The 72,089-nt window shown below is 36.4% G+C and overlaps 2 protein-coding genes and 1 long non-coding RNA gene across 3 annotated transcripts; 2 read left to right on the forward strand and 1 right to left on the reverse strand.

Moving 5' to 3' along the window:
- Window positions 1-11,359: 11,359 nt before the first annotated feature.
- On the forward strand, window positions 11,360-12,473 carry LOC110910082. Its single transcript, XR_002575839.2, has 2 exons — window positions 11,360-11,802; window positions 12,178-12,473. It is a non-coding gene; the product is annotated as an uncharacterized LOC110910082 (long non-coding RNA).
- A 10,593-nt stretch (window positions 12,474-23,066) lies between these two features.
- On the reverse strand, window positions 23,067-26,695 carry LOC110912202 (probable receptor-like protein kinase At1g80640). The gene is made up of 10 exons (XM_022156876.2): window positions 26,335-26,695; window positions 25,862-26,035; window positions 25,473-25,720; window positions 25,258-25,390; window positions 24,678-24,741; window positions 24,498-24,594; window positions 24,324-24,423; window positions 24,117-24,235; window positions 23,948-24,037; window positions 23,067-23,502 (listed from the first exon to the last, which is right to left on the reverse strand). The coding sequence occupies exons 1-10, from the start codon at window positions 26,540-26,542 to the stop codon at window positions 23,380-23,382; spliced, it is 1,356 nt and encodes a 451-aa protein (XP_022012568.1). The 5' UTR covers window positions 26,543-26,695; the 3' UTR covers window positions 23,067-23,379.
- A 34,763-nt stretch (window positions 26,696-61,458) lies between these two features.
- On the forward strand, window positions 61,459-62,814 carry LOC110876937 (basic proline-rich protein-like). Its single transcript, XM_022125095.1, has one exon. The coding sequence runs from the start codon at window positions 61,459-61,461 to the stop codon at window positions 62,812-62,814; it is 1,356 nt and encodes a 451-aa protein (XP_021980787.1).
- The last annotated feature ends 9,275 nt before the right edge of the window (window positions 62,815-72,089 follow it).

Here is a 72,089-nt window from a genome sequence, read left to right on the forward strand (position 1 = left end):
GTGCAGGTACCCTAGGTATTTCCTCCGGGTTGAAATCAGGCATTTCTATCTGGTTTTCTATTTCCATGGGTTGATCAGGATTTTGTGGTTGGGGTGCTAGCATTTGTTCCAGGTTTGGGTCGGCAGCAGTGGTTGCTAAAATATGGATATTAGCGATACCCCTATTGAGCATATCCTGATTATAAGCATCAGTTTCTCTTTTTGCTGCGGCTAACACTCGCTGTTCCTGCAACTTTTTCATTCTTTTCCTACGCTCGTGCGCTCCCCTACTGAACCATCCCCTCTTTTTCTGAGGAAATGGCTCTTCAGACTGAGCCTTAAACACAAAGATTCCTTCTTCTGTGTCAGCAGAATACCCTGAGAGGGCAGGCTGAGAAGAGGAGGTGCCTTCGCTCCTAGGCGAACCAGACAGTTGACGATAGGCGTCAGAAGGTCCTTGGTCACTCATACTGTAAACTAACAAATAGTCAGATAACACAGAGCAAGAAATACAATTATACACGTATTTCCATAATTTATTTCCTAACACTTTGAATTTTGATGTCAGCAGAACACTTCTGTGGCTGAAACAGTGGCATAGCTCTGATACCACCTTCTGTCACAGCCCCCGATCCCTATCTCCCGGGAACGGGCGGCCGTGAGCCAGTTTCGGTGGTATCACATTTATTTATTCAATTTGGCAGCGGAAATTTTCATCAGGATCGTAGTTAGGAAATATTTTAATCAGAGTAAACCACCATGTTTATAACATTAAACATATGGGTAAAAACCCAAGTTTTCAATACACACGTTTCATAGGAATACATCCTATTTATTTGAATAAAAACATCCATTTTATTCTTAGGTAACTTTATTGCCACTTTTCCAAGCCTTCAGTGCTGTCCAGCTGGCTTCTATTTGGCTTTCACATTTTGTTACCTGAAACGCGTTTTAAAAACATTTTGTCAGTGGGAAATACTGGTGAGTGAATCCCAGTTTAATCAAGTTTAAATAAAAATTCACAGTGAACAGTATTGAGGGCGCATCCGCAATTACATTTGTTTCCAAGTTATATCAATTACCACCACACGGTAATGTCGTTCCGACTTATGGTCATGTTACTCCTTTACCAGGTGGTAACAAATTTTGTATACAAAACCCCAAATTTACCGACTGTAATTGTATTCTTACAAATACTCAATAACTGTTATTCGCATGAAAATTTAAGGTTTTGTAAAAACAGTTAACAAAAAATGGATCAACTCACAAAAATGAGTTCATAAAAAGAAGGATCACTCACATTGCTATTTTAGGTTTTCGTAAGGGTTTCCTGGAGATAATCTATAAATTACACAAATGCACGTGTGTTAGTATAATAACCCATTTTAACATTAGTAATACCCTCCCCGAGACGGCATTCCAACGACTACGTCGGGCAGAACCACGACAGCCGTTACGGAACCCTAGATCAATCGGGCAGCGTATCTAATACGTCTCCAGGGGTTATAATACTTACATCGTAGCAGAACCTCGCTATTTTAGGGGATATTGAACTCGGGTATAACGCCCGCTATTTAAAAGCTAGAGAGAAAGAAAAAGAATTGAGCGAAACTGACTGAAGGCCCGTTGCCTCCTTTTATAGGGCTGAAATCGAGTTTCCACGCGGCCCGCGTGAAGTTTGGGCCAAGTCTACGCGGCCCGCGTCAACAGGCGGTCAACGCGTAGCTTGGTCCGGTCAGCGTATAGCTTCGACACGAGTTGGACACGTGTCATCACCGGGTCATGCCACAAATCCGGACACTCGCGGCCCGCTTCGACTTAACCGAACATGTACGCGGCCCGCTTGAGCTTAAGGTTTTGGCGAGGTCTGGTTACCCACTCGCGCGGCCCGCGTTAAGTTTGAGGTGAGGTCCATGCGGCCCGCCTCAACTTAACTTTTATTGTTTTTATTTATTTTATATTGTATAGTCTATTTCGAGGGCTCGGTTTTCACATACGGGGTACATATAAAGACACATGGATATATTTAAAGATATATTAGGGTATCAGAATTATTATGAGGATGTCGGTTTTACCGAGGGTTGTTATAATGTCTCTCGCGGTATTCACAACCAAATCTCTCGTTAGAGGTTTAGTAAACGGATCTGCCAAGTTCTTACTTGTCTTGACATAGACAACCTTGATGGTACCACTTTCAAGCAGTTGTCTCACATAATTGTGCCGAAGACCTATGTGTCTTGATCTCCCATTATACACTGCGTTGTATACTTTAGATAGTGTGGCCTCACTATCACAATACATAGGAATAGACGGCATTGGAACATCCCACAGACGGATGTCAGTAAGTAGATCTCTAATCCACTCTGCTTCCTTACCAGCCGCAGCTAGCGCTATGAGCTCAGCTTCCATAGTTGAGTGGGCGATACACGTTTGTTTCTTGCTCGCCCAAGAAACTGCTCCTCCAGCTAGAGTGAAAATCCACCCACTTGTAGATTTTGAATCATTGGTGCGATCAATCCAGCTTGCATCAGAATAACCTTCAAGTATTCTGGAAGAAGACGTGTATGTCAGTTCTAAGTTACTGGTCCTTTTCAGGTATCCAAGTACTCTACCCACTGCCTTCCAGTGTTCTGTCCTTGGATTAACAGTATACTGACTCAGTTTGCTTACAACAAAAGCAATATCAGGACGAGTGCAATGCATTGCATACATCATACTTTCAATAGCACTCGCATACTCCAGTTGAGCCACTGCTCTTCCAGAGTTCACATTAAGTTTCACACTTGGATCAAACGGAGTATTAAACTCTTTAATATTTAAGTGTTGAAACTTAGTCAGAATTTTCTCTATGTAATGAGATTGACTAAGAGAAATCTGACTTCCAGTTCTTTTCACCTTGATCCCAAGAATGGTATCAACTTCTCCTAGATCTTTCATCTTAAAGTTCGAGAACAAATATTTCTTAGTTTCAGAAATACCTTCAAGGTGAGTGCTAATGATCAACATATCATCAACATAGAGACAAATCACGACTGTATAACCGGGTTCGCATTTAGTATAAATACATCTGTCAGCACTGTTGTGTCGAAACCCGAAAGCAGTCACAGTGGTATCAAATCTCTCATGCCACTGTTTAGGAGCTTGCTTCAAACCATACAGAGATTTAATAAGTCTACACACTTTGTTCTCTTGTCCAGGCATGACAAACCCTTCTGGTTGCTCCAAATAAATCTCCTCATTTAGATACCCATTTAGAAATGCTGTCTTTACATCCATTTGATGGATGTAAAGCCCTTTCAAAGCAGACACCGCTATCAGAGTTCTAATAGAACTTATTCTAGCCACAGGTGCATAGGTATCAAAATAGTCGATCCCTTCTCTCTGCCTATACCCTTTAGCGACTAATCTCGCTTTATAGGCAGAGATGGATCCATCTGGATGATACTTCCTTTTGAAAATCCATTTGGATCCAATAGGTTTCTTTCCCTTTGGTAGATCAGCTAACTCCCAAGTTCCATTTCCCATAATGGAATCCATTTCATCATTGACTGCCTCCTTCCACAAAGGAGCATCTCTTGATGACATTGCCTCGTTGAAAGTTTTAGGATCATCATCCAAATTTACAGCAAAAATGACCTCTCTCGTCACTTTCTTTTGAGTTCCTTCAACCAGGTAAGAAAAGAAATCATCTCCATAACTTTTCTCTTTTCTAACTCTAGTACTTTTCCTTGGTTCTTCAACTATTGGTGAGGGTTGAACCCTTTTTCTCAGAAGTACTAGAAGTTGTGGTGCCATTTGAGTTTTCATCATCTCTAGAAAACTTGTTCTCAAAGAATTCCACATCTCTGGATTCTACAACTATACCTGATTCGTCATCCAACAATCGGTAAGATTTACTATGCGAAGCATATCCAATGAATACACTCTTGAAAGCTCGTTCTCCCAGTTTGAGTGTCTTTGGATCAGGTACGCGATAGTAAGCAAGACAACCCCAAACCCTCAAATGCTCTAGGTTTGGTTTTCTTCCTTTCCATAACTCATATGGACTTGTAGGTATCACACGACTAGTGATCCGATTATGAACATAACATGCGGTTAACACAGCTTCCCCCCACATATTACGAGGTAGACCCGATTGGTTTAACATACAGTTAGCCATCTCTACCAAGGTTCGGTTCTTTCTCTCAGCCAAACCATTTTATTGGGGAGTATATGGTGCAGTTCTCTCATGTATGATGCCTTCTTCTTCGCAGAATGCATCAAACTTTCGGTTAAAGTATTCTCCGCCTCTGTCCGAGCGAAGAATTTTAATGCGTTTCTCCTTTTGTTTTTCAACCTCAGCCTTATATATTTTGAATGCCTCAAAAGCTTCGTCTTTTGAATGCAACAAATAAACATATAAGTATCAGCTCGAGTCATCGCACAAAGTGATAAAGTATCTCTTACCCCCACGAGTAAGAACTCCATTCAGTTCACAAATATCTGAATGAATTAGTTCTAGTAGTGATGTATTGCGTTTATGAACACTTGGAAAAGGTTTCTTTGTGAATTTTGATTTAACACAAGTTTTGCATTTTTCAAAGTCTTTATCTTTTAATTTTAATAAACCTTTAGTTTGCATTTTTTCAATGTTTTTAATATTTGTATGAGCTAAACGTTTATGCCATAAAGAAATTGAACAAGCGATATAATCAGAAGACATAATTTCATTCAAATCAAAACCAATTGCATTACATTCACCAATACTAGAACTAACACTACCACCACTATCACTATCACTTTCATTCCCAAACCCATCAATCACTGAAACGCCCCCTTCATCCGAATCTTCTTCTTCATCAATCCCATCTTCAGCTAAGTCAATACGATACATTCCACCCGTGTTCTTTTCTTGACCCACATAGATGTCATTTAGAGAAAACTTCACACGGAGATTCTTGATAACCAGCTTGTAACCATTCCGATCGAATTTATCAGCAGAAACCAGACCCTTGGTGATACCAGGAACATGCAACACGTCCTGAAGGGTAACCACTTGACCATCTCTAAAGTTTAGTCGCACCGTGCCTTTACCATGTACTTCTACACGATGTCCATCAGCACATACCACCACTGTTCCTTGAGGAACAGGAGCATAAGTAAGAAACGAGCCACGATTTCCACAAACATGAACAGTGGCTCCAGAATCCAAGAACCATCCTCTACATGCCACAATGCGTGTATATTGAGAAAGCATATTAACTTCACCAAGACCCACACTGGCCACTAGATTGGTGACTTTCTCAACATCAATAGCACTTGTAGAACCAACCGTAGATCCAGATTTCCTCTGAGAGCACTCTCGTGCATAATGCCCTATTTCTCCACAAACATGACATTTACCAGACCTCTTTGGTTGATGGTTGTTAGTGTGTTGTGACTTCTTGAATTCTTTTTTCTTTGGTGCTGTAAACTTCTTATTCTTTGATGATGCCCCCTTTCCCTTTTGACCAGATCCTCCAGCAACATGATTCACACTCGATCCGACTTTACCTCTTTTGTCCCTGTTGCGCGTTTCCTCCTCAATTCGAAGGTGCTTCAACAGTTCATCCAAAGAGTAGTCCTCAGACTTGTGCATCATACTCTTTGAGAAATCTTTCCAATTAGGAGGCAATTTTGCAATAATGACCCCTACTTGAAATATTTCTGGCAGCGGAATAGAAAGTGCAGTCAGTTTGTTAACAAGAACTTGGAGTTCGTGCACCTGCTCCAGGATTGACTTGTCATCGACCATTTGGAAGTCTAAGTACTTGGCAATAAGGTATTTGTTAATACCTTCTTCATGAGCCTTGTACTTATCTTCCAAAGCTTTCCACAATTCTCTAGCACTTTTTATCGGCGCGTACAAGTCATAGAGACGATCCGAAAGGGAATTTTTGATGTGACCCAGAGATCTTCAGCTTCCTTACGGATAAGTCTTTGCCTTGCCAAATCTTCATTTGGGAGCTCTCCTGCTTCACCAGGAGGGTCATCAGGGATTGCAGGCAAGTCAGGATGAAACACCCTAACAGGCTTTAACTGAAAAGACGCAGCGGAAAATACGTACCATAAAATTTCTTTCATTATGAATGTCTTAACATACTTGAAGTTCATTCTTAAGGTGACACATTTACAATGAATACAACAATCGAACCCATTTACAAAATAAAAACATAAACTATGTTTACTAAATTAGCTATCCAAGCATTCCCGTACAATCTAACTTATGACTCAGTCTTCTATCTCCATGCCTCGGTAATCCTTCGGGACTCGTACAACCTACACTTACCATACGAATTTCAAACGTTAGTACACATTATGAATATAACAATATTCATACACTTTCACTTTCCATTCCGTAATCCTTTGCATTTAGGCATTTCCGTCTGAGTATCCACTCCCTTGTGAGACTTCAACATTCTACCTGCATTATTCTACATTCTCAAGATACACTGTCATTAACGTCAATACTCAATCGTATTGAAGACATACGGGCATACGAACTTACCTACTGGCATACAGATGTACATACATACTTGCATGCATACATAAAACGAATCATAACTACTCATGTGTATACCCTCACTCACACGTACATATGCTTACATAAATAAATAAATACATTCATCCATACCTATTAACTCGTACATACCACTTACCTAATTCCCCATGAATTAATGCCGTATCATAAATACAAACCTTCGTATTCATACTCACTCTTATTCCTGGTTATTTATTTGTTAAACGTATTGGAATAAAGTTAAATCTTTACATGCATATCCAATACTTAGTTCATTACCCCGCATACTCGCTCCCACATCCCTACCTTACTCTCCCATCATAAACGCAATTTAAGTGTCATTTGGGTATGTTTCGGGTCTTAAGAAGGAGTTCCATACTCACCCGTAACTTACATAACCGTTTGGTAGGGTTGAGGAACATTATAAATGCTTAACGAGGCTTAGAATGAGTTCTCGGGGTCCGAAATCGAAGGAAAAACAAGGAACTTCATAAACTACACATATGCATCAGCCCTCCACCGTAAGCTACGGTGGCTACCGTAGCTTACGGTGGCCCCCAAAACCCTGCGGAAGCTTTAAACTGCCTTACGGCAGAAATAAGGTTCCAGCTCCCACCGTAGCTTACGGTGGCACCGTAAGCTACGGTGGTGCCCAGATCAGCACCCCATTTTCACACTAAAATTCGCATAACTTGCTCGTTTTACATCCGTTTCACTTGAAACTTGTTCCTAAACATCCGTAAAACAATTCCTTACGTATTAGCCTAAGAACCCTTGCCCGGGGTCCTTAATCATTACACATTTTATTACCAATTCCTCACTCATACTTATTTATTCGACCCGTTTGGTCCCACAAACTATCTTCGACTATCTAGATCATTACTTATCTTAATACCTTCATTTATTGTATATCATACATAATTTTCCCTCCTTCAAAAACAATAAAATTCTTATGTATACTACGAAGTGAGTCGGGAGTCACTTACCTTAAGCGTTAGTGTTCATGATTGCTTCCTCGCCTCCGCTTGACCCGTTAGTCTTCCATTCTTTGGTCCATGCTAGTGAAAACTCCTACCCATTCATGCCATCATATTCAAAACATTGTTATTACATATATTCATCAACACTAGCACTCAATTACAACCCAAACGGTTGCTTGACTTTCGTTAAATAACTATTAGCATGCATAAGACTCGCATTAGCAATTTTACTTATTCTAATCCATGCTAATTTCATTCACCATCATGTATAGCACATTAAATAATCTAACTTGTATCCCGTGATCTCTCTACCCTTGTAAGTGCATCCAAAACCTAGTCGTGCTATTCATACATTGTTGACTTTCAGAAAGTCAACCATCTTACTTACATACTTTTATCGTATGATCATATACTCATCTAAACCTAGTCGACCATACCAATGATACCATTTACATTTCATAATCATGGTGTAGGACACACACACATACATAAGTACATGATCAACAAATTACATATATGCACACGTATCGTCAATTCAACACATACTAACATATTCATGATTCTATAGTTGATAACCATATTCAAAGCTAGAACTTGACATAATCTCGACATTGTTCTTTACTAGTAAGTCCACAAACTAACCATTTAGTGCATATCCATATCCAAAATCACCATTTAGTCACTAGTCCAACACATGATATGCACCTCATCATTCAAGCATAGAATGCAACTCCTAATGCATAATTCAACCCAAATCATACCATCAACTATCCCATCTTACTAAATCCTTCTTCAATGTATCTTCTCATGTTTAATTATCATCAATCATGTTATTATCAAACTCTACACATGTTCATCCATTATTTAACGTTTAATTTCACATGCTAGCTTATACTAGGCATTTCATCAAACAGTTGGTGTGCGTACACTTTTTAATGCACAATGTACAACTAATTTATGCATATTCTTCTAATCTCATACACAGTTCATCCAATCCTCTTACTAATTAGTATTTATCATTCATACATAACATCAAGGATATCAACACCATATTTCTTTCAATTCATTTAACAAGAATTCATCATACCCACATAGTACAATCAACATGCAACAAGAAGTAGACAAGGATGATGATTCAACTCATCATTCTCACCATAACTAATGGGTTTCACCTTTAAACATCAAATTAACCTAAATAATGCATAACCCATGTTCTATATTATGATTCTAACATATCCTCATGCTTAATTTCATTCCAATTCCCGATTTACAACATAACCCACTTCGTGGATAATCACCAAACTAGAATTTAAGACATACCTTATGATCCCCTCGTATAGGTGATCACAAATTCGTGTTCGGTTCTGAATTTGAGCTTCGTTTACCCTTCCAATTTGATGGATTAGATGAAGTTAGGGTTTTGGCTTCATGAGAGCTCCTGCTCTCTCTAGAACACACGATCGTGTGTGTGTGTTTGCGAGTGACATTTTTTTTTTATTAATTCAACTTTCAATTTAACCCACTTTAGCCCCTCAAGTTGTCATTAATTATAAATGGGCATAACTTTCATTCCTTTAATTGTTTTTGCCAATTTGGTTAACTTGGTTAAATAACCTAGTCATTCATTTCTTGATGTACCATACGAGAACGTTTAACGATTATAAACATTCGGATTTTGGGGTGTTACACAGGGTCAAGGATATAGTAAAGTTTCAGCACAACTAGCATGAACTTAACCTTGTCCGCCCAGCGGGTATAGTTCTGACCATCGAATCTGTCCAACTTGACAAACTCTTGATTCATGAATCTCAGATTGGCTGTTGGTAGTTCAGAGTCCATTTGTTCTGTTGATTAAAACACAAAAAATAAAATCCTTTAAGATTGTTGAATATAAATTAATCAACAATAAATTAATATTACTTTATTAATTACCGAGTTATCAGCCAAACCAGTTTGTTCCAACTTGAGCAAACTGATTAAAGAAAGGTAGAAGGAGACTGTCCCGTTGTCGGACGAATTTAAAGAACACGTAAATTAAAACCAACCTGGCGAGTGAGAACGAAGATCCTTGAACGAAAGCCTTGAACTGCACGGATGATTCCTGTCCTTAAAGGATTTTACGCGCTCGTATTGCTGTGAGCTGCAGCGTAAACTCCCAGGATTTAATGCAGAACTGATCTGGTATTCCAACAACAATGGAAACCAGAAAACGCAGAAGTTGGAACGAAAACAGGAACACACAATAGAGAGAGAGAGAGCTGCGAAAATTGGTATCTAGAATAGGTAGCAGGAAGCTTTTATTTATAGGTTTGGTTATACCAGAGAATGAGAAAAATAGGGAGTGATATACCAATCCATAACCAATTCGAATTCAGTTGCTGGATAAATATCCCAAACGAATTCATGAAACTGGATATATATCTCATACGAATTCGGTTCACTAGAGATAATGAGATAACCCCCACTGGTTTCGAACTCATCTCTATCTCCCTATCTGATTCGATCTCCAGATCTGACCCACCTGACCAGACCTTAGCTAAAAATAAAAGCTCCTCAGCTCCTAGCGACGATGCGTACGTGCGCCTCAAACGCGACCATTCGCGAGCTCGCGGCCCGGCACGGCTCGGCGCGCGTGTGGGCTTCATCCACTTCTCAACCCATTTAACACTTTGGAGGCCCATAAGGAACAATCCCTTATAAACCACTCAAAGTTCACTCCCTCCACCAATGTGGGATGGAGGAAACATACCAACTTGCATGTTTACCTCTTTAATATTTCCAACAGATTTTGCTCTATCATGCTGGTACTTCATCTTCATATATTTGTTTAAATTCATATGTTGATACATCCTATATAGATGAATATTTTGATAAAAAAATATTCTCTGTTGTGACCTAACTTGTATATATTTAATACAGGTGTTTGGTATTTCATCCTATATGGTTATAATGGCCATTGCAAGGCTTAGTTAACGAGGCTGCAAAACGATTCATTTGGTGGTCAGCTCTTTAAAATATTGGCAATTATTCTATTTTGCATGTATAACTTTATTCAAGGCTTCAAGCAACTTATGGTTGAAATGATAACGTTTATACATTTGTAGGTACTGCAAGAATGACATTAATTATGGTTGTTACCCATTTCCACGATATTGTACAGAAACTAGAAATTGTAGATACCGACCAAAGGTGAGCTCTCTAGCTTTTGAAAGCTCACAATTAAAAAAGAGAAACATTTTTCTAAGTTTTTATGGTCATGGTGAACTTATAAATCTTAAGTATTAATAAATTATTAAATTTAGATAAATTAAAATAAGAATCGTTTTAAATAGGTAGTCTTCGTGTCAACCCATGAAAAATCATGTTGTGTTTGTCTTCATGTGTCTGGCATAGTTCCGGGTTTGGGTCAAGTTTCGGGTCCGCTTCAGATTCAACCCGTAATAAGAAAAATAATCATGTGCGGGTTTTCTTAACCCCAACACATCTGAGTTCTGAACATAGTGATGGAATATGCAGCACGTGGTGAACTCTTTGTCCAGATTTTCAATGCTGGCAGATTTAGTGAAAATGAGGTTCACACACACCATCGCTTTCTCTATTGTACAAATGAAACCATGAAAAACTAAAACTTTTAAGTGATATCTAACAGGCTAGATTTTTCTTCCAACAACTTGTATATCGGGTCAGCTACTGTCATTCAAAGGTAAAGATTGTTTCTTTAGTAATTTATAAGCATTGTGTATCAAAATATTTATTTCATACTCATTGACATTGTTTCTTCGAAACGGTACGGGTCGAAACGGTACAAGTGGACCAACAAAACGTATGATTCAGTATGCAATTACGAAGACTTTGGTTACAGGTCAGTTGCTTAATGTTGCCCCCACAAACATAACCTTTCTATGTATGCATGTTTAATTTGGAGTAACTTTAATACACTTACACCTACGTAACACGTATTGTCCTTCGACCCACTGAAGGTATGTGGTACTGTTGACACAATTACTATGAATAACCTGCTTGAAACTCGGTTGCGAAACGCAGGTAGTGATGCTTTATTTCAGTATGATTTCGGGTCGAAACGGTTCGCATCGAAACGGTTCGATCCGAAACGGTACGCGTCGAAACGGTACTGGTCGAAACGAGCTTCATTGGTGCCAGGAAGAACGAGCTTCATTGGTGCTGATAGTCTTCAGATTTATAGTTAACTGGAAAAACAAATTATATATTTTTTTATGATTTCATAGGTGATTGTTATGAACGCTTAATTGATGTAGATAAAAGGGAACAAACGCGACAAACATTGTAAGCCCATGTTTTCATCTTCTTAATAATTTGACATCGATCCCTGAATTTATTTATTGTTGTATTTTTTGTGATTCGACACATATTTAATTTCTTGCCAATGCACTTCATGGTGAAAAAAGGTATTTTCATGACCCCTCATGGCTCATGCTCTGCAACTATAAGAATATACATATGCTACCCTTACAAATCTTGTAACACTAACTTTTATATTCCATCTTTAGAACATGGTCAGACCAGTCAACATGTACTATAGATGAACCTTCTAGAACTTCAATGTCTTCACTAGATTAAAAGTCATGATTCCTGAACAACTTTACTTATATTTTATATTTACCAACTTGAGATTGAAATATAAATTTGTTTTTCTTGCAGGTCATGGAGCTTGTGACGAAGGAAAAGTTGGTAATGAAATTTTGCTTTGAGAGACATAGCGTAGGGGTTTGGACATCAACAAGAAGGTGCTCTATTACGACTAAATTATTTTTTGAGCTTTTCTCACTTGTATGTATAGATGATCAATTTACTTGTAAAGAGGTGGATTTGGGTTATGTTTCATCTCGAACGGGTCAAATGGCGATTTAAAAGAGTTAGGTCAAAAGGAGTCTTGGTTGTAAGTTTCCAAAGTGTACTGAAATAATATAAGTAATCGGGTTTGGCACATTTAATTACTTGAAAAGGTTTAAATTTTTCGCCGAAAAATGACCAGCCCTGTTATGACCCATAGCAGAAAAAATAATGTTTTGATGTGTTATCTAGCCTCCCAATTTGTTACTTGTGTTGACCATGATTCACTATTTTTATCACTGGCTCTGTTTTATTTTGTATTGTCATGCAACTTTTTTGGTGTTGTCATATAATCATATATATAAACTCTCTCCAGGGAGAAAATAAACCGAGTTCTTGACTTCCTCATGACGGGCACTCAACATCAATTGCTTATTTGTTGGCCAAGGATATGCACTAATTGTTATTATGTTTACAGTGTTACATAAATCTTGTCACCCGAATTTTATTTTATGTTTATTATTATGTTCATCGTGTATACATTAATATGATGAAAATTGGCTTTTGTGCTGGATCAATTTCACTGTCACCGCATGAAGTTCTTTTGAATTTGACTTTTTGGCTTCAAAGTCAAAATTGATGTGAGTGTTTAATTGGGATAACCAATTCAAGTGGGTAGTTGATTGGTTTATATAGTCTTCATTAATCACTCTATTGGTGAAGCTTATGATATCTCTTATACAGTTGTCAATGTGCAAAGAAAAGACTTAAAGGAGCTTGAGAAGCAAGTTATGGCTTTCTTTTTTTCATTTTACATTGGTGTCTAGAATGTAAAAAAAGATAACTGAAAAAGAAGGATATATCGATTTAAAAAGACACTTTAGCAATGATATTCTATAATTGTTTTGGTATGTTACATGTAATTTCATTTATGAGAGTTTTCCTTTTTTCAACCCATGTGATACACGGGTAGATAACCTAATGCTCCTTATATGAGATACAAAAATATTCATTGTTACAAAATATAAAAGTATGAATCGATGAAAACAATTTTCTAAATAACAGAAGCTTGCATAGCATATTCGGTACAGGTAGAAACGGTTCGCGTCGAAACGGTACGAAACTCGTCCCAACCCAAAACTCGTCTCGTGCGAAAACTCGTGTCAGCCCAAAACCCGTGTCGGCTCGAAACACGTCCCGTGCAAAAACCGGTGTCGGCCCGAAACCCGTCCCAAACCGACCCCGTTCCGATCCAAAACCTGCGTCGTGCTGAAACTCGTCTCGTGCGGATACTTGTGCCGGCTAGAAACCCATTCCGATCCGAAACCTGCCCTGTTTCTTTAAGACACTAACCCACATCGACCCATTTCTTTAATGTTATCGACCCGCTTTGACCCGGAAATAACAAGATGGAATTTCAAGTGACCCATTATGACCCATTTAGTTAAAATATCTTACCCAAATCAACCCATATAACTTTAAAAGCAACCCAAATTGACCCACTTGAAAGGCTTTGGGTTAAGATTGCTCCCTCCACTTTTCATTTTGTCATCCGTACAAGGGAAAAGGTTTGAATACGAGACCATAGGTTAATTTCGTTGCATCTTGATCAGCTTGTAATGACCCGGGGACGCCTAGAAGCTTCTAGAAAGTACCTTTTATAGGGTATAGTTTTATCTGTCCATATGGTTCTACAGCAGTATAGCTTTTGTATAGCTCCTTCATGTCTGCCTTTGTGCATGCTTTAGAATAAAGCTTATAATCCAAAGAATATACATATGTAACCTTTATATGTTTTTCTGATTCTTCAACTTGTCATATAATCCCCTAGCCTCACAGTCAAAATATTTGTCATATGAAGAAGATAAGAGTAAACAACTTGAAATAATGTTTTAATAAGAAAAATATCAATGATCAATCAATAGAATTTACGCAAGGTATTGTGTTAAAAGAAACATCATCAAAATTATCAGATCTTTTGGTTAGCTGTTACACTTTATTTAGTAAAACAAATAACCGAATCAACGGTAAAAGGTTACATAAAAAGGAACATCACTAAGTGACAAACGTCTAATCCCGTTATCATCTGAAAATATTCCAACATCCCTGCATATAACCTTGAAGAAAAGGAGAAGCAATCACAAACACCCTCAATATATATATCTTTGTTTGTTACGCTGTTAGCGTAACCCGTCCACCGGACGGGTATTAAACTAGTTGTATTTGATATTTGTTAGCTAGAAAATTGATTATATTAATCTTCACTTACGTATACGGTTATAAATCATGTATTTGTTACTCGCTACTTAACGGGTTCATGGTATACCCACAATTATTTTACGGTTTTATGTGGTTATAAATTACCCATTGGATGCATATGATCGCAAATTCTATTATTAGTCACGAAGTCAACATGTTACTTTCTTGAAAGACAAGTATATACAACACTGAGTTGACTTTTGTTTCTACCACAATAGAAGCTAGTCAGCTACTAACCTCAAAAATGTGAAGTACTAAACTACTCATTTTTGGATTCAAGTCACCTGACTAAACATGATCTGGTTATTGTATAACGTGACCGGATACATATGAGGCAACAAAGTTTTCTGCTCTCTCTCCTGTAAGATTTTCGGGTTCGGGTCGTGTTTGGGTTTGAGTCGAGTTGGACCCGTCAACCACACGAGCATTTAACACTCCTACTGTTTATGATAATTATATATGTTAACATGATCAGATTGCAAATAATCTTTAAGCTCACTGATTTGAAATTACAGACTTGGTTTTATTGTATTCTTATTCTCTTTTCTAGGAAGGTCGATCATGTTATTGCCGAACTGGCTATTGTGGAGTCTTGTGGGCTGCTGATTTAGGAGGAATCTGCGATTGTTACTGCATCTATCGATGCTATTGATATGATGAATTCATTAAATGAGAGTGTGATTTTACTTGTCAAAAAGGCGTCTTTTTATGTGCATTTCATACCTTGATTGTGATGTAGTGTTTGTGTGAATCTCCTACTAATGCAAGGTTAATTATTTATATAGTACGAGTGGAATGAATGAGTGGAGATTACTGCTCTGATTTTATCAGGATGTGCTTGTATGCCGGACCGCGTTATCCATAGCCCTAGGAACTTCCCTTCTTCTAAACCGAAAAGAACATTTTTTGGGATTAAGTTTGAGATTGATACTCCGAAGCCTGGTGAAGGTTTCGAGTATGTCATCGATCATGTTATCTTCGGCCTGACTTTTTATGACCAAGTCATCCACATAGATTTCCAGATTTCTTCCGATCTGGTCTTTGAACGCTTTATCCATCAGCCTCTGGTATGTTGCTCCGGCATTCTTCAGTCCAAACGGCATTTTGGTATAGCAGAAGAGCCCCTCACTGATTACGAACGCCGTCTTGTCTTCATCCTCCAAAGCCATCTGGATCTGGTGATAACCTTTGTTTGCGTCCAGGAAGCATTTTAAACAGAAGCTGGAAAGAGAATCGATCTTCAGGTCAATCTCCGGTAAAGGGTAGCAATCTTTCGGACATGCATTGTTTAGGTCAGAGAAATCAACGCACATCCTCCATGTTTTGTCTTTCTTTGTTACCATTACCGGATTGGAGACCCATGTTTGGTACCGCACCTCCCTGATAATTCCGGCACTTAGTAGCTTCCGTACGTCCTCGGAGATGGCCTTGTTACGGGCTGGGGCCATGTTTCTTTTTCTTTGAGCCACTGGCTTTACTGAATGCGACACTTTTAGTTTGTGCTCGGCCAAACATCGGGGAACTCCGACCATGTCAGAGGTTTGCCATGCAAATACGTCAAGTGAATTAGACAAAAGCTTCCATAGTTTCTTTTTGATTCGTTCGGGGAGTTGGGCCCCGACTGCAATTTTTTGCTCCGGAAAATGCGGGTGTATAGCCCAGTCTTCCGTAAGGAGGTTCGGAGGTTGATCATTACCGCTACTTTGTCGTACTTCTGCTATGCAGATTGTTGATTCGGAGTGCAAAGTTGCTATCCCTGTTTCGGTGGGGAATTTTAATGAGCCGTGGATGGTAGAACAGATGATGCCGAAAGCGCACATGCCTGGCCTCCCAAGTATGACGTTGTGAACGGATCTTGCTTCTACTACCAGGTATGTCAAATTAACGGTTCGTACCATGTTTCCTTCTCCCATCGTTGTTGGTAATGTGATTTGCCCGACGGGCTGTACTACTTCTCCGGAGAAACTTACTAATGGCATTGAGACTCGTATCAATTTCGCTTTGGTTTGCGGAGCTAGCTGTTGGAAGCACTGTTGATACATGATCTCCGTGGCACTTCCGCTGTCCCACGGATGGCGCCAATTGAAGAACCAAAAAAGTCGAGTTGAGGCCGGAGCCTGTAATCGAAGGTTTTGGGTCTTGTAAAAAGCTAGGTAAAGGTTCCTGCAAAACAGAAAACCGTTAGGCTCGCCGCAGAGATGGGAGAGCCTCTCTGCGACCACCCTCCGGCGTGAGGATAAGTATTTGTATAGAGAGAGAAAATAGAGAGAGAAAGTAAGGATGGAGGTTCAGAAAATCGTACTTGGCGTTGTACTTTGGTGAGGTATTTATAGTGGTCAACTGGGATGACGTCATTCGGCCAGACGCACTTGAATGGTGGTTCGTCTCAGGAGTTATGTGGAGGACAGAGCTGTCATTTTTATTTGGGTACGAAGCGGACATGTTTGGACGCTCGTCCTTGGTGGGTAATATCCGGCCTCGGATATGTATCTTCAATATATAATCAAGAAAATTGGGTGCCTCACATTTGTGGGGAACTTGAGTGAGAACTTATTATTGATACAGTCGAGCAACACTGGTTTTTTATCAATTGACAGGAACCAAAGGATCGACTTCTAGAAGCAGACTTGCCTAGTATTGACCTAGCCGCATCGACCGACGAGTCACTACCAGTCACTAAGAAATCTGACAAAGGTGTGTTTTTGGGCTCAACATGTAAACGAAAGTGAGATTGAAGTTGTGCATTCTAGAATTCGTATATGGGGTCCATACACTTTTTGGCAAGGTGGGCTCAGTTTGTCGACACCACAAATCAAGTAGGCGACTTCCAAAAGATAATTCGTATAAGGTGGTAAAGTGTGCAGGATCGACAAGTTGGGTAATGAGTTATAACGGACCGAGTTGGGTGGGTTGTGGTCTTCATGATTTGAAACAGATTGTGATCAAAAGTTATCTAAGACCATGTGTAGTGGGGCATTATGGGGCATTATGGGGGCATTATAACAAAAAAAAACGCCCACTCTTCCATTACATAGGGCATTATGGGGCATTATGGGGGAAAAAAATTTGCTTGGGCATTATAATTATAACGCCATTTTGCACTTGTTAGAGGTATGACTTGAGTTGACCCACCAATGAGAAATCACTTTGTTTTTTTTTTTTTTTTTTTTTTTTTTTAAGGATTGAAAGGGGCATTATCCCCACTACACCACTTTATGCTATAATGCCCCATGCTGACTGGGTTGCCACGTGTCGGATAATGCCCCATGGTGGGGGCATTATAACAAGTTACCACTACACATGGTCTAATAATATTATTTTCGATAATAATATGACTGTCTGAAAAATGATTTATGATATTTAATAAATTAAAAATACATTTATAGCAATCTAAAACCTGAAACATTCTTTGGTATTGATAAAGTGTTTTTAAAGCATATCACTTCAAATTAGGATTTAACTTTTTAATATGTATTGAAATAGTTGACCCATGTATTATTTTTTTGGAATGCAAACGAGTGGTTCAACCAAACTTTTAAAGGGTGTGATCGTAATTTTTACCTATAAAATACAAAAAAAAAATAAAAATAAAAGGAACACCCGCTCACACAAGACTACACTTGGGTACGCCCTTGATTTATTCAATGCACTAAAAGTACACTCAAATGATATTATACAACATTTTATATAATAACAATTGATGAAGCCTCTTAAGAACAGTACACGTTTTCTAGGTTTTCATTACCGGCATCTGCCGGTCTTTCATCCTACCACTGAAAACATCCAGGCCCAGGCCCAGCCCCAGCCCCATCGTCGTTCTTTGTCTCCAGACCCAATTTCGAATTACATGTTCTCAAATTTAAAATATTATATGATATTTACCTTTCTTAAAATATGTTTTCAACACTTAAGCCAGGTTTTCAAGCCCATACCAACATCTTATTGGGCTCGATTAGCCCATGTTCGAAATGCAAAACCAACTGCAACCTGAAGTCCGAACTTTTTTTGGAAGGCAAACCCGAAAGTCCTCCGGAATTGTTTCTTTGTTTCGGTTTTGTCTTTAAATTCTTTCAAGGGTTACAAATATCATTGTATTTGATATTTGTAAGCTAGAAAATTGATTATATTAATCTTCACTTTCGTATACGGTTATAAAATCATGTGTTTGTTACTCGCTACTTAACGGGTTCATGGTATACCCACAATTATTTTACGGTTTTATGTGGTTATAAATTACCCATTGGATGCATATTATCGCAAATTCTATTATTAGCCAGGAAGTCAACATGTTACTTTCTTGAAAGACAAGTATATACAACACTGAGTTGACTTTTGTTTCTACTACAATAGAAGCTAGTCAGCTACTAACCTTAAAAATGTGAAGTACTAAACTACTCATTTTTGGATTCAAGTCACCTAACTAAACATGATCTGGTTATTGTATAACGTGAGCGAATATATATGAGGCAACAAAGTTTTCTGCACTCTTTCCTGTAAGATTTTCGGGTTCAGGTCGTGTTTGGGTTTGAGTCGAGTTGGACCCGTCACCACACGAGCATTTAACACTCCTAATGTTTATAATGATTATATGTTAACATGATCATATTGCAAATAATCTTTAAGCTCACTGATTTGAAATTACAGACTTGGTTTTATTATATTCTTATTCTCTTTTCTAGGAAGGTCGATCATGTTAATGCCGAACTGGCTATTGTGGAGTCTTGTGGACTGCTGATTTAGGAGGAATCTGCGATTGTTACTGCATCAATCGATGCTATTGATATGATGAATTCATTAAATGAGAGTGTGATTTTACTTGTAAAAAAGGCTTGTTTTTATGTGCATTTCATACCTTGATTGTGATGTAGTGTTTGTGTGAATCTCCTACTAATGCAAGGTTAATTATTTATATAGTAAAGATTTTTTTTAATATTTTGTATTTATTTTGTTATATTTGCAAACACAAAGTTTAGTTTTCCTTCACCTTTAATGCCCCGTTTCGACCCCGTACCCATGGTTTGTTCCTATGGATGGATAGGAAAACAAAACTCGCGTTAAAGGTAGCAAATTCTCAACGGAATGGTGCCACGTGGCACAACATAAGTATCAGACTATCATCAAGTCATCAACTCTCCCAATACTTTGGGTATCCTGCCATGATTTGTTCCCTTCCATAGGTAGACTATATGCACACCACCGACATTACTGATCAACACCCTATTGATTTGATGTTATACGACATTACAGGGGTGTACGATTTGTAGATATATGCTCGTATAGGACAGCCAACGTCATGGTATGCACTGGTATAGAGGCATATGGTTGTATTCTTGATGACTTGCAAACATTAACGCTTTCAACATAATGTTGACGAAGATAGAGCCCATTCGAAAGGTGGGAAATGTTAGTTATATTGGAGTGTTATCTCCACAACGACAAAGTGCAATATTAGGATAAAGGTTGTCCACCAGTACCTTCGTCTTTGCTCTTTTCGCATTAGAACCAACCATGAACATCTGTCTGTCTTGTTATTCTAATGAAATACAGTATATTTGGATCATCGTCGTCGCTATAAAATCCAGAGTAAATTAGTGTCTATCTCTATCTCTGTATGTGCAAAAATGAGCATGTTTAGAGATGCTCATTGTCAAAAAAAATAGACAAAATGACAGTGCACGTCCTTTAGGTTTAACTAAAAGTACAGTGCACGTCCTTAACGTTTAAAAGTTGCACTGCAAATCCTTTAACTTTATTTTCGTTGCATTGCAAGTCCTTTATGGTAAACGGTGTTAATTTTAACCGTTAAATCCCCCATGTGCCTCCCACGTGAGGGGTAGATCTGTCATTTCCCTTCATTTTCCTCCTTTAAAACCCCAGTTACCAAAAACATTCAACATTTCTCTTCATCCCTTTCCTCTGACCCGCACTTAAATCTGACCGAGTTGCACCAAACCCGAACTCGAATCATGACCGAACCCGTAACGAACTCAATCTGCTGTCGACTAATTTTTAACCCGCACCGGAGACCAAAATAAACACCACCTCAGCTGATGTCGCAGGCGTCGCTCGGGCCGTCGAAGCCACGGTCAACATCATCATCATCGTCAATTATCATCATCAGTCATCGGAAAAGAAAGAAAAGAAAAGAATAAAAGCAAGAAATGCAATATTAAAGAGCTCACCAGAAAAAGCTAATCCGAACGACACCGGAGAAGTCTATTGCCGGAAAATAACCATCGCCGCCGTCATCGGAAAAACAGGGGGTAAGAGGGTATACAAAGAGAAGAGGGGGTGTTTATCGGACCAAAACGGCGTCGGAGGTCACCGATCTGGTGGCCGGATCTGGAAGACGAGAGGGAGAGTTGAAGGGGGTGCGGCTGGTTGGTTTTTGGGTGCCGGAAAAACGAGGGAGGAGGAGTTAGGGGTGTTGTGGGTGTTCGTCGCCGGCAAAACGAGGCGCCGGAGCTCGCCGGAGTGCGGCTCCGGTTGCCGGACACGGGAGAGATGACAGAGGGTGAGTGTGTGTGTACGGGTGTCCGTGTTTGTGAAAAGTGAAAGAGATTAGGGTTTGTTTCTCCTTTGATAGCTGGGGTAGGGAAAGGACAGATCTACCCCTCACGTCGGAGGCACATGGGGGATTTAACGGTTAAAATTAACATGGGGGATTTAACGGTTAAAATTAACACCGTTTACCATAAAGGACTTGCAATGCAACGAAAATAAAGTTAAAGGATTTGCAGTGTAAATTTTAAACATTAAAGACGTGCATTGTACTTTTAGTTAAACCTAAAGGACGTACACTGTCATTTTGTCAAAAAAATAAATTGCCCTTAAATACCAACAGATGTATTGTGTTGTCATTTCCTTCTCAATCTCTTAGTCGGTGTTGTAAAATATGACATGTTTTTTAGCCTATATTGATGATTTGATGAGATTAAATATCCATACACAACAAAAATTATCAAGGACTAAGCATTTTACAAAAATATAAACTTTATGACCCTACCAATTGATTCAAATTTATATCATGTATATCATATTTTTGTACCTTATTACTTTTCTCGGTTACTAAATTCACTCCACTGCATTTATTAGATGTTACTGAATCTCTCCACACATCCTTAGTTTAAATTATATGGTGGAGAAAGTATGATTTTATTGATGACTTGCAATATATACCTAGTGAAGCCCCATATAATCATCTAAAGTGAAAAGGCTATAGTTTAGCGGTCAAGAGTAATTATCTCTTGTAGGGAAACCAAGGTTCAATCCTTTGGAGATATAAGTATTTAAGGGAAAAAAATTAGCCATTCAAAAAAAATATAATCATCTAAAGCAATACATTTAAAGTAAGATAAAAGTTCTACACTGTTTGGTAATCTCTTAATGACCATTCAAATGCTACCTCTTAATGGTTTAAAACCTTTGAATGAATAAGAGGTGACCTCAAGTCTGAATGGTTAAGAGATAACCTCTAAATGGTAAATCATCACATGTCACATTCTTCTACTTTGTCATTGGTAAAATTCTTAATTGTTTCATTAAGAGGTAGCCTCTTAATGACCATTCAGAGTCTACCAAAATAAGTGAGTCTGGGGTATAGAAATTAGTATGTTAGATATAGTGTATTCAATACAAATAGGTCTTAATATATTAAACATGAAAAGTGAAAGAAGATTTTTTATTTTTTGAATTTTTTTTTCCATCTACTTAACCATGATGTTTAGTTGAAAATGTAAAAAAGGCGTACAACTTGATGTTTATTTCATTATCTTAATGTTTTTATTTTCTTACATACAAATGTGTATGTAGGGTAGTATGTTTATTTATAAATATTTTGTACATATAAAAAAATTAAGTAATTTGTGGTTATTTGTTTTTACAAGATTGGTTCATATTCTCATAACCATCACTACTGCTCAAGTGGTGGACACGGGTATTTAAGTTTCACCTATGGTGGACCCGGATGAGTTTTCCCCTCTAGGTCTCAACTCTCAAGTTCGAGTCTGGGTGATAACTGATAAGGGTTTTTCATTGAGGGGTTTAAATTGGGGATCTATTGTGCGAGGGGGCTCTCTAGCGCGGACCCGATTAAGACAACGTATGCTAGACCTCCCGACATTAGCGAATAATTCACACCTTTCAAATCAACGCCTTCGTTGTTCCACTCTTTGTCCAAGGGTCCAGTCTCCTTTTGCTCTAATTAATGTCGTCACATCAAATACGTTACTTTTAACAATCATTTCATCCTGTAAATTGATGAGCTGGGCTCCTAGCCCATTTAACCATTATCAACCACTGAGTCTGGTTCTCTAGCTCAGTTGGTTTATAGTTAATACTAAATTCTTGTAGTTGCTTTCAAGTCTCAACCTCAACACATTTGTCTCAATGTCCGAAAGCAACCCGAACACAAGATCTAACCACAGATGCACGATGTACAATTTCGCACACTAAATTTGGCGACAAAATTTTCGAATCAAATCATGTGATACCAAATCTAACATGATAACATGTAGCTTTCAACCCATCAATCCAACAACCAAACTAATGCAAATTCACAGAATGAGGATGTTTTGCTGGCCCATTCATAATAGAAAGAACACAAAGAACCCATGTACTCTCTTCTTTATACATTAAATGTTGAACTCATGTACATCGTACCTCCTGTTCCAAAATAATTATGAACCCTCCTCATAAACAGTCTCCTCCCACCCTAGATTCAGATTATGTACGCGGTTCCAAAAGTACAACCATACAAGCACACGTTACAGCCACAAAACACGAATCGAGAAGACCTTGTTTTGAAGATTCTTAAGCTCTTAATGACCCTCCAAGATCAATGGGTACGAGTGGAATGAATGAGTGTAGTACGTCTGTAATCAACGGTCTGTAACTTGGTTCGGGTTGCACGCAAAGTACGGCTACAGCAGCAACCTACAGTAAAAGTGTATTATTTAATCGACGATTTATTAAATTTTATATCAAGAGTTAATTACTGTTTTCGTCCCTTTGGTTTGTCAAAAATCACTATTTCAGTCCATTAGTTTAAAAATTGCGATTTCAGTCCCCATGGTTTCACTTTCGTAACCATTTCAGTCCACCTCGTAACCTCAGTCCCTGTACTTGCAGAATAAATGGATTGAAATGGTTATGAAAGTGAAACCACAGGGACTGAAATGGTTACGAAAGTGAAACCACAGGGACTGAAATCGCAATTTTTAAACTAGTGGACTAAAATAGTGATTTTTGACAAACCACAGGGACAAAAACAGTAATTAACTCTTATATCAATTTATACTATTTTCGTTAATATAACATATTAAATGGAAAAATAGATTAAATATAAAATAACAAAGTTTTATAAGAGTATTGTACTAACTTGATACAAGTGCTTCAGGTCCATTGTATCTCTAATCACAGGGTCAACGATGTTTGGAAGCTTTGACCGGTCTGTTAGCTGCGGCATTGCCTGTTTATAAAAAGAGCATTTTTAAAAACTTGTATATGTAAATTTTTTAAACTAAGTTACGATCGAATAAAAAGCGCACCCATGTGACAATAGATTGAAATAAAGACGGTGACATTTTCTCCACTGGTTTTCTACCGATTAAAAGCTCAAGAAGTACTACTCCGAATGCATATACATCACTTTTATCGGTAAGTTTACCTGCGAAATCTGACTGCATTAAATCTCAATAACGAAAACGTCGAAAAAAATGCAATTATTCAATAATTTGAAATGAATTATTGCATACCTTCGGATAGGTATTCCGGAGCCAAATAACCAGAAGTACCCGAAAGCTTAACTTTGTTCTTCGCATGGAGCTCAGTGGTAGCAAGTGCAAAATTCGAAATCTGAAATAAGTTTAATACAATTTGGTAAATCGAAAGCAAAAAAAATATTCTTGTTAAACTATAAAGGATCTTACTTTAGCATTGAAATTGGAATCTAGCAAAATGTTCGATGACTTAAGATCTCTATGAATCACAGGCGGGTTGCATCGTTCATGAAGATACTCTAATCCTCTGTTAAATAAAAGCCATAATCTTTTTTTAAAACGGAAAAAACAATAATCAGACAAGATCAAGAAATGGAAATAACATTATACCGAGCAATATCAAGTGCGACTTTCATTCTTCGATGCCAGGTTAATGCGGTTCCATGAGTTGGTCCTAATGTTATGAAATAACACAAATGAAAATAAAAGTATAAATTAACTTTAAAAAAGGCTCAAACTATCTACACACCAAGTGTGTAGATAGCCAACCCAAAAAGATGTTTTTTGTCCTATATGCATACCCTGCAGTGTCGAGCTATGGCAAAGCACGGTGTTTTGGTCCGGTCAACCAGACAAAGACTGACGGGTGTCTGACGGGTCTGTTGACCGGACCAAAACGCCGAGGTTTGGCCGCGTTTTGGTCCTGTCAACCAGACCGGGTGTCAATCTTTTGTCTGGTTGACAGGACCAAAACGCGGCCAAAGTTTGGCGTTTTGGTCCGGTCAACAGACCCATCAGACACCCGTCAGTCTTTGTCTGGTTGACCGGACTAAAACGCCGCGCTTTGACTACAGCTCGACACTGCAGAATGCAAAGTGTGGAGAAAAAGAAAAAAGCAACCATCTTTACAAATTACCAAAAGCTTCTTTTACAAAGTGTGGCTTTTAACTTTAAAAAAATTAGTAATTACCATGCAATTGTGAGTCCAAAGAGCCTTGATGCATCATTTCATAGACCAAAAACCTTGTGTCATCATGAACACAATAACCCAAAAGATTTACAATATTTTGATGCTTGAGTTTACCTAACCAATCTACTTCATTCTGCAAACAAAACCCATGAAGCTAATTAGAACTTTATATAATCTATTGAGAAAAATTATTATTTTTCAAATTAAAATTTGACCTCAAATCCTTTTTGGGCATCTGGTTCTGGACCATGGAGTTTTTTTACAGCCGCAACGAAATGATCGTTAAACCGAGCTTTGTAAACATTCCCAGATGTTTCCACACGGAGGATATTATCTTCATGAAAATAGTTTGTAGCAGAAATTAACCACTCATAGTCAATATCAGTTACAGAGCCTTTTCTACCGGTAATTCTTGGAGTAAATTTATCCAAAATTGGGCCTAATGACAACCCTTTTGAAGAATCTATATGCACATCAAGATAATAAGTTAATTATAGCAAGTCTTTATGTCACAATGTTATGTAATGCAAATAAATAATAATAATAATAATAATAATAATAATAATAATAATAATAATAATAATAATAATAATAATAATAATACCTTGGGTTTTTGGGTTTTTGTTTGTGTTGAGAGGCTGTGAATGTTTTTGCTTGAAGATCCAAAAACAGAACAAGAACAGCAAGATTCCAGCAAGGAGAGTAGAGGCAATAATGAGGGCAACAAGAATCTTTTTGTTCAAATCCTCATGCTGAATTACTTTAATTTCTGACACCCCTGCTTTACCAAAAAAAAAAAAAAAAAATTAAAGAAGTTGATCTTTTTAGCAAAAGTGGTATCACAAACCTGAAACCAAAACCCCTTTGAGTCAAAACTTATACAAACATTCACGTCAAAAGCCAACACAGCCTCAAAAGGTCAAAAACATAAGGCTCTTTTGGTTGAGACATTTCACCGAACACATAGACTGCATTTAACTCGATATTAAAAAAACTACACATTTTACAGAATTTCACAAGATTAATGGCAGTTACAGCTCACATAGACAAATTATACGTACAGAAGATTCACATTACCTGGAGAATGAGCTTGACGGTCAGTGGGTATTTGAGAAAATGGAGGTTTTTTCTCAGTTGGAAGAACAGGATCAGCAATGGAGGAAAGAGGAGGGTATGCTCTGCTAGCGTCGATTGGAACTAAAATTAGTGCTAAACAGGAAAACACCCAAATGGGAATCATCATCATTATCATCCAGTTGTTATTTGAAAGAAGATTTATAGCCATAAGTTGGTAGCAAGAGTGTTTATGTGCAGGAAGGCAGGAAGAAGCAGTTGTGGGGGGAGAAAGGGAGGAGGATATCTTGTGTTTGGTGTTGATTATATGTGTTTTTAAGTTTGAATAGAAGAAAATCCACTGTTCCTTGTTAAATCTCCATCTTCTCTTTCCTGTGTTATTTTTATTTTATTTTTATTTTTTTATTTTTTTTGTCTCTTTCTAATTCTATCTATTTATCCCCATAACCGAGTGTTTGGTTCAAGGATAGGAATGAATGGATATCACGAGTATCGTGATTACGCTCTCATTGGCCCTTCGGTTATTTTAAACGGGTAGGATAAGAGAATTGGTGATGAGTACTGGTTGAAAGATAACGAGAACGAGAGAGAGAGAGAGACATAGATGCGTGTTGAGGTTGGAAGACGGCACGGGGACAGGTTCACAAGAATACCAATGTCAGTGGATGAGAGTTCCGACGGGTTTAAATAGGGTTTGTGAGTTGTCGACCTGTGATTCGACGGTTACACCCCGCCTATCCTTAGTTTTAATTTAGGAATCAAAGCTATGAAGTAAACGCTACCTATAACTTTTTTCTAATATCCTTTTAGGTCATCACCTCTTTTTTTTATATAACCATTTTAAATATTCGTCTATCCAATATATGAATGGTTTAAACTCTGCAAGATACATATATAATATATTTTAAGGTCAAATTAGTTTGTTGTTAAAAAAGTTGATTAGTTTAATTTTATACTTATTCTGAGAAAGAAAACACGGTAATTTATAAAGCGATGCCAGATAAATTTGTAATTTTGAACTAGAGTAAAATCGTAATATACCCAGACTATTGGGGGAATGCCAGATGTCAGTTAGTAGCGTGACACTATTCCCCATATTGGTTTTGTAGTGTATATAAATATAAATATAAATATAAATAAATAACTAATATGATTGTTGTGTTGAGTAGCACCAATTGTTCGTTATCATTTGGTTTTTATTGGTATCATTCAATATGTTTTTTTTATTATTAAATTAACACGAACAAAACCATTTATCTGTTTTTAGAGTTAATATATAGGTTTTGATGTAACTTAACAAGTTTTCTAGTTATATTAAAAAAGTATAATTTGTTTAAAAAAAAAAAAAATATAGGTTTATTTGGTGTAAGAAGTTGATCATATACCTAGCTTCAATAAACTTTAAATTTAATTATTTTGTTTATTTAGAACTGAATGTATCGTTAATGTATATTCGTATAACATATAACATATAATAATGTTAAAATACACACAAATAAAATGCGACACATATAACAAATAAAGCATATGTTTTCAGTTGTTTCTATATGAGAAATCATTTTTTAATAACTAAACCTTGAAGGCTTCAAAAGACTCGGTTTATAGAGTGATTGTACATATCCTAAAAACTTTTAACTAAAAAATTGAGACTTTAGACCGAAAAACTTTTAATAATACTGTATTATTAATTATTATATGTAGGTTGAATACGAAAAGGGGCAGGAGGTTGCCGAAAAGTAGGGTGGGTGGAGGGGCAATATTGAGGAATCATGTGGCGGTTATTAAAAGAATTTCTTTTTTTGAAAGGCAATGCTTCGTTAAAACAACACTAGCCAGTGGCTAGAATACAACACAAAACATACAGGAAACAATACCACCAACTCCCTATCCGAACTCGAATATACGTCATAGCTCTTCACTCATCAGGCCTCTCTTTAGTGTCAAGTTTTTTTTAATGGCAAATTTCTTTTTATTCTCATCTGCGTGACTTGAACCCAAGACTTCTATCTTCTAAGATGTTTAAAGATTTTATCTTTGCCAATAGAGTGCGGCTTTTATCGGGTGAAAACTCAAAGCTTTTACCGGAATGGACAGATTTATTAAAAGATGCATAGGAAATGTGGGAAAGGCATGTAAGGCCATGGGGTATGGGGCTTGGGTTGGGGCGTGGGTTGGGGTAAAACGCCCAAGTCATTACCCCGGGTGGGCTTGGGTTTGTGCGTGGCCCCTTGGGGCTTGGCTTTCAAGCTGGGCGTGGGGCGGTATGGCCAAGCGAGCTGGCAGAATCTCATTTGCTCACCCCGCCACGTCAGGCGGCCATTTCAAATTTTGAATTTAAAAATTCAAACGGTCCCCCCATACCACCAAACCACCACCCTGGTCTCCCAACAACCTCTATATATTTGTAACCCCCAACCCACTGGTCCCCCCATCCCACGAACAGAAACCCCACTGGCTACCCCTTCTCTTGAACCCGCTACCCCACTGGTCCCCCCCCCCCATCCCACGAACCCAACACCGCTATGGCATCCTGGACCCATGAAGAAAAAATGGCACTCGTCACTAGCGTCGTCGACGCTATGAAGGGACGGCCGCCGGGCCAAACAAAATATTGGGTGGAAGCATTCGCGGCCTACCGACATAACGTCGGTAACGACCGCCACAACCTCAACGCGTGCCAACATAAATGGCGCGAGCTACGGCCCAAGCTCGACCGTTTCAAGGCTTACTACGAGGCGGTTCCGAGCGGCGAGTTGAGCCACGAGGACCGGGTGGCGGTGGCGAACATAGAGTTTCGAGGAAAGGAGCGAAAGACGTTCGACAAGATCGACCTTTTTGAAATTTATTTAACGCTCTAGGTTTATTTTGTAATTTTTATAAATTGTGTAATTTTTAGGATTATGTAATTTTAAATTTTAATGAAGTTGTAGGTTTTTTTTTATAAATGTTGTGTGATTTTTTATAAATTTTTTGTAATTTTTTTTTTTTAATTTATGCCACCGGTGCACCCAACCCAAGCCCAACCCATGCCCCGCCATACCCCGCGGACACGTAACCAGGCGGTGAGGGAGCTTCAATTCCACGTGTCAACCAATAACCAATCCAAGCTCCATCCTATCCCACGGTCTAAATGACAAATTTAACCTTCTGACTTTTCAATGTATGTGGGGTACAAGGCTATTATAGAGCTCTTCCAGATTTGACGGTATCTTAATTGCACCAATTATTACTTTATTAGTCTCATCCTAATAATAACAACATTCAAGTAACCTTTAGCTTTTATAAATAAATGATTTTACTTTTGAATTATAATATACTTTTTAGTAACTAAAATAAAGATTAATACTTTATAGACATGCCACAGCCAGTTTTTGTTATCACATTATGGTTTCAGTTCAGGATTAGTAAAAGATCAAACATAAATTACAAATGTACCAATATCACAGTACTGTCCATTAAGTAGAACTAAATTTACTACGTCAATAGTGGTTATTCTAAAAGTGTATTTAGTAACACCCTTAGTTTATTGAACCGTTCGATCCAATCTAATCTTCAAAAAAATGATCATGTTATATATAGTGACTTATATATTAAGAATACTGTCTCGTTAGATTTTCAAAGACTTGTCATATGAGAAATAGTATATGTGATTATTCTATGTTTATGATCAAGTTGTATGTTTTATATTGTTTTAAACTACTTGATGCTCATTAAATATTATTCGTTTTCAATTTACCCACAAAATAACATATCATAGATGATAGACTAACCGTCAGATTCACTATGTAAAAACAAACACTACTTTGAAAAACTAGTGAGGATCACTAAATTTGAAAGAAAAAAACTTAATTTCCAAACTATAAATAAGCAACACTTTCTTGATTCATGTTGTTGTAATATATGTATTAGGAGTTTTTTTTTTAAATATATTTTTTTTACTTTTAACCAAAAGGTTTTATATTGAATTTTAACCCCAATGATTTTTTTACTTTTGATCCAAAGTTTTTATCTTTTGCAATTTAACCCCGATACTTTTTTATTTTCAATTTGGTCCCTCATACTTTTCATCTCTTGCAAGTTTTTCATTTTACATTTCGATCTAAATTTTGCGAGTCAATACGCCGCAACATGCGTGTGTAGTAGGGATGACCACGGTACCCGTTCGGTACCGAAAAAACTGGAAAAGCGGGTACCGGTACCGAATATACCGGTATGGTACCGGTGTTTTACCCGTAAATACCGGTACCGAAAAACGGGGAAAGTGGGTACCGGTAGTGGTACCGAATATACCTGGTACGGTTCGGTACCGGTACCCGGTACCAAATGTTCATCCTTAGTGTGCGGTTCAACGTTTTTCGTCTATTTTTTCCCGTTTGAAAGTATTTTTCTCTGTTTGACAAGTTCGTCGCAACGTGTGGGTACTAGATCGAATTAGTTATTCTTTTCTGCGTTTTACGTTTTTGTCTAATTTTTTCGCAATAACACGCCACAACGAGGGTGCGTGGTTCAACGACTTTACGTATGTTTTTCGTTCGGTGTTATTCTTTACTTTTTTTATTTTAATTTTACGAGCTCTTCTGATGTTGGTGGTCGCTGGCAGTGGTGTGACATTAGTGCTACTTGGCACGATTTTACGTACGTATTCAACCTATTAAGTTCTTTTACTAAACTTTGTTTCAAGTTTACCGCTATATCTCCTTTTCCTTTGATTAATACAAACTAACTTTTTTACGTGCGTATTTTTATGTACGTGTCGGTATAAATTCAATTTGCTCTACATTTTGACATAAACTTTTTCTGGAAACGAGTCAGGTCAAATATAATACGTTTTCCTTTAAAAAAAACCATTTTTACGTGCATATTTTATGTGCGTTTTTGTATAAATTCAAGGTGATGTGTGTTTCGACGTAAACTTTTTGGGAAAACGAGCCAAGTCAAATATAATATGTTTTCGTGATTAATTTTATGAATGTTTTGTAAATTTTGTTTCGAAACGAGTGGAATCAAATTGTGGTTCCTCTTTTCCCTTTTTTTCAAAAGATCTAATTAATCTCTTTTAATTATACGTGTTAGCTTTTTCGTTATACACGATACGCTATGTATGACTCGAGTCACATATAATATGTTATCATTGTACGGTATAAATTTGATTTACTTTATGTTTTGACCTATTCGCAATGCTTATATAGGTTACATTGAGTTCAATCAGATATGTCGAAACGCGTGTTTTCATATGTTTAACTTATCACATAACGTTTGAACTAATTCGTTCGATATGTGCGATGTACTCGCGTCGCAACGCGCGCAGATGTTATTACTAGTTTAATTTAAGAAGTTTAATAACTTTGGGTGAGATGTATACTTCAAAAGTACTTATTAATATTGAATTCTTTCCGTATTAATGTGGAAGGATTGGTTTCTTTCCATATCAGTTTGGGAAGAACTATATTATTAAGGTTTTTAACTTTTAAGGTTTATATTTTCTATTAGGGCAAATTACTTTTTGAGTCCATGTGTTTTAGGGGTTTTAACCATTTGAGTCAAAATCAAAATGTTTAACGCCCTGTATAGCAACTTTTCTTAACTATTTGAGTCCAAATTTCTAACACCATCCACCAAGTCTGTTAACTATGAGGATAATTTGGTCATTTACACACAAAGTACAAGTCTTATATGCACATGAGTACAATGAACAAGAATTTAATGCATTAACTTTTAATATAATATAATATATATATATATATATATATATATATATATATATATATATATATATATATATAGGGAGCCGCTAGAATGAGAACTACCCCGAGTTGTAAGAACCGCGAGAACTACACCCCACGGAGCGCCGTTCGCCATGATTTTTTTTTTACAAGTAAATGTGTATATTATAAACACAGCCGTAAAAAATCATGGCGAACGGCGCTCTGTGGGGTGTAGTTTTTTACACCACAAGTTTGGTGAAAAAAAAAAAGAAAAAAGAAAAAAAATTAAAAAACATCAAACTTGTGGTGTAAAAAACTACACCCCACGGAGCGTCGTTCGCCATGATTTTTTACGGCTGTGTTTATAATACACACATCTACTTGTAAAAAAAAAATCATGGCGAACGGCGCTCCGTGGGGTGTAGTTCTCGCGGTTCTTACAACTCGGGGTGGTTCTCATTCTAGCAGCCCCCTATATATATATATATATATATATATATATATATATATATATATATATATATAGGGTAGGGCTAGATAGAAAACCCTATCTATATAAAAAACCCTAGAAAACCCAACCTCCCGACATTTTTTTTTTTTGAAAAAAATAACACATGTAATATACATGTTTTTAAGAGTTTTGGGCCAAAAAAATCAAAAAAGCGCCGAAGGGATAATTTAAAAAAAAAAAAAATTCAGCAACTTTCAGCATTTTTGTCTAACACATGTTAGGCACTGAATTTTGTTTATTTTTTTTTTAAAAAATCCCTTCGGCACTTTTTTGTTTTTTTTGGCCCAAAACACTCTAAAACATGTATATTACATGTGTAATTTTTTTCAAAAAAAAATGTCGGGAGGTTGGGTAAAAATGGGGGGAGATTTGGGTTTCCAGAGTTTTCTAAGAATTTTAGGGTTTTTTGTCTAGCATTACCCTATATATATATATATATATATATATATATATATATATATATATATATATATATTACCTACCTTTCTCCAGCCACCACCACCACCTTCTCTCTCTCTACCTTTCTTTAGCAACCACCAACAATCATCCCCAGCCACCACCCTCAACCACCAACAACTGCCCCAGTTACAAACAACATAACAGAACTGATACACACCCAAAAACTCATACAAGAAAAGAATAAACACCCTACAAAGAGAACCCCCAACCCCAACAGACAACAAACACTACCCAAACTCAATTCTTCCTCTGAACACGACCTGTAAAAGAACCCACATCAACAAACACCCATCATATCAAACATTGACCCAATTCAATTAAACCCAAAATCAGAAACCAATCGATTAAGCAAAACCATAACTCAATAAAATCCAACCCAAATCACAAAATTACATGAATAAATTGCAAAATTTTACAAAAACAAACCATTGGGGAACAATACAATACTTACGTTGTTTACCCATTGATGAAAGCTTGTGAACAAAATCGTTAGAAGGAAATACAGGCGTAACACCTTGAAAATTTTGTCGAATTATATAATCGACACGTGTCCACTCTCAAATATGCCTAATAATTTGGACAAGATGGACTAATTTTGCCCAATTGTGAAACTTTGATTGTGGAGGGATCAAATATGAAAATCTCAAAATTTTGAAGTTTTAAAGGTCTTATACGGACCGCAAGGGTTTACCCCTTACGGTCCGTAAACAATTGAAATTGTTATTCTTAGGCCTCGTATATGGATCGCAAAGCTTTATAGCTTACGGTCCGTAAGGGTTTGAAAACCAGAGGCGCCAAGGAGGCTTGCGGACCGTAAGCCTAAAAGCCATGCGGTCCGTAAGCACTGCAGCTGGCAGATTTTGTTTGGGAGCCAAGGCATTCTGCCCTTGTGCTATCTATCTCGCGAATGTGAGCTCTTGTGCAGCTCATGCCACGTCCTTGGACACCTGCTATGATCTCTTAACACCCCTGGACACTTGGATTGATCCTATGCATCTCCTCCAAGTATAAATAGGAAGCTAATCTTGCATTCTTACTTACTCATTTCTCATATTTCTTCTCTACTCTCTATTTGGAAGTTCCTAATCATAAAGGAGCATAAAGGAGCATCACTCTGAGTTCCAAACATTCTAAGGATCACTTGTAAGTGTTCCTTTCCAGCTCTTTTAGTTTTTATAGGCATTTATAAGCCGAAAGTCAAGCAAATTGACTTTTGCTTTGACTTTTAGTTTAAACCATTATGGTCCAGACATTGTTCAAATCGAACATAGCTACATAATCGTAATAAGGTAGTTGTTAATCTCTCAAAAGGGCACCTCCTGTAAATCACGTTAACTTGGTCAAATGACGGGTCAAAGTTAAGTTAAATAAAAAGTCAAAGGACAAATTTTCGGAAAACTTTTAAAATGAACTTGTAATTGTTCTAACTCATGTTTTTGACACTAAATCAGTTGGTAATAATATTAGAACATGTCTAAACATGTTTAGCCCGTCATTTCCAGTTTATGTGTCGGTTCGCAACCGAAAGTCAAGCAGTTTGACTTCTGCTTTGAATTTCGATTCTGATCCGATTTAACAACTTTAGCTACTGATTAGTAGTTGCATTATGATCATATTATAGTGTAGAATAACCCTCTGTGGTTATACTACTTGATCATAATCAGATTCTGAGTTTTTACACAAGTTCTTATAATTGCCTAATAATGACCAAAATGCCCTTTTTGTGCATAACTTGGTTTTGATCAATAAAGATCATATAAATTTGATAATCTAATGATATGATATCAAAATTAACATGTTTTAACAGAATGAACTTGTTCATAACTTAGATTTTTATACAAGTTCTTAAATTATGTCACATTATAACGAAAATGCCCTTATTGTGCATATTCTGGTTTTAAACCATAGTGATCACACAAACTTGATTACCTACTGATGTTATAACATATTTAAAGTATTTTGGCATATTGAACTTATTTATAGCTCATCTGATCACCTGATATCGTCTATGCGCGTACGATTAGCTTATGTAACTAGTTTACGTAAGTTTACCAAAACGGGTTAAATCTTTTCAAATTTATTTCAAATTCCAGAATGTATATTGTTTATCCATATTATACAAGTCTTAGTACTTGTGAGGATTAAACTACATTCTATCCGGTCATCAGTTAATGAAGCATATCATACCGTTTACATTAATTTAAGTTAACCGGTCCAAGTCTATGACTTGAATAAGACCCGTTAACATTCTAATTGGTTATTATACCACTCTTTCCAAACTAAGGCATTTCGTAGATTGCAACCAAGCTTAGTTAATTGATTACGACTGTGCTTATTGTTAATATCTTGCATTGTAAGACTTATTAAGCCAGGTAAATACTCCTAACCAATTTTCTCTATACGGGCTTGGGATACGGTATATTATTACCGCATGGTCAGGTATGGGATCAAAGACCAATGTGTTGGGAATCCAAATAATTCGTTTTAATCCGTGTTGCTTTGACTTAAACATTGGGGTTAATACGACCGTGTCCTCGATATCCTCGGCTCATTTAATTGCAAATCGCCACGACCTAAGCACGGGGTGTAGGCATACACCTGGAAGATGCTAAAATAAAATAAAATGATTTGATAACCCAATACGGGTTTGCCCAATAAGGGAATTAATGTGGTGTGTCGGTTAATCATGATCTCGGCATTGTTTCCGGACCCCATATGTGTTGTTAAGTATATAAAACTGATAACATGAGAAATAGTTTATCCCAAGTTATTTATGAAAATTTTATTATATGTACCATTGTGTACATAAAATAAATTTTGAAATATTTTCAAAATGTGTCGGTTATTTGTATTTACCAGTGTAAACTGACGTATCTTCAAAAGACTAAGTGACAGGTTGCAAGGTTATGAAATAGGCTGGAAGTGTCGGTAATGCTTAAGAGGAATTTAAAACTCCTTGCATAAGAAGCCTATTAGTCTGTTATTTCATTTTGTAAATTTACGATCCGCTTGTGGATCTTTTGATACATTATCCGTCTATATAATATTTTGAACACTCGGACATTTATATATGTAATAGTATCTTAAATCCAAGACTTCCGCTGTGCTATCTGTGTATTTGATATTAATCACGTCATATAGACCCCATCCGGGCCCACCAGGTGATGTAGAAATACCAGGGTGTGACAACAAGAGAGATGATGAACATATGTAACACCACGTAAAAACATGTCCAATTATGTAAAGACACGTGTCCTAAACTCTATATATGTGAAAAATTGAGTTTGAAGGACTAAAGTTGCCAAATGATGAAAATATGTATGCGAAGGGACTAAAAGTGTCAACATGCCAAACTTATGCCTCTAAATGACCACACATGAAGAATATATTCTTAAACAAGTGATTAATTGGATATAAGAAGCCGTTTATGAAAATAATCGAAAGATTATAAACTACAGGGGTTGAACGTGTCAACATGTTAATTCTTACCTCTGAGTGACCTTTTAACGAACCCGAGGCTTCGAAATATTCAAATATACACTCAAGAATAAGTGATATAAATTTCACGAGGTTTCGAGATCGTTATACATTGTTTATGCAAATTCCCAAGAATTAGGGTTTAAAGTGTCAACGAGGTGAAACTTATGTTTTCGGTGATCAATTAACGAAACCGGGCCTAAGGGAGTTTGGTTATACTCCCTTGATCATCTACAAACTAACTACAAGGGCCAACTGTGTTTAAAATGAAAGATATAAAGCTTAAAAAGGTCCAGGACTGAAACTGCCAACAGCTGAAACTTATTTAACTTGGGCGACACCTTGATGCGGGGCACGTAGCCCCTTGTTAATGCTTACACAGGCCGCGTAGCAACTGCCAACATCCAAAAAACCGGCAGTTGCATGTTGCAGCCTGTTACACCGACTTTGGGGCCAAAATTTCGATTCCAGGAGTTGTTTGTTGGTTTTAGAATACCACTAGGACACCTGGGGTGATCCTAGATGCCTCCAAAACACCTGCTATCATCCAAATGCATGGCAAATTGTTATATAAAGGCTCCTTAGTTGAATGGGTCATTTGCTCATTCATTTGCAAACACTACAACACTCACTTCTGGAGATACCTGGCCATAGAAGAGGATCAAGAAGTGTAGAAAAGATAGCTAGGACCCTATGTAAGTGTCTTAGCCCTTTCTTAGTTCAGTTTACTAGTTTAAAAACCGAAAAGTCAAAGATATCGTAAATAGACTTTGACTTTCGGTTTAATCACAAATGGTCCAGCCATTGTCCGAAATAAAAGTAGTTATGTGACCATATTAAGGTAGGTGATTAACCCTTAAAAGGGCACCTCCTAATTATTTCGTTTGACTAGTTAATTGTCGGGTCAAACTAATGAGTCAAAAAGTCAAACTAGACAGAATTTAAAATAATGATTTAAACTAATAAAACAGAGGTTATAAATTATATTTTAGCACTCTAATAACTTAGTAATTAGTATTAGAAAATGTTTAAACATGTCTAACCCGACAATTATCAGTCTAAGGTCGGTTTATAACCGAAAGTCGCAAAAGCTTGACTTTTGCTTTGACTTTCAGTTCTGACCCGATTGATCTTAATTCTTCCATGTTTTAAACTTCTATTAGGACCACATTATATAGTAGTATAACCCACTGAAGTTATATTGCTTGGTCCTTAGTAGTTTGAATTATATGCTCTTGTTTGTTATTATGCTTATAAATGGCATAATTGCCCTTTTGACATATCAATGAGATTTTTAGAAATGTGAGAGGACAAAAACCCTTGTTACTGATATATAAGCTTGTCCCGAAAATTTGACATCAGTTCTTGGTCTCAAACAGAGATTATGCTCAATAGCGTAAATAGAAGCTTTTTATTAATTAAATTGCGATATCTTGCATAAGACATGTTTAAACTTGGATTTTGAACCAAAACTCATTACCTACTGTGAAGATATTATTTTTAAGGATTTTTAGGATTTTTGGTCAGATTATAACCTGATCATATCATAGAGTTCTTATGTAATTCGATAAATGACGATAATACCCTTTTCATGCATAAAATGAGATTAACAAATGATTTGAATGCCAAACCTTTTCCTACTGATTTCATACATTAAATAAAGAGTTAATTACTGTTGTCGTCCTTGTGGTTTGTCAAAAATCACTATTTCAGTCCATAAGTTTAAAAATTACGATTTCAGTCCCTGTGGTTTCACTTTCATAACCATTTTAGTCCCTGTGGTTTCACTTTCGTAACCATATCAGTCCGTTTATTCTGTTAGCACAGGGACTGAAATGGTTACGAGATGGACTGAAATGGTTACGAAAGTGAAATCACAGGGACTGAAATCGCAATTTTTAAACTAATGGACTGAAATTGTGATTTTTGACAAACCACAGGGACGAAAACAGTAATTAACTCTTAAATAAATTATTTTGAGCATTTAAAACTGATCAAAATCTCATATTTACATAAACATCTTAATTATCGTCAATTAGCGAGTTTTACACTAATTAGGTGCATAGTATGGTTTAAAACCATATTTAACACCTAAGACTTGTTACCTACTGAATTTTTAAACAAATTTTAATATTAGTACAGTAGGTATAAGTCATGAACTCAGACTTCCAAAAATGTCCTTAAAAGCATATGTGAAATGACCAAAATGCCCTTTCGGGGCATAGCTTGGCCATAAATGGTAAACCTCACATATGTATAATATCTTACTGATGTAATGTGATAAAATAAATATTTTTACTGATTACCAAAGACCAGAACCTCAGATTGTTATAAAATCTCTTTTATAATCATTAAAATGACCAAAATGCCCTTACAGGACTTAAATTGGTTTTAAATACTTTTTGGGTATATATGTTAGCATCCTACTGATGTATTAACATATTTTAAGCATAATAACATTTGAGACCTGTATATAATTCATTTGGTTACCCGTTACGCATTATGCCTTTGGATCGGTTTATGTGACTAGTTTACATAAAATAGCCGAAACGGGTTTAACCAAATCATTATATCCTCAAATTCCAGAATGTATTTAGTTTACCCATATTATACAAGTATCCAAATTTGTCGGGTCTAAATCACATTCTATTCAGGTCTCCGCTTAATCTAGCGTTTAGAACCGTAAAGTATCTTTCCCACTAACCGGTCTAAGTCTTTGACTTAAATAAAGACCCGTTAGTATCCTAATAGGTTATTAAACCTTCTATACAGATTGAGTAGCTTCAGTAGAAGGTATTATCATAAGGCTTTAGGAATATACGGCTGAGTTACCTCTTCACCTCTAGCTTAGGTAAATACTTTTAACTTATTTTCCCTTATACGGGCTTGGGATATGGTATTATAAAAATACCACTTGGTCGGGTATGAAATCATTTAATCGGATTGTGATTAATAAATTTACATAGCCCGTTTTAATCTGTCTTGTTTGATAACATAAACATTGGGGGTTAATACGATCGTGTCCTGTTCTCGGCTCATTTCATTTGAAAATGGCCACGACCTATGCATGGGGTGTAGGCATACACCTGACAAATGCAAATGCTAAAATATAAACCCACATGTTGGGGATAACTCCTTTGTGGGTTCTATAAGTGGTGAGTTGGTTAATCATGATCGGCTTCCAAACCGGCCCCAATTGTGTGACAAACATGTAAAGCTGTATGCAAGATTATCATAAATAATTGTCCTAAGTTATAAATGATTTGTGCTTTGTGCACTTAAATCAATTTTCATAAATGTTTTCAAATGAGTCAGTTAATTGTATTTACCAGTGTAAACTGACGTATTTTCCAAAGAGTAATTGACAGGTACCTCACGTAAATAGGCTGGAGCTACTAGGTGTCATATAAGAGGATCTTGCAAATCCATAGATACATGAAGTCTGTTATTTTGGTTTCTTGTATTTTATTTATCATCCGCCTGTGGATCTTTATTACAACCAAGTCTGTATATTCTTTCATTTGGACACTCAGACATTATGGTTTGTAATAGTTTATTCACCAAGCCTTCCGTTGTGCTATTATATTGTGTGTATTGACAATGATGATATCAACTACGTCACGATACTCCCCGCCGGGCCCACCGTTAATATGTGGAAATATCGGGGTGTGACAACAGGGTACCGAGAAAAACCTAATTTTGAAGCAACAAATGAATCAAGAACGAAAAACCCAACTGTGTGTGAAGAGTTTGAGGACGATTGATCCATGAAAGGGTCGATCTTCAACAGTTATCATTTTAAGTTGTCGTCTTCAACATGGTAACAGCTCCGGTTCTTGCTCAACAACTTTCTTCATTAAGTTGTCGTCTTCAACAAGTAATCTTCTTCTGGAATCATCGTGAATGTTTTTTTTCTACTTGTTCGGTTTCTTCATCGTCGTCTTCCTCATCGTTAATACACAACGAACTATATTATTAAGGTTTTTTAAAGTTTATATGTTCTATTAATTTACAACTAATATTTTGACCCGCCGCACGTTACGACAACATCGAAACTTAAGATAACTCAATTTTGTACCGTCAAATATTTGATCCGACTTGTTTTTGAACAAAATTTATGTCAAATCATAAACCAACTAAAAACGCACATAAAAATGTGACATCCTAAAAACGGATTTGGTAATTAAACAAAATTAACGGGGGATACGCTGGTAAAATACCATTACTGGTAAGAGTTAACCCGATAAATATTAGGATTTAAATAAATGAATCTAATGACAAATAAAATAGTGAATGAGTGCTTTTAGAAAATAAAGTTTATAAAAGGCTCGGCTACCGAGACTTAAACTAAACTGGCCCGGTCATAATTTGTGACGACCCATAACGTGATTTTATTAAGTAGTACATTTTTATGTATAACACGAAATAAAAGTAACTAGATTATCAAACTTAGTTATATGATGAGTTAAATAGTAAGAGGTAAGTGGGTTAAAGCTAAATATAAGTAACTAGCTAAACTTAAGAGGCTAAAGTTGGAGCCATAATATTTACTTGGCATGATAAATATAAGGAACTCAACTTAGGTTTAGGTTTTACTTATAAATGGATAAACGGGTCAAATGGTGATGTTATCGCCATTTGGATATGACATTTAATGCTTTGTTTGTTAAGCCTTATGCTTACATGTAAGCATAATGTAAGGGCATAACATGTATTGTCAAGAATTAGAAAGTGAGAATTGTAAAGTATTGATAACGGGTCAACGTTTTGACCCACGCTGAGTATATGTAATGGGTCATACTCTTAGTGAGGGCTTTTGGTCCGACTAGAGTTGGTTGAGTCAATGGTGGACACTAGACCACCTCAAGTGAGGGATATCAATCAAGTATTTGGGTAAAACGGCCTCTACAGCCGAGGACATGTCTACGACGCGAAATTTCGACCAAATGGGTTTTAAACCACTAAATCATTGGAAAATTTTATGTCCTTAAGGACGTAATAAGTCTAAATGGGATAACGAGCTAAATGTGACCGCTAGTTTCATTTAAAATTATAAAAAAAGTTTTCCAATTCGAAAAAAAGGCTAAAAATGACTAAAACACCATCAGATAATGTTTCGGGAAAAGTACCTCCAAGGTAGATCTAAAAATAAGTCCTTTGATAGAATTGATCATCCCGGTAATATAAGAAAATATATGCATGAACTCGAATGCGTAATACACCAAACGAGTCGTTAAGTAATAAACCCAAACCGATTAGTAAGAGCGAAAAACTCAAGGAATCTGGGTTATAGAATAAAAAGTGTAGAAGAATAATACTCTAAAGAATTAAAAGTCAAATGGACCAAATTTGATGTGAATTGGACTATAGAGGAATAAACCTCTAAAGAATAAACTTTGTTTTTCTTTGTTGTTTAATTGAGTTTGATCGTTTAACTAAAACACTAATTGTTTTTATTGTTTATATTAGGCTATCACAAAGGCGGGAACCGGGCGGACGACTAAGCATCCGAAGAGCCGAACATTATTAATCCGCTATCTCTTTGGAGGCGTTCACGGGAAGGCTGACGCATGATCATGCATGACAAAGTTTTTGAGTATAAAACTTTAATATATCTAAACTGTAAATTAAGTGTATTATTCCGTTATTTCAGTTCGTCTGGGTTATCAGTTAACCAAAGCTCGTTAGTTATTTGTTTTTTTAATCTGTGACCAAATCGTCCGAATATGTAAGATATCAGGTAATAATGAGATAGAATATAAAAATAAGCACGAAAACGTATTATATTTGACCCGAGGAAAAAAATTACACTGAAACGTAAACCAACTTTGATTTATACCAAAACTTACTTAAGAATAAACACGTAAGAAAATAGTGTTTTTTAAAGTTAGAAAATGGTACCGTACGTTGCGGCTGCCTCGAAACATAAAGTAACTCGTATTTATACCACCAACAAAATTTATGTCAAAATGTATACCAACCAAAAACGCACATGAAAATATGCACAAATACGTATTATATTTGACCCACATACATAAAAAAAATCGTGTAAAATTCTAGAGGTGAAAATAACATTTTCAAAAATTTAAAAAAAACAGAGGAGTGTAGATGCAAATGCTAAAAGTTTAGAGTTGAGGTAAAAGAATTAAAAGTGAAAAAAAAAACAATTTAAAAGTCACCCGAAATTGTTTATATAATTATAAGCACACGTGTTGTGGGGTGCTAGGGGGCATGGAGATTCTACATTAGCAGGATGGGCGTAGAACATTGCCCCGGTGCGACATTAAAGGGGCTTGTGTTATTCACATAACGCCACTTGCTATACTCTAACATCCATGGTGTTAATTCTAGTTGGCATCCGTTAGCACTTGTTATACCGCTCCTGAAGGGTGTTAAGAGGCATTAAAAGCTTCATATGTTAAGAAGTTAATTAGAAGAGAGAGAGAGAATCAAGCATTGCAAAATTTACACACACACAACATGCTATATATATGTATTTTAATTAATTTAAGGGGCGTTAATGGAGGTTAAACCATTCCCTTGTTGTGAGGTGACGTGAAAGAGGGTCAAGTAGGTGAGGTGACGCCTACGTGTAGTTAAGGGGTGTGAAAGTATACCTCATAGCCTAACGTGAGGGTTGGAATTGATTGTTTTATTAATTAATGATTAATATTAATCAATCATTTAGTTTGACATTACTAATTCGTTTTTCAATTTTTTTTCACTCGCTTTACGGCATTTTATATTCCCCTGACACGCCTTAAGCTGAGGGGTATGGATCCCCTTTCTCTACCTTCACATCACCACAAACCCCCCCCCCCCCCCCCAATTCCATCAAGGGAGTGGTTCTCATTCACCCCCTCCCCTTTCTCTCCAATCAACAAACAACAAGGAATAAAGGGCAAGCAAAAGAGGATTAGAGCAAACAGGGAAATTTTACCGATGACACCTAATAAAGGGCGGCCCGGGGAGGGGGGGTTTCCCTGTCAGAGGTGCCTTCCATCTCTGCTCCCCAAGCCCCTCCTTGATACCACACCCAGGGCCTTAGTAAAAGATGAAATTGCCATTGCACATATAAAGATTACGTGACAACACTTTTTTTTTCATCTTTAACCTCCAACACATAACTTAAGGAATATCAATTTATTAAACATAAAACTTGAAAAAAATGTTCATCTTCAAATATGTATAAGCTAATTTATATGGTTTATATAACAACACCATAACTAAACCAAGGTTAAGCCCATTTTTAAATTTGGACAGAAGTGCCTAAATAAGTTTTTTAACGTCAAAGATTACATTATTCTATTCCTACATTACACCAATAAATACTACCCTAACCAGGATTCGAACCTTGAATTTTCTCTAAAAGGCAAGAGTTTCTAACACACACCCAGCAAAAGCATGAATGGCATGCATATAAACAGGTTAAGCGACCTCTACACGGTCAAAAAATAGCTATCGCTTTTAAAAATCGTATTTATTAAATTATTTTGTACATTTTTTACCTTAACAATCATCATCAATTTATGATATAAGAAAATCAATTATTTTCTATGTTAAATTATTTTGTACATTTTTTACCTTAATAATCATCATAAATTTATGATATAAGACAGTGTCACGTCAATTCATCTAAATTGTTTACCTAATGCTTAAAAACGTTGGTGGTGGTTTACCTAATGAGGTTTAGATAAAGTATTTAAAAAAAGGAAAAATATGTGATTGGTTGAGAATGAATGAACCCCACCACACACCATCTCTCTCCCCCTTCCCTCTCACCGACTCGGTGAAGGCTCACCGATTTCGCCCCCCATTTCGGTAACATCCCGGCGGTAAAAAGGTTGGCGGCGGATGGGAGATCGATACCGATGGGGTTTACCGCCCCACTCCGCTCACCCTAAGAAAATAATTAGTTTTTAATATATTGATAATCATCATTTATAACATAAGGAAATAATTAGTTTTTAATTTATATAAGAAAACTCAGGTTATAGTTTAAGCTACACTAGTATTGTAATTACGGACGCTAAGTGAAAGACTGATAGTGTTTTTAATCAATAAGCATATTTTTTTTTTCTTTCAAATCAAAGTAAAGAAACAACAAGAAATAAAAAAATCAATTTGTTGAAGATTAACATAGGATAATTTAGCCTCTTACAGTAATCAATCAATGGAGTATATAGTGTATCATCTAAAAAATTGGATGATTATAGAAAAAGGAGAAAAGCAAGATTATATTATGCAAAAGATTTAAATAAAAGAGGAAAAAAGAAGTGCCAAAAACAAAAGAGCAGATCCTTCTTTTTCTGAAAATGTGAGCCATTATTCCTCTTCTCCATTATTACACACTATATTACTCTTACCACCATCAACAACAAAATAATAACAAAAATTTATATCAATACACAAAATAGAACATTTAAGACTAAATCTTCTGTATAAAGAACATATAATATTACGATACATCCAATAATAGGGCCGTCTCCAAAAATCTTCGACAATTTATAGGTTCAGTGCGAAAATAAAATACGGGCCCCTAAAATATAAACTTTTTTTAAAAAGAATATACAAAAAAGTTTTAAATATATGAAAATGAATTAAAATTTTGTGGAATTACCCGCATGTTGTAGTAGGCTACTTTTTTTTTACGTGGAAATGTAGATAAAAAGCACATCATACGCGCATTTGGACAACGAAACGTAGAAAGAACACACGCTGTAAGGGTAGATTAAGAAAAAACAGAATAGTTATGTCGTAACTTTAATAATCGTTATTTACGATCATGTAAAACCATCGTAACCTATCAAAATTTATTTAGAAAATACATAGAGTTGAAATACAGAAAGACGCAAAATAAGACTTTTTTCCAATGTTTTAAAAACCGGTTCAAACCGGCCGGTACACCCGGTTGAACTGCTCGATACACCCGGTTAAACCGTTTCTGAGCCAAAACGGGTACGGTATTAAAACCAGATTTTAAAACATTGTTTTTTTTCATAAAAAATGAAACACACAAAACTAATTGTAAGCTGAATAATATTTTAAGAAAAAAAACATGAATAATCATTTTTAAACTAGATTTGAGAAGTAATTATGATTCTTATTTTGATTTAATGCAACACAAAATTAGTCAATTAATGTCATTTGCATTTAATGCATAGGTGACAAAGATAAAGAAAAAACTCAACTAAAAATGAAACTAACAAAATCTAAGGTCTGTTTGATAATAAAGTGATATGAGAACCACCCGACGATTCGCCTTATTATGTCATTTTCCAATTCAGTACTTATATATTCTAATTTCTGCAACGTAACTTTATTGAAAAACTAAATTTTTGGGCCTATGAGGGTTTGGGCCCTGAGCCGTCGCCCACCCCGCACCCTCTCCAGGCCAGCCCTATCCAATAAACAATAACTAAACTTGCTAAACCGACCACCAAATAATACAACAATTAAAACCTATCAAATTGAACCGATGACGTGTCTTTTTTTTTATCAAAGAATTTATATCACTGAAAGACCATTAAAGTATTATTATGTTAATAACGAAACCACCAGATCATATCTGTTCTAATCAGCACTCCGCTTTAAAAGCAGCGGATACACCTTAAAATGTTGTAATGTGAGAAAAATAAAACAAGAACATAACTACAATAGAATAAATTTTCTAACTACAGGATTTATGTGCCCAAAGCACTTAAGGCCAGTGTCAAAGCATGCGTACAGAGTTGCAGGAAGCTGTTCAGCTTTGTTTATATTAATATTATTAAAAAATATTATATTAAGGGGAGGGAAATGCGCAGCTTTCATTTTCTCTTGTTGACAATAGTTTCCATTTTCACGTGCGCTTTGTGTATTGTCTATTTTGTTTGCTAACAAACATTTGACATTTTGTCTCTATATATTTATCCACTCGTTTACTTCTTTCTAGGCTTTATTATTTTATTCTATGTTTTATCATCATCTTTCTCTTAAAAATAAACTTATCTAATTACACGTTACGCTCTATATGATTTCAACATTTTACGGTATTTTCCTTTTGAAACTACAAATTTGATTCTCATTGTTGATTGATTATTATCTAAACCGCAATGTGATTGATTGTTATAATTAAGAGATATTAAAAATGTATTAAATCGATCTGAAATACCCATTTTACTTTTATACTTAGAAATCTAAAGAAACATCGTTACTAATCCGGGCGGGGTTAGTACCAAAGAGGTAGTCTCGACAAGGTTGTTGATCCTTAATCTCTTCCCAATCAATGATTGACGTTATTCCGAGAGTAAATCTGCAAAACAAGAACATTGTGAAGCTTGTTACGAGGAGGAGAGGTGGGAGGTTCTCCTCGTAACCACCATCTACCGTGAGAATAAGTAATCGTTTAGAGAGACTAAACGAGTGCGTGTTAATTGTGAGAGAGTGAATGAGCGGATCCTTAAACCTGTGGTTGAAGGCTGGTATTTATAGTCGAAGAGCGTGGAGAAGGAGATGGGCCTTGGGCCGGATATCGCTAACAAAGAATATCCGGTTGATCCCCTCTAGCATGACATATATGCTATGTTCCCGAGTTTCATTAAATGAGAGAAAAGAAAAGATTTGAAAGGAAATAATTTTTAGTTGTGTTCCAGAGTTTCATTAAAGGAGAGAAAATAAGAGAAAATGAGAAATTTTTTTTCTAAAATTAATCTTTCCAATTTGGAAAGAACCAGAGAGAAAAGAAAAGAAATGAAAGAATCATTTCAAAAGAAATGAAAGAATCATTTCTTTTCTCTCTTTAACTTAACTGGGGAACACAGTGATAGTGTTTGTAGAGGTAGAGGGACGTTTACGCATGGTGGTTGGTGCCACGTGGCCTGCTAAGTGTACTTGTTGTCAAGTTTGTCATCAGATGTGAGTGGATATCATGGAGCAGTGAAGGCATACACTAATTGGCTAAGCTTCACTGCCTTTTGCCCCTTGCACGATTGATCATCATGAGGACCGTAGAGCAGAGCCTACCGCATACTGATTAGCTGCCGGTCCCTGCCACTTGTACTAGTTGTACTATTCTTAGTTGTCGTAGATGCACGTACACCGGTGGAAACCGCATAGGATTCTTGGGAATAGCTGAGTGTTGCTTTGTTTAAGTTTAGATATGGTCCTTAGTGCGCATAGCTTTCGCATGTTTGTGCTGGACTTGTACCGGATTCAGGACAATACCCTTTTAAAATCTAAACTCACATCCAAATTATTTATTTGTTTAGAGCTAAGTAAATGTATCTAAGACTCCGAAGCAGTTCCAATGTTGCATTGCTATTTTAGTTTTATCATTGCTAATACACTGAATCGTAACAAAAACTAAAAAAAAAACGATATTCATTAGTGGACCCAACATTTTCTTTCAATAAGGTCCTTTTTTCTCGGATTTTTTCACAACTAAACGTTAGAACTTTCAACTCAGTGCGAGAACATAATAAAATCCAATATCATAATGACAATACATGTTCATCACTCAACATGAAACATAGAATAAAAACACGATTGAGTATCTAAAGAGCACAAAATTCAAGTTCTAACAAAACTAAACTACAAATCTTGAATTCATGACGAAAGAAAACTTCTCCATGTGACCAACCTCTTGACATGAGAGTAGGGCGCGTGCGGGATGTTTTGGAATTGGAATTTGAAAAAAAAAATGGTTATGGAATGTAAACATTCTAATCGGAATGGGAAATTGTTGGAATAGGAATCTCAATTTCCATTTTGAATTCCTGCACATGTAGAAAATATTTTGAATTCCTTTAGTTATAGAAATGTGAAGGAATTTATGCTCAATTACAATTTCATTGTTAACCAAACAAATGAAGATTGAAATTTCAATTCCAATACGTTCTATTAACCAAACATCTTAAGAGTTGGAATTCAGATTCTAATTCCATTGAATTTACTGAACCAAACGCACCTAAATGTTTATTTGAGAGGGAATGAGTGATTAAGTAAACATGGGTAATAAGTTCTAACACTTTTTTCCCTCATGATCATTATGGGGCACGACGTGGGGTAAATACCCACAATGTCATCTCGGATAATGCAAAGTAACCGTCAGAACATGTGAGTAATTGTCTTCCCATGTAGTAAATGGGTCATTCAAAAAAATGTAGTAAATGGGTATTCATCTTACCTTTATCCCATGGCCCAATGTATGGTGGGTCGGATCCTTGGTTGGCTCGGGACAAGTGCAGGGCGCACAACGAGGGGTCGCAATCGTGTCGGGTTGATGGGTTGGTGGGTTGACGGGTTACGGGTTGGCGGGTTGAAATGTTCAACCCGAACCCGACCCATATTATTATACGGATCAAAGATTTCAATCCTAATCTGACCCATATTAATTCGGGTCAAGCCGAACCCGACCCGTTTAACCCATATTTTTTAGTGAGTGATATAAGTTGACGATTTGTAAACGAGTTGTTTGGTTTTAAGCGGGTTATCAATAACATGTTTAATGATGAGTATAATTGTGATAAATAAATAATAAAATGTGTCAAAATTAACATTATCATAACTAACCATGTAAAATAGAAACCGAAAAAACAAAAACAAAAATATAAAAGATTTTTTATCCAAATAGTTAAATGGGTTAATGGGTCAACCCGTTTTTATACGCATCAACCCAAAACCGACACGTTTTTAATATGGGTCAACCCAAATCCGACCCGTTTTTTAAACGGGTTGTGTTAGTCGACCCAAACCTGATTTTTCGGGTCGGGTCGGGTCAGGTTAACGGGTCATGTCAAGAATTACCGCCCCTACGCACAACTGTACATAGCCTACTCTCCACGGCCCGAAATTCTTAAAATGTTTTAATATTTTTATATGTAATTTGTTTTTTAACTAATGACCACATTATATTATATAACCCTACAAAAAGCAACTTGGGTCATAACTTTTCGTTTAAAAGTTGCGTCGATTAGAATATTATACTATATTTAAATTTATTAGACACGCGCGTTCATATATATTATTTAAATGGAAAACGTAACACAAAATCGTGTTTGTTCGCTGGTTGTTGCATCTCTACAACAAACAAGAGGCGCCAGTTCTATTTTGTTACACACCATTTTTGCTGTTTTTTTTCTTTTCCCTGTTTGCTTCTAGAAGGCAAATTCAATTCAAAAGGAAATCGTATCATCCGACTGTTGTTCATCAACCAAAAGATGCAGGTTCGAATCCCTACCATGCAATTTTGCTGCTTCTTTTCCTACGTAAGGCACCGCATCAGAATCTAAATAGATGAGGATTTGCAAATCATATTCATTTAATTAACCTAAACTACATTCTTCAAATATTACACACTGACTCCGACTCCCCAACAGTAACCATCTTCATTCAGAAACAAAATTTGTCAGTAAACATTAATTTCTTTAATTGGTGTTTTACAAGAAAATCTCATATTTGATCAATTGTTTTTTATTAAAAATTTACAACCCCTTTTTTTAATTCAGTTGTCTCAAATCCCATGTGTTCCTCAAAGTCAATCGAAGGTGTTATTTTATTGTTTTAACAACCTTTTTTTTTTAAAAGTTCAATACAAATTGTGATAAAAGAAACAGAAATCAATCAAAGGATATTGTGTATTTTAACGTTATTCATGAAATTAAAATTAACAATCAAAGGGTATATGAACAAGTCGCTGCAAGTTATATCCTGGCGATAGTCTTTGTTTTACATGCATTTCAAGTCGAGTTGATTCTTTTGATTCCGGTATCAGACCCGGCAAATGGAAGGGAGTATTCGGTTGTCAAAAGAATTGGTTATCGAAACTCAATTTATATTTGAAATCTTGGTTGTATTTGTGACGTACCAACAGTAGGCTTTGCATAATACCGTGATCCCGATTCCGATTTTTTAACTTACATTGACTATTGATTCGTTTTTTGATTTACCATGGTTTATTTTAGAAATCTTGGTCGTATTTGTTTCGTACCAAATAGTAGGCTTTGCGCGAAACCGTGATTCCGATCCGATTTGTAAACTTGAATTTCTTGACAGATCTATAATTAACAAACTTTGATGATTGATTCTTTTTTTATTTGCCGTGGATTACTATCCAGTATCCAGAGACTAGCAAAACGAATCAAAACTTTAGGTTAATCTATTTGTACGTTTAAAGATCATCACTCATATTGTTCAATTTATTTTTGCAAACACTAAATTTTTAGTTTAGTTTTATGTTGTTGTCTGACATCATTAACAAAATTCTTTCAATATTATATGGGTTTTTGATCTTCCAATGATAACGTGTAAAAGTTTTGGTCACCAAAACAAAATTAGAAATCTGGATTCTAGAAAAGTAATAATTGTATTCTTTTGTGGGCATGGTGTGAAAGTGAAATCAATGGATACAGAGATACCCTTTTACCGATTCTCACAAACCAAAATGAATAAAATGACTTTGATTGCAACTGTAATTTTTTAACTGTCGTAAATTGAATTTGATGGAAACGATAATTATTTTGCTGTTGATCAATGATATAAGAATGGACTTATATCATTATCTAAATTAATCTCTAATGATTAGTTTTGGTTTATTTATCGATGATGGGTTGTATTTCTGCAATGAAGAAACTAAAAATGAAAGTTATGCAGTTGAAAGGTTAACATATGGAATTACTTATTCACAACCTTTTGTTTTCTATTATGCAATATGATATTATTTCTAAGAAGCAACAATTCAAGTATTGGCCAAATGTCTGATAAAATGGTTTAAAGTATTTAAATTTGTTTGGATCGTTAATAGGCTTTGATGAACTCACATCTCTTAGGCCATGCGTAGTGGGCGTTATTTTTTCAAAATTTACCACTAAACACGCCCAATCACGCCCCCTCCCCACCCCCTGGGCATTATTGGGCGTTATTGATCAATTTCCCCCTAGGCGTTTTTTAAATAACGCTTTCTCCAAATTTGAAGCACCAATCACATTGAATCTTTATTTTTTGGCCAATAGCTTTTTTTGTTGGGTTTTTTATTTTTACTTAATTCTCTACATCCTTTTAACATAATGCTCACATCCCCACTACACCCATTTTAGAAAAAAAACACCCAATAATGCCCCTTGCTGACTGTACTGCCACATGGCGGAAAACGCCCAAGGATGGGGCATTATTCACCCTTACCACTACGCATGGTCTTATATTGATGCTACAGACATTCATAATCAACATCCGCAGCAACGCGCGGGTTAGCGTCAACTCGTATACCTACAAAAAGCAACTTGAGTCATGTTCGTTCGTTTAAAAGTCGTGTCCGTTAGAAAATAATAATATATGTTGTATATTCATGTCCGTTCGTTTAAAAGTCGTGTCCGTTAGAAAATAATAATACATGTTGTATATTGTTGAGTCATATCCTTTCGTTTAAAAGTCGCGTCATTTAGACGTGTCTTTTCATCATACTTCTAATGAACTGCCATGATTATCGAGACACACCTCTTCGTTCATTAGTTAAAAAACCAGTTTTTTATAATCACATAAGAGCATTCACATTCAATCCATCAAATTATACATACATTCCACTAAAAAACAACTCCTATATCAATATATTTCCACTAAAAACAAATACTTTTTCTCTCTCCTTTCAATTAAATAATATTATCATTACATTTTTCTCTAACTTCCATTCACAACCACTTTCAAAATATATTAAAAAATTATAACGGGTGAACAGTGTCCCCCCAAATATACAGATGAATAGTAACATTTTCTCTCTCCTCTACTCACAACCACTTTTTATACCCTTTATAATATAAAAACCCCTCCTCACATAATTTGATGGTTAGAATGCGAATGCTCTAAGACACCGCTTCATTTAAAGTTACCCTTATCGAAGATATTTAAAGATCCGCATGTTTCTATACAATAAAAAAGCAACGCACCCACCACCAACGCACTCACCACCACCATTCGTTCCCTTAACAGTATCACCTCCGATCATCCTTGATGTTAAACAATAGGACGGTGCATACAACCCGAAGCAGTCAACATGCTAAACAATCGGGCTTTTACATCCAAAACGACGCGCCAGACAAAAACATGAAATAAACCAACAGAACTTTCAAAAGAAAAAAAAAACAACAGAACTTTCACAAAAAAAACCGTCACAACTTTACGGTTGCCAAGTGCCAACCAGAGCAACGCACCCTTTCGGAAAAAAACCAACGCGTCTCCTCCAACAATTGTTTCCCCGTCGTTTGCCGTTGTTTTACACCCTATATAACTCCCGCCACCACCAGAGATCTCCGGCCGGAATAATTTAGATGGCCGGTTACGGAGGGGAGCCACAAAAATCCAACGTTTTTGCTACGGCGGTAGCGTGGTGGTGGGGCAGCGGCAGGGACGGTGAAGGAGAAGTAGAAGAAAGATGGGCGGGGCCGAGGATGGTTGTGGTGATGGATAATGAACGGTATAATGTTTATAGAGAGAGATGAAAAACAAGAAATGTGGTTACAAAAATAAACTAATGGCGGTGGTGCCGTTTCAGTGGTGGTATCGTAGTAACGGTGGTTGTGCGGCGGCTACCGGCTAGGTATGGTTTTGATTTGTTCTCCGATGCCTTTGGTGACCCTTTTTTAGATATTGTGTTGTCTGTGAAAAATTGGAAAACAAACAAGTAGCCATGAGGTATAAGTGGATCTATAATAGATTTATAAATTATAGTTCATAAACGTTTGAGGTACGTAACTTTAAATTATAATAAAAATCATAGTATATAGAAGATTTGGTTAGAGTTAATTACTGTTTTCGTCCCTGTGGTTTGTCAAAAATCACTATTTCAGTCCATTAGTTTAAAAATTGCGATTTCAGTCCCTGTGGTTTCACTTCCGTAACCATTTCAGTCCACCTCGTAACCATTTCATTCCCTGTACTTAACAGAATAATGGATTGAAATGGTTACGAAAATGAAACCACAGGGACTGAAATTGTTACGAAAGTGAAACCACAGGTACTGAAATCGCAATTTTTAAACTAATGGACTGAAATAGTGATTTTTGACAAACCACAGGGACGAAAACAGTAATTAACTCATTTGGTTATTTATACATACTTAAAATTGTGTATTATTTTTATACAGATAAAAAGTATGCATATACTTTAATAATTAATCACATTAATATGCAATTTCATCTCAAGATCTAAACGCCGAATAAAAGGTCATGGTCGAGGAAATTAAGAAGACGTTGTTTTGGTGGATTAAGAGAAAATTAAAATGGAAGCAGATTAACTGGAACGAGTGGTCAAAGGGAATCAATGTTGGTTTATTTGTTTAGCACTGTATATTTTGTTTCTTTGGCTTGTGTTTGGTGTTCTCTGTACTGTTTGGCTTGCCCCCTAGCATGCTGCTGGGAGTTTGCTTTTGTTTGTAAGACCATACGGTGTGGGCCTAGAAGCCCCTCCATGTCAGGAACATCACCCTGTGTATGGTGTGGAGGGCGGCGTTGTAGGTGGTGTTTGAGGATTTCTAGTGGTGTGGGGGTAAATGTGAGGGTGAGGTAGAGGCTTTTGATTGGTTGGTGTTTATTTATTTTTTTATTCTATTCCACGCCACTTTCTCACCCCGTGCTTTTTTCTCCACATCACCATGCTGACGTGGTTACCACATCACTTCACAAAATAAAATAAAATGAATTTAATTGGTTTTTTAAGGGTTTGTTTATTGAAAACGTCAAATATCTTTCTTTATAATTGTTTTTATATACCGGTGATATTTCTATTTTGGGCCTTATATGTCAAATTGTTAATTTAGACGGTTCGTAAAATTCAAAGAAACGGTGGGTTGATTGATATATTAACAACACTATATGTGTTAGATCTCTTACAAAGATGATGAAATTGAGATTTTTTTTTTTTTTGAATTAGGTATAGCTGGACAATTTGATGATAATCAAAGCATCCCGCTGCAACGCATGGGCAAGCGTCAACTCGTTTAAATCTAAAAGAGTAAACTTCCGTTTTGCTCCCTATGGTTTGTTCACTTTAACGGTTTTGCCCCAAACTTTTAAAAATAGCCATTTTACTCCCTGATGTTTTGGTTTTGTTGCCAGTTTGCTCCCTGCGGGGAGCAAAATGGAAAAACAAACAATTTGGATGGAGTTAGAGACGGGGAGCAAACTGCAAAAAAAACCAAAACATCAGGGAGTAAAATGGCTATTTTTAAAGGTTTGGAGCAAAACCGTTAAAATGACCAAACCACAGGGAGCAAAACGGAAGTTTACTCAATCTAAAAAGTAACAACAAAATAGTAAGCAAAAGTAGATTTAGTTTTGGCCTATATAAAGAATAAGACCAATTTGTCTTTTCGCCTAATTACCATTTTTTCAATTAATAAGTTTATATTTAAGGACCAATTTTTTCGTCCTATTGCCGATGTTTTTTTTTTTTTTGAAAAGTAAACTTTATTCACAACGTCAAGCCAAAAACACGAGGCTGGCCAAGCCAACGACTTACATAAGATTAAATTTACACCAACTCTCCCAACTCAAAGACCTATATTTGGAACGGTTCCTATACCACAAGAACCCGAGGTACTTGATATTTTGAAAGATCTCCACCGTATTAACACTAACTCCACTAAATCGCTTATTATTTCTTGCACTCCATATACACCAGCATGCCACGATCATAATACCTTGAAACGCTTCCTTCTCTTTTCTCTCCAGCTTGCAGTACTCGTGAATCTCCACAATATCTTTGACAGAAAAAATGATAAGCGGGCTAACCTTGCACCAGACCAAAATATGATTCCAGATCGTCGAAGCAACTCTACACAAACATAGGAGATGATCTGCGGATTCAGGCCCATCTTCACACAAACAACAAGAGACGTCACCGGCAAAACAGTTTAGCAACTTTTCACATTTTTAGAGGGCAATTATTTTACTCGCTTAAGGCCTTCAAATTCTCTTGGACGACCCTAGTCAAATCCATACGTGATACCGTAGATTTGGTTGGGGCTATATTTTGGACAATATCCCATTAGATATCATTATCAGTTTAGCAACTTTTCACATTCAAGAGGGATCATGTCAATTGAGCAATCAACTAATTCCCAAACACCAAAATCAGGTTTAATAAAAGTTCAGCATGTGAGTGTAGTTAAGATAGAATCGAACTTTCGATTGATTTGGGTAGTTGGGAGCCTATGGATCACATGGTCTCTCTGGATCCTATTAAATTTCATTCGGAGGAGGGGACTTATAAACATCGTATCAATTTTTATCAAAGAAAGATAATATTAACTGAGGTTGTTCAAAAAGGCATGAGGCAACTAGACGGTATTAGCGTAGCAACTGTGGTTATGAATTTTCAGTTAATGGGTGGTAGTTTGGGTCCGCAGTCGGAGAGAAAATTATCCGTTTGATTGAATACGCTAATTTCTACCTTTTATTAGGGTGTTTGCTTCGGGAGGGACGCGCATCCAAGAAGGATTAAAAAATATCTTGGTGACGAATAAGATAAATGACATGAAATAAAACAGAAAAAAAAAAAAAAACAAAAACAAGCTCGGTTGGTTTGATGAGAACACCTTTTCTTTTTAGGAAAAAGATGTGATGTTTTTAAGTGACTCATACATATGGTTAAACACGAGAACTAGAAAAACAAATTCCATTATAAAGTGAAAAGGGTATAAGAGATCCATGATGCATACGATTGATACATGTAATAAGTGAATCATAAATATAGTTAAACATGAGAACTAGAAAAACAAAATCCATTAATATTATAAAGTGAAAAGGTATAAGAGTTTCATGATGCATGCAATTGATACATGTAATACAGATCATAATAGATGTGTCGGCACATGTGCTACTTTTTGAAACAATAGAATCACTTCACTAAGGAGAGCAATAACAACAACAATATGCCATACGATATGGACTATAACTAAATCAAAAGATTCGTCCAAGAATAGCTTATTTATGCAGGGAATAAAATTATAAAATCTCTATTACTTATATTTATATATTTATTAAAAAAATGCTTGTGTAGTTAATTTGCGAATAATAAAAAATGACTTCAAATTTTTAAGCATGGCGGCTTTGCTTTGTTTTTTTTCTTTCGAGGTTGCATGCATAATTTTAAGTTTTATACATATATATACAAACATATTTTTATACGTAACTTTTTTAAGTAGACAAGTTTTGACCGGAATCTATGATTTTTTTCGTTTTTTCTGATTTTTCCGATTTTTGCCGATTTTTGGCCGATCGATTACGGCCGACTCGGGTAGACTAGGGACAGCTAGCGATTAATGGACTGATTCACAAAAAAAATATTCAGTAGAAGGCCGACTAGCGATTAATCGGCGATTTTTACAACACTGCTTCTTACCATCAAACTATTCAACTTCATTTTTAGAATTATATACTTAGGTGTGAACGTATTATATTAGTAAGGGGTTGTTTGGTAACATCTGAATGGTTAAGTGCTGAACCAGTAAGATGTCTGAACCATTAAGAGCCTCTATAATGCTTAACCGTTCAGAGGCAAATGTCTGATCAATTCAGATTAGATGTCTTAACCATTCAGACTCTGTATAAATCTTAACCATTTAGAGGCAAATGTCTGAACCATTCAGACATCTGCTCATGAAACAAACAGTCTGAACCATTAAGTGCTGAACCAGTAAGAGGTCTGAACTATTAAAAGTCTCATTAAGAGGTAAACAAACAGCCCCTAATACTAGAACTGTACCATATGATTATATACACTCGAAAATAACGCGCCTGTTATTAATATATAAAAGATTGTTTAATTATATAAAGGAAAAATAAACGACATTTGTTGTACGCAATAGGCGCACTTGAAAAGATAAAGGTTTCACGTACAAATTTGATTAGACTCAAACAAGTTCCAACATTACATTATAAAGCTAGGTACAGGAAGAGTTTTTTCGTCATTTTTTTTTTTACTGAAATTGTGTAATAACATGTTAGAGCATTCACATCCGACCCATTAAAATCTGTGAGTGTGGTTTTTATAATGTAAAGAGTATAAAAAGTGGTTGTGAGTGGAGGAGAGAGAAAATGTTACTGTTCATCTGTATATTTGAGGGGGCACTGTTCACCCCCTATAATTTTTTAATATATTTTGAAAGTGATTGTGAGTGGAGGAGAGAGAAAAGGTAATGATAAAGGTATAAAAAATATTATTTAATTGAAAAGGAGAGAGAAGATGTAGTATTTTTTAGTGTAATTTAGGGTGAAAAATTGATGGAGTGAATGTGAATGCTCTTATATATAGTCGATGAACATTTAGTAAAAGATAAAATTGACAGGGGTGATAACAAATTAGAACATATGAGAGGCTTTTTTTTAACGGTGAACTTCATGTATAAGGTTACCGCACTCTACAAATCGGAGAGCCCCGTATTGCCCCACTTTGGCCAGACTATGTTGTCTTAACCGGGCCCATGCTAGCTTCAAAGTTTGGCTTTTTTGGGCGTTCCCCCAGAAACCATACCACAGGCTGCCACTTGACAATCGTTGTGCAACCACAAAAGCAGAACTCTCTGGCGTAACACACGATGGGACGAAAATCCGGTTGAGCTTGGAAATCGAACTGACAACTTCACACAAGGCTTAGTCCTCGAGCGTTAAAAAGGAAAAGAAACTCGGTTTACATCTCCTCAAGTGTTAGAAAAGAAAAATAACGAAGTTAATTTGCATTAGTTGGTCAATGATGGTTATAAATCCAAGCTTTGTTATTAAAAAAATAACCAAGAAAGAATGTTGAACTAAAGTTGAATTTAATCTAGAGTAAACTGCAATTTTATTCGCTGGGCTTTAAGGCAATTGGCACTCTGACCCCCTCCATGGAAATAATTGCAATTTTACCCCCCAATGTTGTTGTTATGTCGCACAATTACCCACTGGCGTCAAATAAGGTTAACAGTCAACATAACTATGTAATGGTCAAAGGGTATAAAGGTCATTTCCAACAAATCTTTGTAGCTTATACAATACACCACCCTATAAGTAATCGATCAAAGCACTATTACCCCCCCCCCCACCCCCCACCCCCTCTTCCCACACCAGTCCTCCACTCCTGGTCTGTGCCATCTTCTTCTCCGGCCAACCCCTTAAATCCAACAGGACCCTTTTTTTCCTTTCTTAAATCCAACATTGAAAGATTGGGTGCTACAGGCTTGCTTTATACAACCCAACTAAAAAACTATTTTGGGCCGAACCTTTTTTGGATTCTTAAATGAAAGGATGAATTCCCCAGGCCCAGAGGTTGCAAATTTGGAACTATAAGAAGTAATTTTTTGGTATAGGATTATAGGAATAGCATTTTTTTGGTGTGCTAAACTTTCTTTTAATGAAAAAGTGCATCACTTTTATATTTTTATTTAGTCCATGAAATATGTTGGGCCGTCCACCCTAGTTGAACTCAGAACTACTTTGTCTACCATCCAATCACTAGCGGATCTAGACCAAAATTTCAGAACTACATTGTATACAACGTAAACGAAAAAAAATAAAAATACGATAATAAATAAAGTTAAAAATCAAACCCAAATCATTTGAGCTTTTAACCAACATGGGCATTTATGCTTTAATTATATGGGCTATTAAGTTTTAATTCTAGTGGTCTTTTAACCATTTATTTGTGAAGTTTTATTCATAAATATGCAGTTGGGCTATCAATAAAAGCCCATATTTTTTTTGTTGAGGATTAGCCTAAAATAATCTCATAGCTAACATAATTTTTTTTCTTCAGGGATAACAAAATAAAAAAAAAAGTAAAAATAAAATAAAATAAAATTTGCACTGTGTCATAAAGTGGAGGGGTAGCAGGTGCTACCCCTTCTGATGAACCATGTCCGCCCCTGCAACCAATACTAGTGTGTTACATCATTTAAACCAATTCAACTCATTTCAACCCTGCTAGATAGGGCACTGCTGGTTGAACCTATGATTGAACCTACAATATCATCCGGTTTCAAAACCCTCTCAAGCATACATGCAAAGTCCAAGTTCAACCACGTGTTCACAACCACTGACTTCAACCCGCCATGGGTTGCAGTGTCCAACCCTAACCAACCCGCTCGAATTTTCTCAACCCGGGCCTTGATTGTACATTTGTACATGCACCCCTTCCAACCTAAGAGTATAATAAGGATAATAGTCGGGTTTTTGAGTGGGTAACATAACCCGTTTAATAAATAAGGCATTTTTTTGCGTTCATCTATCTATCCCATTTATTGACAATGTTGTACCTGGATTGTATTGAACTTAAGCAAATTAACCAAGTTAAGTTAATTACAATCCGTTTAACACTCGCTTATAACTTTTATCGCAATGCATTTTGACCCGTTAGCTCGTTTGACTCACTTCACTAAACGCGTTAAATGAGCCATACTTAAGCTTAATGCTTCTAATTGTGTCTGAGTTAAAGATGTATTAATTTAACAGGATTAAGAGTGAATTTCAAGGATTGTCCTTTATCTTTATACCCATTTTCAGGTGTTGTCCTTTATGTTCAAAATTGACGAGTTTTGTCCTTTATGTTTTCATATCATTCACGTTTTGTCCTTTAGGCCTAACCCAGTTAGTTTTTTCAGTTAAATTTGGTCATATGCTTTGCACATGAGGGCATTTTTGTCAATTCAAAGGTAAGTTCAACGGCAGATTTACAGCTCAAAGCTTCTGCAACCTTTGAATTGACAAAAATGCCCTCATGTGCAAAGCACATGACAAAATTTAACTGAAAAAGCTAACTGTGTTAGGCCTAAAGGACAAAACGTGTACGATATGAAAACATAAAGGACAAAACGCGTCAATTTTGAACATAAAGGACAACGTCTGAAAATGGGTGTAAAGATAAAGGACAATCCTTGAAATTCACTCCAGGAATAAATATACAAGTATTATACGGATTTACGAATTTTAACCAAAAAACCCGTTTGAAAATATTAATGAAATATACATATAGGAATTGAAACTTGGCATGCTGTTTGAAAACGTATAGAGATGAAAGCATTAAAACTTGGCACGTAAAACTAGAGGCGAACCTCATTGAATTCAATTAAATTCAATCCATGCATGAGTCAGCTCATCTTTTAAGTTTATCCATTTCTTATAATATATAAACAGCTTCATAAGCAAGATCTTATTTTCACAAAACACTAAAGAAACCTAACCCATACTGAAAAGTACATAGTTCATCTCATCTTTTTTTTTTTTTTTTTCATTTATCTCTATTACCCATTGGATACATGAAATTATTACATCGATCTAGTTTAGTTTATGATCACATATGAGCAAGAATATTTATATATACAAAACTTAGGTAAGACACTGTTGAAATGCCCGGACTTTAGTCATTTCACGCCCACTTAACATAAAAAACTAACCTTCATCGGTCCGGTCATGGATCCGGTATCCGGCCCGACTGGAATTTTGCATATCTAAATGTTATTACTTTTCTAACTTTTTCATACGTTGGTAACAAAATATCAAAGCTATTGATATGAGAAAATTATTTTATGATATAAAAGTATAATCTGCCAAAAGTGATATTTTTAAAAGGTATGGTATTTGTATAAAAAAATTCAAAGGGAAAACACAATGAAGCAAATTGTATCACCAACAATATATGAGACAAATGTAAATTATAAGTGGTGTTGGTTGTAGCAATTCCTTGAACAAGTCACCATGCATTTAAGCCCATGATTTCAACTACGTCTCTTTTTCTTTCAACTAATGGTTTTCCAACGCAATTTTAGTGTTCACCAAAAATATTACAATTCAATATTTTATGCTATTTTATCAGAAAAAAAATGGATTTTACAATTTCTTTGTTAACTTTGTTTGTCAGTAAAAGTTAATTTAATTAGTATTTTAAATGTTGTGCTATAAATACTATTGGTTTGATCTTTTTTAGATCTTGCATGCCCTTGGAGAAGCTAAAATGTACACCCGGTGATCAACAATGCCGGTTCAACACCACATCCTAGTGTCAATATGCATTGCATTGCTCTTCATTGCTTCCTCTATTTCCGAACCAATCTCCATCCAACAACCCGATGTCGATAAGAGAACCGTAACCCCAACTCCACGTAGGAACCGTGGGAGAACCCGTAATCAAGGTGGTCGAAGGACAGGAGGCCGTGGTACTCGCGGATCTTCAAATTGTGATTCATTATTTGAGTATCTATTTGGAAGATGCGGCCAATGGCCTTTCTCGCGTTTTTCTCCTAACAACCCTTTTTTAACTCGGCCGCCCCCTCGACGACCACCCATACCCCCACCACCCGTAGCGCCCTCACCAGTCCCGGCATGCCCTCCACCATCACCACCGCCACCATCACCCCCTCCACCATGTCCACCGCCGCCATGTCCACCGCCGGCATGCACACCGCCGCCATGCACACCGCCGCCATGCACACCGCCGCCATGCACACCGCCGCCATGCACACCGCCGCCATGTCCACCGCCGCCATGTCCACCGCCACCATCACCACCGCCGCCATCACCTCCGCCGCCATCTCCTCCGCCTCCATCACCTCCGCCGCCATCTCCTCCGCCTCCATCACCTCCGCCGCCATCTCCTCCGCCTCCATCACCACCTCCGCCTCTGCCACCACTCGTTGCTTCACCTCCACCAGTTGTTGCGTTATCTCCACCACCAGACTACATCCTTCCTCCTATAGTGCCTGATGATCCTTTTAACGCCCCACCCGCACCAATATGGTTTTCGCCACCCGCTAATATAAACCCTCCACCATTAGTTCCAATATCATTCTCACCGCCCGGTTTCCAAGACAACCCGCCGGACTCCTCGACGTTACCACCAGTTGTCCCTATATTTTCTCCACCACAGGTTGACCCCGGTCAAACCCCACAACTTCCACCAATAACGAATCCCGGTCAACAGTTTCCACCGGACTTCGATCCCGGTCAACAATTCCCGCCGGAGGTTGATCCCGGTCAACAAAAACCGCCGGAAGTTGACCCTGGTCAACAATTTCAGTTCCCGCCGGAAGTTGAATTCCCGCCTGAATTTGACCCTGGTCAACAGTTTCCGCCGGAGTTTGACCCTGGTCAACAAAATCCGCCGGAATTCAACCCCGGAGAACAATTTCCGCCGGAGTTTGACCCTAGTCAACAAAATCCGCCGGAATTCAACCCTGGAGAACAATTTCCGCCGGAGTTTGACCCTGGTCAACAAAATCCGCCGGAATTCAACCCTGGAGAACAATTTCCGCCGGAGTTTGACCCTGGAGAAGAGTTTCCACCGGCGGTAGGGGAGTCGCCGGAAATAATAATGCCACCGTCAGTAGATTAAAATCCAATAACAGAAGAGTATGGTTCATCTTCAACGCCATAAAGACTGGAAATTCCTATTGATCTACCGTCATTGATGATCGATGATCCTCTGGCAGTCTAATCGAATTGGGTGTGTTAATTTTAGCGTTTTTTTTTTTTTTTTTTTTTGCTTTGTGTTTTTTTAGTTTCTAATAAAAAAATTTCCTAGTTTAGCTACATAGACGACATAACCTAGTTTACCAAATTTGCATATTGCATATTGATCGTCCGGACTAGCTCACGACTATATATTTATTATGGTCATCCAAGGACTTCCAACTAATACAACTCTTGCTCCATCACGTGTAATGAGATCCACATGCATTTAGTGTGTGACATGCTTTGATAAGCTGGTGCGTACGTGATATTAACCAAGTATATATGTTGTCGATCCATGACTAACATGACATTCGACTAAGGTGCTATAAGTATCCACCATAGGCTCAATCATCTACGAGGTTTGACACACCAATCGGAATGACATAATAGTTGCTATGGTATATCTTTTAACGCCTTGAATCCAAAGTGAGTTTCCTTATTATAACTTAATTATCAACACGATCAATTCAAACAATGGTGGATGTTACTAGATTATGTGTTTGATCAAGTAAGTTTGACACGAAACCTAGAAACAACTTTTACCTCTTGTACATTCATGCTTCAATAGTTTGTACATTGTAAAAAAACTCGTTATATTGCTCGCAATTTACACCGAATCTATAGATAAACAAGGCCCATTCTATACACACCCCCCCCCCCCTCCTTCCTGATTACACCCCCCTTGTGAGAGGAAAACTGTCGGTTCCACGCAGGCCCCACCTGTAAGTATGTGAGAGGAGGGGGTGAAAAAAGTAAATAGGGGGTGTAGAAAGTAGCACCCATAAACAAACACAAGTTGCAATGTTACATTTGAAAATTTTATAAAGTGCCACAGTTATAACTTATAAGAGAAAAAAAATGAGAGTGGGCCATGTGTCATAACTTGGTTGGGAAAAAAAGGAAGGAGAAGTTTAAGCCTTTAAGGTATAAAGTGTAATTTTAAATTGCCGTTCAAAAAAAGGTGTAATTTTAAAGAGAGTCATATTGTAACTTGATAATCACTAGCTTAAAGCATTTTACCAAGTGCTCCAAGTATTTGGAGCTAATGAACCGTAAATTTTAAGCAGGTAAGGTAAATGTGTATTTATAAAACAGTGACATAATGTAATATTTTCAAGAGTAAATTGCCGTTTTAGTCCCTGAGGCTTGTCCAAATTTGTCATTTTAGTCCAAATAGTTTTTTTTTTCGCCTCTGGGTCCCTGACTTTTCCATTTTGTTGCCGTTTTGATCACACTCTCTAACTTTGTTAAAAAATATCAGTTGTCTCAAGAGTATTTTGGTCAGATTACATATATGTTTTGTTTTGTTGCCATTTTGATCCAAAACTAATTTTATATATAAATAAGTGAAATAAAAAAAGTCATAAAAATATATTAAAAAATTATGTTATATTTTAAATATATATATAAAAACACACACACATATAAATACATATCATTTCTTTTTAAGAAAAAAAAACTAATCAAAACCAAATTCTCTCTCTCTCTCTTCTCTCGCATCTCTCTCAGACGCCACCACCGCCCCACCATTCCCGACCACCATGCACCGCCACGACCACCACCGTGCACCACCACAACCACCGCCATTCACCACTATAACCACAACCACTCACCACCATAACCCCACCCCTTTCACTCTCTTCACATGAAACCCTAAAATCGACCTTTAAATCTGCTAGTGAAGACCCTAAAATCGACCTTTAAATCTGCTAGTTGAAACCCTAAAATCGACTTTTAAATCTACTAGTGAAACCCTAGAGCCGCCGCACACGGCGGCGGCGGAGACGAACATCAGCAGGTTCACAGAGATGGAGAGAGAGATAGACGCGAAAGAGCGAGATCGGAGAAAGAAAAAGGATCTGCAGCGGCGGCGGCTGAGCTTTCCGGCGACGGCACCACTGTGTACGGCGGCAGTGGCGGTGTTTTATGTTTCCCGACGGTTTCTCCGGTAAATCACTTTCCAACTGTGTCATTTCTCTTAGCATTGATGTCGATGATGATGTGATTTTGTGAAGAAGGTGACCGATTATGAAGATGGAGGTGGTTCCATGACGGGTGGCGGAAGTGGGCGGTAACCGGTTGTAGTTTGGTGGGGCTGTATAAAGAGAGAGAAAGAGAGAGACGGGTGGTGGCAAGTGATGGAGTGGGTGGTGGCATGTGATGGTGGTGGCGGTGATGGGTGTCGACGGCGATGATGGGTGGTGGCGGTGGTAGATGTTGACGGTGGTGGGTTGGTGTAGAGAGAGAGAGAAGGGGGAAGTTGGAGACACAGTAAATGTGTTTGTATATATATATTGTTATATTTTTTTATAATATTAAATTGTTTTCTTTTATTTTTTAATATAAAATAAGTATTGGATCAAAATGACAAGTTGTAAAGTTTAAAACAAAAATGCCAAAAATACCCCTGACTAAAACTGGGGCTTTTAGACGGAGTTAGTCAATATGATCAAAACGGCAACAAAATGGAAAAGTCAGAGACCCAGAGACGAAAAAAATCTATTTGGACTAAAATGGTAATTTTGGACAAAACTCAGGGACTAAAATGGCAATTTACTCTATTTTCAAAGAGTTATTCTTTCAAAGTAGACTTCAAATAACAAATAATTACATAATAATAATAATAATAATAATAATAATAATATTTCGAAAAAACAAATGTTATCTTCATAATCACCTGTAAAATCTTCTATACTATATAATAAAAGAAACCACTTTAAGGACACTTGTCATCATATTAGGCTATCTCTTATAGATAATTATTATTTTAGTTTAATTTATTCTAATTAATTATAGATAACTCTGCTACTAAATATTATTTAATTTAATAATATATATTATATAAAATGTTAACGAAATAAAAAAAGATAGGATAACATCACATGTATTCAAATATAGGATCACAGATTACTTGAATTATTAAATTTTCGATAATATAGGATCACATGTAAATCGATTACTTTTTATAAATTTTCGATAATTATTATTTAATTTAATATATGTTTGAAACATTTAAGAAATAACGGATAAAGTTCCATAAAATATCTTATTATTTATTTATATTAATTATTAGGTTAAAAATTATATCTTAATAATTGAAACAAATATCGAGCATTTTCATAACGAGAATGGAGGGAACGATTTTCTTGCTTAACAAATTATTTATTTATTTAAGAGTAAATTACGATTTTGGCCCCTGTGGTTATATCACTTTTACCCTTTTAGCTCAAAAAAGATTTTTTTAACATCTGAGCCCCTAACGTCTTTTTTTCTAACCCTTTTGGCCCCTAACATTTGATGTTGGTTAAAAAATTAACTTTTGGGCTAAAAGGGTAAAAGTGATATAACTACATGGGCCAAAATCGTAATTTAAAATGCTAGAAGAATAATAACTACATTTATCATACTAATGAATTCATCCAAAAATAACCATTCATTTAAGATGCAACTCACGTCCAGATATTTAAATTTTAAAGTTATCTATAATTACCAATATTTATACTTATCTAATTAATTTAAGTATTATTTTGTAGCTATAAGTTTATCTAATTGGCTAATTGCTATATGTCTAATCTCGACATTTCAATAATTTTTAAGAACTAATAAATTAAGACCACTGTTATTTAACTAAAACTTAGGTTATTAAATGTATGTTCACATAACTTTTAAAACTCATGAGAAAGTAGATGATACATTTGTCTTCTAATCGGTGGTTCAAATGTTTTCATATTTAAAAACTTGACAAACATTACAAGTTTTGATCATACATGGCACAAAATTTTGTTCGGATATTAGAAAAGCGTCTTAAAATATCGTTTTTTAATTATTAAATCTCTGTTATTAACTATTTGATTTTTTATTTACTTAACCCGTGTAATACACGGGGTTATAACCTAATGAAATATAAAAAAGATCTGATACATATATATACATTAAGTAATCATATAACGGCAAGGTAATTTAAACTCTTCTTTCTATAAAATCATCCGACAAATACAAGAAAATGACGACATCAAATTTGTCGAGATGAAATAATGATCACAAATCAATAACGTTCTTGGTTTGACAAGGGCTGTGAACTTGATATCAAACTCAAAAACAATGCTAATTCTAGGATTATTTAGGGATACATATAGGTTGTCATGTGGATAATTTTAGCATAGTGTAAACACTGTCAAAAGTGCCTTGTTCGGGTTCAAGTATAGTGGGCTTCGCCCCCCACTAGTCAAGCCCATGGGTGATTTTAACTTTAACTTCATCTTTATCTTTATAAAGTGACTTGAGTACAAAACTATCTGGTTTCTTCATATCCCCTACCTGTGGCCTAGTGGTAGAAGACTTAGGTTTTTCAATGGAGATTCAAGTTCAATTTCCACTTTTGTCATATTGGGGTGGATATAGGCAATGAAGGGTTTGGACAAGGCCTTGTGTGAGGTTGTCAATTCTATTCCCGAGCCTAACTGGATTTTCGTCCAACCGTGTGTTATGCCAGAGAGTTCTGCTCTTGTGGTGGCACAACGACTGTCAAGTGGCAGTCGACGGTATGGTTTCCCGGGAAAACGCCCAAAAAAGCCAAACTTTGAAGCCAGCGTAGGCCCGGTTAAGACAATACAGTCTGGCCAAAGTGGGGCAATACAGGGCTCTCCGATTTAGAGAGTGTGGTAACCTTATGGATGAAATTCACCATTAAAATAATGTGGTTTCTTCCTTTCTCTCCAACAACTCTCCTTTGGCTCACACCTTGTCACAAAAAAATATGATGATCAAGAACCAGATCTAACAACAAAACAACCTCAAATTTATTCACCTAGCAAGAAATTCAAAGACATATCTAGATCCATACAACAGCCTCTCAAAACATCACACCGATTATCAACTAGATAATCTGAATCAACAACCTAACGGAAGTGATGATTCTAACAAAGAATCAAAACACTAGATTACAAGACCACACGAAGACGTGAGTATAAATAAGAAAAATATAACAAATGCATCATTTCCACCTTGGGCCATCTTCAAGTAAAGTCTTTAACGAGTGTGTGGGGCCCAATAGCCCAGACGTGAACACGTGTTCGTTTTTGGACCAGCCCATTAAAGCAGTCATACAAAAAAAAATTTATATGATCTGAATTTGGAAATTGAATTGATCTTTAAAACTTATTAACAGGTACTTAACCCCTCCCCCCTTCAAAAACCAAACGCATCAAACATGCTAAGGGCATTCACAATGAAAACCTTAAAAGTATGAGAATGTTTAGTTATATTATAAGGAATGGTTGTTAGTGTTTTTGAGTGGTTGTGAGTGAAGGAGCGAGAAACTATATGAGAATGTTACTGTTCATTGTAAATATATGGGAAAAATATTTGGAGAGAGAAAACCTTATAAATTTTTTTAACATTTTTAGAAATGGTTGTGAGTGAAGGAGAGAGAAAATGTAATGATGGAGATATAAAAAATATTATTTAATTGAAAAAGAGAGGAAAAGGTAGTTGTTTTTAGTGTAAATATATGGATATGGATAAAGAATTCATTGTGAATGCTCTAAATTGATCACACAACTCAGAATGTTGATTTGCTAACACACCTTTAGTAAAGATATCGGCAAGTTGTCTAGTAAGCGCTTCACTATCAACATATATAACACATGTACCATCAATAAACCCCAACTTATTCTTTACTTGAAGTGCAAGGGTCATAGCATTTGCCCAGATAGTATAGTTATAAGTTCCTTTTAGTTTTATACTCACAATAGTCAAATTAGCAGAATCATTTGCACGAAGATACAAGGGGTCACAAGCATCAAGTTTACTGACAAGTGTAATAGCACCTTCACCATCAGCCATGGTTTACTTATAACAAACAACCACAAATAAAGAAGATACACACAAGTACACACGTAACGAAGCTACGTTAGTGACAAGACTCATGGTTCATCACTCAATAGGAGCACGGGCAAGTGTAACAAAGGAGTCACAATCCTAGATCAAAACACAGTCAAGTCACACAGTCAATCTTATACATCAAATAGATCACACAAAGAAAAGAATGTAACACCTTAAAACATGTAAAATACAACAACACAACACAGTCATTGCAACACACATAACAGGGTATGGCTCTCCCTGTTTAATTAACAAGATTGGTCTTCTTAACTCGGTCAAGATGCCTAAACAAGAAATTGTGAAACTAAAATCAAAAGATAAAGTGGAAAGATCTCACCATAGGAGCGCCCAAGTTAGGGTACTCATTCAAAAGTTCAAGATGTGTAACCTTTACTTAGGGTTACAAATACAATGAAAGTAGATAGAGAACTTATCGTAGTAACGGAACCCTAGATCTTCGATAGATACTAATTATCACGAATACCCTAGATCTTCAACAGAAACCACAGACAACTCTAGGAGCTAATCACGGCTCTGGTACCATGTCACAAAAACATGATGATCAAGAATCAAGAACCAAATCTAACAACAAAACAAGTTCAAATTTATTCCCCTAACAAGAATTCAAAAACAAATCTAGAGCTATACAATAGACCCTCAAAACCTCACACACAAAAATTATCAACCAGATAATGTGAATCAACAACCTAACAGGAGTGATGATTCTAACAAAGAATCAAAACCCTAGATTACAAGACCACACGAAGACATAAGAGTCTCGGACCCTCTATAACAGTTGCATCATTTCCATCTCGGACCATCATTAAATAAGTGGTTCAACAAAGAAAAATATATGATCTGAATAGACTGAACACTTTCTCACTCCAATTTATAACAGTTGCATCATTTCCATCTCGGACCATCTTCAAGTCAAGTCTTGAACGGGTATGTGGGGGCCCAATAGCCTAGACGTGAACCAAAAGGATGCGTGGGGTTGTCTCTTGGGCTAGACGTGAACTCGTGTTCGTTCATGGACTAGCCCATCAAAGCAACATCAGCACGACCCAATCATACAAAAATTGAAAACAAACAAGTTATGTAACACCCTCAAATTCCACATGCGGGGTTTTACCGCGAGGCGTGCGACTAACCAAGATCCAGCCACTAATCATGTTGAACCACTTATTTAAGTGCGTTACGACATGTTACACAGAACGTAAAGGAATGTAAATAAAATGCTCCAAGGAATTGAACATTTTATACCTTGAGAATACGGGTTGTCACAAGTTAGACAAACTTTATAAAATCTCATAAACACATTTGGACATTGAATTGAGCTTTAAAACTTATTAACAAGTATTTTTTACACACCTCTCCTTTCTTTAAGATCTCAATCCCTTACACATATCCTATATATGATATTTATACACATGTTGTGCTTGTTTCCTCCCCTGATCTTTAGACGGATTCATGAGGCTTTGGTCGCGTTGACCTTCTAAAGGATTTCTTGAGTTTGCAACCTATATTTTGGTTCTGGGAGATTCTTAGATGAAGATTGACAGTAAACACCACCGAGATGAGTCCGAACCAGAAGAGTCTCTTTCTGACAATGTTGCTCAGATCTGATACTGTCCTCGAATCGAAGATTATTGTAGCAACATATGGTGTATGGAATGTCAAGATAAGTTGATGTAGTGAGACCTTTTTGGATCACCTGATAGGCTATTATTATAAATGATCTTGGGAGTTTGGACCCTGGTCCAAACGGGCATTACACCAATAAGTATTTGCATACCCATATTAAACACGGTGGACATGTGTGCAACAAGTTGTACCTAATTTGGGTACATAGAGAGGGAATAAATTTAAAATAAAAAAAATATATACATTTTTATTCCTTAAGCGTTTTTATATGTCAATAAGCACCCCTAAATTACTCTGTTGCACATAAGGCTCGGATGTTTCCCATAAATAATCTTTTTTATTACTTAAAAAGTAAAATCATTTAATATTCATAACGAAGGTGTGCTTTCGAATATCACATTCACCAACGTGAGTATGTAACACACTATTATTCAGTATGAATAATAAAGATTTTGTTATCCTATTCATATACAATTCTATTGATAAATGTTACGTCTAAATGATGGTTTAAGAGATGAGCTAAGTCATAGGACGTGAGTCATCCATCACATAGTTTGAGTTCTCGAATGATAATCAAAAAAAGTTTTGCTAGGTCATATTGATTTGAGTTCTTGAGTGATAATAAAAAAAAAGTTTTGTTATCTACGTATGGGCTTATTTTCAAAATGAATAAATAAATGTTTTTTTATTGAAAATAATATATGATAAACACTTTTTTTAACATGAAGATATTCGATATAAATATGTTTTTTTGGAGTTTTATTGTTAGGAGTCAAAGGGCTTGAAAATTTTGTTTATAGATTTTGAGAGAGATAAAACAAATTATACTTTTTAGAAATAATTACACAAATAGTCCATATAATTTGACACTAATCATGTATTTAGAGTCCGAGTTTAAAAAGTTACATGTTTAAGTATGTGGTTTTTATTTGGGTAAATAAATTTTTGAGTCTCTATGTTTTAGTGGTTTTTACCACTTGAGTTTAAAATCAAAATGTTTAACGCCCTGAGTCACTACAGTCATTTTTCTTAACCATCTGAGTCTAAATTTTTAACACTGTTAGAATTTTTTGGTTAAGTATTGTTAAATGACCAAAATACCATTACAGTTAAAAAAATTAAAAAAAAAATAAATTATTATTAGATTTTTCTCTCTATCTCTTTTATATATCTATCTCCCCCTTATCTCTTTCTCTCTCTAAACATTCTGCACCTTCATCTCTCTCTCATCTTTCTTTGTCTCTCTAGACCACCTGCATCCCCCTACAACCATCAACACCACCACCACAACACCATCGTCACCACCCCCCACCGTCTTACCGTCGTTATTGAAAACTCTCCACCACCGTCTCACTTCCACCATCAACACCACACCACCCACCACCACTGCACTTCCACTGTCACCACCTACAATACAGCAGTGATCTGGCACACCACCAGAAGACCTAATCAACCATCTAGATCATGGAGCCACAATCCTCTAAAACCACTCAAACTCATCTACAACCTCAGATCCGTTCACGGCACTAAGTAATTCCATTATAAGAAGGGATGAAGGGATTTGATCTGTTGAAATATTCAATTCTGGTAAAAACTGTCGGATTTGTGTTTGTAGTTTTAGGTTTCTTT

This window comes from Helianthus annuus, chromosome 9, assembly GCF_002127325.2.
Source record: "Helianthus annuus cultivar XRQ/B chromosome 9, HanXRQr2.0-SUNRISE, whole genome shotgun sequence".
In the NCBI taxonomy this organism is placed as follows: domain Eukaryota; kingdom Viridiplantae; phylum Streptophyta; class Magnoliopsida; order Asterales; family Asteraceae; genus Helianthus; species Helianthus annuus.

Bases quoted from the DNA above. Each gene is read 5' to 3' on its own strand.
- LOC110912202 (XM_022156876.2), bottom strand. From the start codon at position 26,542: ATGGCTATAAATCTTCTTTCAAATAACAACTGGATGATAATGATGATG. The intron at 24,742-25,257 runs GTAATTACTAAT...TCATAACATTAG, and splicing joins TTTGGACTCACAATTGCATG to GACCAACTCATGGAACCGCA. The intron at 24,595-24,677 runs GTATAATGTTAT...TTTATTTAACAG, and splicing joins GTCGCACTTGATATTGCTCG to AGGATTAGAGTATCTTCATG.
- LOC110876937 (XM_022125095.1), top strand. From the start codon at position 61,459: ATGCCGGTTCAACACCACATCCTAGTGTCAATATGCATTGCATTGCTC.